The sequence below is a fragment of the Fundulus heteroclitus genome, unplaced genomic scaffold, assembly GCF_011125445.2.
Source record: "Fundulus heteroclitus isolate FHET01 unplaced genomic scaffold, MU-UCD_Fhet_4.1 scaffold_123, whole genome shotgun sequence".
NCBI classification, from domain to species: domain Eukaryota; kingdom Metazoa; phylum Chordata; class Actinopteri; order Cyprinodontiformes; family Fundulidae; genus Fundulus; species Fundulus heteroclitus.
The window spans coordinates 460,645-532,400 of record NW_023396535.1 but is presented as its reverse complement, the minus strand read 5'-3'; the positions used below and the strand labels follow the sequence as shown (position 1 = coordinate 532,400).

General features: G+C 39.1%; 3 protein-coding genes and 3 long non-coding RNA genes across 7 annotated transcripts; 2 read left to right on the top strand and 4 right to left on the bottom strand.

Annotated features, from left to right (window-relative positions):
- Nucleotides 1-4,164: 4,164 nt before the first annotated feature.
- LOC110368203 lies at nucleotides 4,165-5,454 on the bottom strand. Its single transcript, XR_004928321.1, has 4 exons — nucleotides 5,365-5,454; nucleotides 5,156-5,184; nucleotides 4,729-4,800; nucleotides 4,165-4,497 (listed from the first exon to the last, which is right to left on the bottom strand). It is a non-coding gene; the product is annotated as an uncharacterized LOC110368203 (long non-coding RNA).
- Nucleotides 5,455-6,126: 672 nt separating this feature from the next.
- Nucleotides 6,127-7,130, bottom strand: LOC118558344. Its single transcript, XR_004928322.1, has 3 exons — nucleotides 7,054-7,130; nucleotides 6,584-6,901; nucleotides 6,127-6,474 (listed from the first exon to the last, which is right to left on the bottom strand). It is a non-coding gene; the product is annotated as an uncharacterized LOC118558344 (long non-coding RNA).
- Nucleotides 7,131-17,843: 10,713 nt separating this feature from the next.
- Nucleotides 17,844-32,266, bottom strand: LOC110367479. Of its 2 annotated transcripts, XM_036128864.1 has the most exons (9): nucleotides 32,225-32,266; nucleotides 23,404-23,477; nucleotides 22,577-22,900; nucleotides 22,198-22,461; nucleotides 22,008-22,031; nucleotides 21,297-21,380; nucleotides 20,969-20,997; nucleotides 20,501-20,554; nucleotides 17,844-18,069 (listed from the first exon to the last, which is right to left on the bottom strand). In XM_036128864.1, the coding sequence occupies exons 2-9, from the start codon at nucleotides 23,462-23,464 to the stop codon at nucleotides 17,974-17,976; spliced, it is 936 nt and encodes a 311-aa protein (XP_035984757.1). In that variant the 5' UTR covers nucleotides 23,465-23,477; nucleotides 32,225-32,266; the 3' UTR covers nucleotides 17,844-17,973. The 2 variants fall into 2 exon arrangements, with proteins under 2 accessions (XP_035984757.1, XP_035984758.1); XM_036128865.1 differs by lacking the exon at nucleotides 32,225-32,266 and having other exon boundaries at nucleotides 23,404-23,573.
- A 3,488-nt stretch (nucleotides 32,267-35,754) lies between these two features.
- On the top strand, nucleotides 35,755-48,263 carry LOC105921633 (cysteine-rich protein 2). Its single transcript, XM_012857480.3, has 8 exons — nucleotides 35,755-35,983; nucleotides 40,932-41,026; nucleotides 43,658-43,715; nucleotides 43,825-43,953; nucleotides 44,160-44,228; nucleotides 44,347-44,441; nucleotides 46,245-46,302; nucleotides 47,672-48,263. Exons 1-8 carry the CDS (start codon nucleotides 35,941-35,943, stop codon nucleotides 47,740-47,742), a joined length of 618 nt encoding a protein of 205 aa, XP_012712934.2. The 5' UTR covers nucleotides 35,755-35,940; the 3' UTR covers nucleotides 47,743-48,263.
- LOC118558339 lies at nucleotides 36,864-39,535 on the bottom strand. The gene is made up of 2 exons (XR_004928320.1): nucleotides 37,995-39,535; nucleotides 36,864-37,166 (listed from the first exon to the last, which is right to left on the bottom strand). It is a non-coding gene; the product is annotated as an uncharacterized LOC118558339 (long non-coding RNA).
- Nucleotides 48,264-50,760: 2,497 nt separating the features above from the next.
- Nucleotides 50,761-56,854, top strand: pnrc1 (proline-rich nuclear receptor coactivator 1). Its single transcript, XM_012857479.3, has 2 exons — nucleotides 50,761-51,355; nucleotides 54,775-56,854. The coding sequence occupies exons 1-2, from the start codon at nucleotides 51,077-51,079 to the stop codon at nucleotides 55,204-55,206; spliced, it is 711 nt and encodes a 236-aa protein (XP_012712933.2). The 5' UTR covers nucleotides 50,761-51,076; the 3' UTR covers nucleotides 55,207-56,854.
- The last annotated feature ends 14,902 nt before the right edge of the window (nucleotides 56,855-71,756 follow it).

Below are 71,756 nucleotides of genomic sequence, written 5' to 3'. Positions count from 1 at the left end.
GGCGGAGCCTTCCTCTCCAGAGTTTTCGGAGAACGGGGGTGCCTATTGGAGTCAGCAGGGGAGCTGGCTTCCTGGGAGAGCATGATGCTCCCCAGTCCTTTCCTCCCTATCCCTGGACACCTCCCTCTGCCTGCTCCATCACGCTGCCACACATTTAGGACCTTAGGAGTTGGGTGCGTCGCTTGGGGAGAGGGGAGGATTTCCAAGTAGTCTCTGACCCCAATTTTATTATGCATCTTAGACACTTTCATTCATAAAATTCTCACAACACACATATGTAAGGCATTAATGGCGGGGGGGATAAGGCATCTGGGGGGAGGGGCTTATTGTGTAGGCCTCTGCCCCACTCACATTTAGCGTTCTGGGTGGGTTGCTTGGGAGGTGTGCTGGCACCTGCTTCCGGGGGTGGGGGTGGGGGGGGGGGGGGGGGGGGGGGGGGCTGTGTTGGGCACTCCTTTCTTGGCACTCCCAGTTTTAAACACGCTTGAGAACAACATTTAGCAACATGACATTTGAGCAGGCGGAGGAAGGCTCTGGGTCTTTTTCACACTGCCTGGTCATTTCCGGTCGATCGTCCGCTTACAGCGCCCTCTAGCTTCCTAAGTTACCAATTTGAGTCTTATATTTCCTGGAGAAATAATCACATTAATAAATTCAAGTGTCCGAAAGGTTATTGGTTTCTACTTAATAAATCATTCTTTAATATGTTATTTCCTCAAATAATGTTTTATCCAATTAGATTTGCATTGTTAATGGGTTGAACACAGACCGAAGGTTGTTCTGAATTAGTTAGGAATTGGGTTAGGAATAACCCAAGATTCACTGAATCATTCTCATGATTGTTTTCAATGATTTTATTTGTCATTTTGTTTCTTTTCTTTGTACATAGTGCCTTAATTTATTAGTATCTTAATTTTACTCAGAAAGATTTGTTGATTGATGTACACTGTTAATTTCGGATAAACACTCTATATGGTGGTGTTCTCTGGATATTAATTTTGTTTCTGTTTATAAATTCTTATATTTGAAGAGAAGTTGTCACTCATTTATTTCCATATGTGTGCAGAGTTTGCTATTAAAAGAATGCCAGTGCTCAAATCACCCTTTCAACTAATATCTTAATATCACCTGTTTAGGCTGATATTCACCGTACAATACGTAACAAACCAAGAGCTATTTATTAAACATTATATAACCTAAAAACATGCATAATGGCACAATAGGGGGAATGCTTGATTTTGTGCTCTGACTGGAGAATATGAATTATGTAGAAAGACAACGTAAGATGTAAGACAACCCATTTTCAGATTTTACTGTTTTTTGAGCAAAGCAAAAAGATGACTGCCTCTAAGCAGGTCCTTTGGTATTCACTTTTGACATGATTTAGGGCCTATGTGTTATTTTTTGGACTGTTCTGGACTGATTAGGTTCAATTCCCCTCACCCCCCAACCACCACTCAACACCAGATCAGCTCCACCTGCTGCTACTAATGTGTGCCAACTCTGATCACCTGTCACTCTCCGTATTTATACCTGCCTCATTCAACCACTCCCTGCCAGAATGCCTCATCTTGTCCCGCTGTATGCATGGTTTTGGTCCCAAGTGTCTTTTCATTGCTTTTCCTGAGTATTCCTTGGACCTGCTCACACCCTGCCTGCGGTAGTGTTTTAACTAGTGCTTGTGGTTACACCACCTTGTATGCACCGCCTGGTAAAGGTCACTCCTGAATTATTGATGCTTTACTCTGCATCATTAGGAAATAATCTGCTGCTTCTGGTGAGCTCCTGTTTAAGTCTGGTTCTGCCAATAATTTCTGTCCAAGTCTGGTTCTGCATGCCAACCCACCTGCATCTCCTGGTCTCCAGTCCATTCCTGCCTGCTTGCCCGCCTCGTCAGCCACTATTCCCCTTTTTTTCCCCAATAAACTTAAAAAAAAAAAAATGGAGTTTCATTGCAGAGTCTGTCTTGAATATGTTGTTCCCAGGTCACTACTTATTACACACAAGGCTTCATCAGTGTGCAACAGATCATAATATATCCCCAAAATCTCAGAAATATCAAAGCTGTCATGGCCTCTTTAAGTATAGTCTAATATAGTCAGTTACAAAAACAGAACTAATGTATTAGTTTGATTCTGCACTGAATGTATTCACATACTTCAGTATTTAAACTGACAGGTTTTTCTTTCAATCTATGTTTTGTTACCTGAAAAGAAAAATAACAGTCCTTGGGCGTTGGCCAGAGGGCACTGTGGCATCAAGGTATGGCAGCCTCGCTTCTGTCAGCTGCGGCTACTAACATAGCTCACCACAGTCAGGGTGTGAATAAGTGAATGCCTGAATGTAATGTAAAGCAGGTTGTCGGACTAGTTAAAGTGTTGTAGAAGTACAGCGCTGATATAAATACTCACTGGTGAGTATTTATATACTTTATATATTCTTGATTAAGGCTCAACCTTACCTCCCAGAAGGTTCAGGGTGGAAGTTCCAGGTTCTGAGGTGCGATCCGGTGTCAGAGCCAGGCTATCAGAGGTCCAATGAGAACCCAAGGGGAAATCCAAGGCAGGGTCGTGGCACAGATCCGGGTCCGGTAACAGGCTGACTTGATAATCAAGCAGGGGTCAGGCAGGCTCAGAACTCCAGAGGCAGAATGGGTCGGGCAAACAGGCAGACAGTCAGAATCAGACAGGCTCAGAAAACGGTGGAAAGAACAGGTCAGTTAACAGGAATGCAGGTTGTCAGGATAGACTGCTGGATTAGACTTACCACGTGGCTCGAAATGATCTGGCACTGATGTCTGGTCTGAAGGCAGGTTATATACTGGCAGGTGCAGGTGGATCAGATGAGAGTTGATCAGAAACGGGGCGGAGCTGAGCAGGTGGGTAAAGTGAGTGATCAGACCAACATCAGTGCCGAGATAATGACACCAGTAGGATCAGGTAATGTTTGTTGTCGATACAGTCCAACAACCTGTCCCTGGTTTTTAGGAGAAACAACCAGGGGAACAGACTGCGCAGCAGCAGAGGAACGCAGAACCATCTGATAATCCTGATTAATTAGATCAGAAGCAGACACATAGCCAGCCAGGGGATAACATGGCAACTCTGCATTTTGCAGTCCTCATACTGCTCATCCCTCTTTCCAACCCCAATTTTCTCCCACTCATCCCCCTGTACAACCCCTCGCCTTTGCCCTTTTATGACTTTTTTCCCAACTTATCTAACATGCAACCATTTTTCCCCCAAATCCTGACTTTTGACACCGTTTCCCTCCGACTCGTCACTTTCTACAACTCTTTTCATCCACATATCCTCCTCCTCCTTCAATTTCATGTAACTCAGTTTGATTAAACTATAATCATGTTGAACATGCTTATTTGCAACAAATACTACTAAGGTCCACCTTTCTTGTTTCCCCCTTTGACTCCATTTACATTTACACTAGATTGAGGGAAAAGTCACCTTTTAGCCGAAATTACCTTAGCCGTGACAGCTGCACACTTTTCTGCTGTTACCTGCCAGGTTAGCTCAGCTTGTTTCCCAATCCTCCACAGATCCAGGTTGTACTGCGGCACGAAACCAAACCGTCTCTCTCACTTGGTAATTTAATCAAGTCTCATTTGCGGAAATATTTTGTGACTGAAAGGCTTTTAATTTACATCAGTTGGTTGTTCTGTGATTTGTAAATTAATCACTTGTTTGTTGGCTGCCTCATTTACTTTCATCAGATTGTTGTTTTATTTATTAGAAGTTATAGTTATAAATCACTACTGATGGCAGTTTGTTCTAGTTCTAGTACCCCCCTTTTTAGTTTGCCAAAGCCTAAAATGAAACTAAACAATAAATCAATTTTGATTTTAACCATTAACATCTGGTTTAATGTTTCTTCTCATTTTCCCTGGCTGAGCTGGGTGGGAAGAGAAGTGTGTGTTATTTTTATTTCAATTTCTTTAAACTTCAAGATTTACAGCTTTGGCACAAACAGTCAACACTCATCGATTACTCAGACAGTATTTATTAGAACTAAAGCCATACAGTGAAAAAAAACCCAGTTCTTTTGAATCTTTCTTTTTAGAAAACACCTGCAAAGAAAATGCTATATATTTAATTTAATTTTATTTTACTTTTTACAAATAAGCTTTCTTAATGCATTAAATGGTAAACTTGGAAGATAGGAATGTAAAGACAAAGCACACCTTATATCTCCTCCTATTTATTTTCTCAGAATCAGTCTCTTCTTTTAGTTTAGAGAGGAAGGATCACGACTCAAACAAATGCTGAGAGGCAAGCTGAGGGCAGATTGGCCATTAAGGAAGCAGAAAGGATCTAGATCCAATTTACTGGATCCAGAACTGCCAGGTGGAAGGAAAACACTACTTTTTCAAGACAAAACTTCTGTTATTGATAGTAAACCGGATATTTTCAGGATCATCACAACTTAAGGACCTTTTGCTGGAGAGGAAGCATTCAGAGTGCTGTAGGTCACAGTGCTAGGGACCTAGAATGAAACAACAATAATAAAAATTGTATTAAAATGTCACTATTGTGACACATTACATAATTATATAAGCAGAACATAAAGGAAATTCATTAATGTTTTGCAAGATTAAAGATAGACTTAAGATACAGTCACATAAAAGGTTTAGTCCTAGACAGCCCCCGATATTTGCACATCCCTTCATACTTTTCTCCAAATAAATGATAATTGAAATTCAAGTATAAAACGTACTGGAGCAATCAGCTTGCTTTTTCTCTTGGAGAAGTTGATAGATGCATAAGACACAATCTTTGGGTCAACCTGCTGAAGGAACAAAAAAAAAAAACACACAGACTTCTCAGCAACACAATTGTGCAAACTGAGTTACAAAAAATATGTCTTGTTGCTGTCATTCTCTTCAATATTGGTTCTTCCTCTGTTGTTAATTTTAATTGTCAGTTCATTTTCTGACACACTGGTATGGAAGTGGCATAAGTAGAACCAAGTTTTCTATGTTGTGTCCCTATTGAGCTATTTAGCTGAGTCACGACAGAGTCTGAGCTCACTTCCTCTGTACTTCCTCTGTACCCTAAGTCCTAAAATGGACAGATACCAACAGTGATTCAATGAGGTTGAAAAGAAAATCTTGTTTATGTCTTATTTCAGTGTTTAAACTCACAGAAGTTTCTTCTAGCTGACTTTCATCTCCTGAAAGACAAGAGTTTGGATTTAGTTTAAAACTGTTATTTGTGGAAGCCTCTATCTAACCTGTCATTGTTTAAAGTTTACTCTCTAATGTTGCATTGACTCTTATTTTTACAAGCATTAGAAAAACCTAAAAGTTAAAATATTACACAACTGTTTGCTTGAGATCTGACATACTGGCACCTTTAGTTTTCTTCAACGTGATGATTACTATCACAGTTATCAAGAGTCCAGCCATCACCACAGACAAAGCAGCCCACCAAAACCAACCTGGAAAAAGGACAACACATGCTAAACACAATCATGGCACTGGAAAAAAACTACAACATGGTCTCTGTTCGAAATAAAAGGCATAGTTTAGGTTTAATTAAGTCAAAATCTGAAAATATTAGTAACAGTTAATTGTCCTGTTGTAGATCGGTGTAATGTCACCAACGTGACCTTTGTTCAGTAACACAGATATTGTTGGGCTGTATAGACAGAACAAAAATCAAAATGTACCTCTACTGGTAGACTTTAGACTACTCTGACTACTATTTACTTTTCTACTGTGTTGTGAATTTTTTTTCTACAGCTAAGGAACCATTAATGAAACGTTCACAGATTCTCACTTCAAAAAATGAAGACCAATACATTTAGGAGTTCAGACTGCTGTAGATAATAAAATCTCTTCTGCCTTGTGGTTTTGTTTGATTATCTTTGCTAAATTGGGCTGTTGTTGTTGGGGTTACTGATGTTGTCCATCTATGGCCTGTAGAAAATAATCATTCAACGTTGTTTGGTTTAGTTACGGCTGATTCAGTTGCTGCTGATTTAACTGCTGTAGCTGTTGTTGATTCTTCTCTAAGTGTTGATTCAGTTGTTTTCATCAAGATTCAAATTATATTATTACCTGAAAACAGCAGTTTAGATACATCTTCTATTTGCTAATATAAAAACCTGTTACATTTAGACTTAAAAAGTGAAAGATTTTGACCTCAAGGCGATGTTGAAAAAACTGTTTTGTGTTCTCACCTGTTTTCTCCCCTGAATGTTGGCGGCTGAAGGTGAACAACAAATCTTTTTTATCATAACCCTCTTTAACTTTACACTTTAATAACTCATAAAACTTCAAATTCTGATGAAGATGAGATGTTGGGATTGTGATGGCTGCAGAGCAGGAAGCTGATACGTTCTTTTCTGAGGGTAGTTGCTCTTTACCCTCAAACACCCACACCACTGTGTGTCTGCAGATGGTATCTGTTGTCACAGAGCAGTTAAAGGTGACTGTTTCATTGTTCCTTTGTTCAGTCACTGATGAAGAGGAAAATATTGTTTAAAAAACAACAAAAGTGAATTCAACTTTATAATTGTATTCCTGAGAGAAAGTGTTGCTGAATAACAATGTGAACTAAATACTCACTGGTGGTAACAGTCAGATCAACCACAATGGGGACTGGGTTTAGGCCCTCTCTGCAGATGTATTTACCAAAATCATCTGCTGTGACGTTCTTTATGACCAGAGAACAGTTTGCTGTAACACTCATCCTGTCTGATTTAGCTTTGGCTTCCTCTGTGAAATTCCCTCTGTTGAACCAGGATACATTTCTGTTTCCTGGCTGATTATACGTCCATGTGATTCTATCACAATTATGTTTCTCTTGCTTCACATTTGCACAGGGTAAGGTGACTCCATCACCAGCTTTAACAGTGAAGAAAGCTCGACTTTGCCCAACAACTGCTGCAATAAAAACCGCAAGACAGTGTAACAAATAACTGCTTACAGGTGGATTGAGATGTAAAGGCCACACAAATAAACCTAAATAAATGATAAATATTTTTAGGTACAGCATTACTTTACACCTAAATATAATCTGCTAGCTGTTTCCTTACCTGTGAATCGAAGTATCAGAATTGGAAATAAAAGCGTTAAAATCCATCCAGATGAAAACATTGTGCCTCTGTCTCTGTAAACGGTCACAACTGACTGAGTCTGTGAAGAAGCTTCCTTTTAAACATGAAAACAGTCCTTGGCCAATGTGGTTTATGAAGGTGTGACTTACTAATAGTGACGTGGAGTGTTTTTCTCACAGCTTTTACTTCCTCATACTACTACTACTTACCTTATAATATTTCAAGATTCTGTTTTAAAAGTGAATATATATATATATATATATATATATATATATATATATATATATATATATATATATATATATATATATATATATATATATATATATATGTTTTATTATTTAGTGTGGTCACTTTGTTGTGATCTTGAGGATAATAGAATTAGTATGTAGCAACAGCAGAGGCTGAACTAATGACACAGACCTGATACTCTTACACTTTTCAGAAAAACAAATTGATTTTTGTCTAACTGCATGACATCCTTAAACTCCCGCAGTAAAACATGTTAAAAGCAGTAAATACGTAAAGGTGGACGTTTTTGCAAAGATTTTATATTTAGCCATCAAGAAGAGAGATCTGCGCTACGTGTAGTACATTTCCTCTGCCATGATTAATGCAGTCACCATAGCACTTTTCCATTCTGATAACTCATATCCTCAAAATATAAAGTTATGGTGTTAACTTTTTTTTCTCAACATCTAAAGATATCATTGGTGACATAGCTGCCTCTAACAGCACCATTTCCATGGTGACATTTACACATAGCTCATTTTTTTTAACCATAAAGCCGTCTTGCAAGGTTGTGAAGTGGGCGGGGGTTTCCGAATGCAGCACCAGTTGAGCAGTCAGAGGTGAGTGGGCCTTGGGTAGTTCTTATTTGTCCATTTTGTTCTTTCCCACATCTTAAGCTGCCCTTGTAAAACTGACCATCATCTCCTTCTAAACCTTTCTAAACCTGAACAACTTGTCTTTACAGCCAAACTGATGATAAACCATAATCTCTGGATCCAGACTATATCCCTATCCTTTGAGCTCCTCTACCCTTAGCCGCCCACATCAAATCTAGTTCACCAATGTTAATGGAACATCTCCCATCTATTTGAATAGTCTCGTAAAGACTTATTCAATTCAATTGAATTCAATTGAATTTATTTATATAGTGCCAATTCATGAAACATGTCATCTCAAGGAACTTTACAAAGTCAAAATCAATCAGATTATACAGATTGTGTCAGATTATACATATTGGTCAAAAAATGTCCAATAGACCAGTTCATTGTTATTGTTTTGATCCGGGTTTTTCGCGCATGCACGCCGGACTGGTAGACGAAAGGCGAACACAATGGTGGACGCAAACAGAGAAACTGACGAGTTCTCCACGTATTTTTCTTCTTTAGATAACGTATCACAAGATTGTTTTAAGAGTAAGTTCAGGGTTGATGGTATCAGATTGCCAGATCCACAAAGTAAAAGCCTGAAGGGACGGAGCTAGTCTGTGAAATGCTGGCCAAGTGTTCCGTACCACGACATATAGAGCTGCCTTATAAACACGCAGGCCAGTACACACGAGAGAGCACGAAAGCCATTAAACCACTGGTTTATGAAGGTGTGACTTACTAATAGTGACGTGGAGTGTTTTTCTCACAGCTTTTACTTCCTCATACTACTACTACTTACCTTATAATATTTCAAGATTCTGTTTTAAAAGTGAATATATATATATATAATGTTTTATTATTTAGTGTGGTCACTTTGCTGTGATCTTGAGGATAATAGAATTAGTATGTAGCAACAGCAGAGGCTGAACTAATGACACAGACCTGATACTCTTACACATTTCAGAAAAATAAATTGATTTTTGTCTAACTGCATGACATCCTTAAACTCCCACAGTAAAACATGTTAAAAGCAGTAAAAACGTAAAGGTGGACGTTTTTGCAAAGATTTTATATTTAGCCATCAAGAAGAAAGATCTGCGCTACGTGTAGTACATTTCCTCTGCCATGATTAATGCAGTCACCATAGCACATTTCCGTTCTGATAACTCATATCCTCAAAATATAAAGTTAAGGGTGTTAACTTTTTTTCTCGACATCTAAAGATATCATTGGTGACATAGCTGCCTCTAATAGCACCATTTCCATGGTGACATTTACACATAGCTCATTTTTTTAACCACAAAGCTGTCTTGCAAGGTTGTGAAGTGGGCGGGGGTTTCCGAATGCAGCACCAGTTGAGCAGTCAGAGGTGAGTGGGCCTTGGGAAGTTCTTATTTGTCCATTTTGTTCTTTCCCACATCTTAATCTGCCCTTGTAAAACTGACCATCATCTCCTTCTAAACCTTTCTAAACCTGAACAACTTGTCTTTACAGCCAAACTGATGATAAACCATAATCTCTGTATCCAGGCTATATCCCTATCCCTTGAGCTCCTCTACCCTTAGCCGCCCACATCAAATCTAGTTCACCAATGTTAATGGAACATCTCCCATCTATTTGAATAGTCATGTAAAGACTTATTCAACTCAATTGAATTCAATTTTATTTATATAGTGCCAATTCATGAAACATGTCATCTCAAGGAACTTTACAAAGTCAAAATCAATCAGATTATACAGATTGTGTCAGATTATACATATTGGTCAAAAAATGTCCAATAGACCAGTTCATTGTTATTGTTTTGATCTGGGTTTTTCGCGCATGCACGCCGGACTGGTAGGCAAAAGGCGAACACAATGGTGGACGCAAACAGAGAAACTGACGAGTTCTCCACGTATTTTTCTTCTTTAGATAAGGTATCACAAGATCGTTTTAAGAGTAAGTTGATGGTTGATGGTACCAGATTGCCAGATCCACAAAGCAAAAGCCTGAAGGGACGGAGCGAGTCTGTGAAATGCTGGCCAAGTGCTCCGTACCATGACATATACAGCTGCCTTATAAACACACAGGCCAGTACACACGAGAGAGCACGAAAGCCATGAAACCACTGGACGGCTACAATTATTTTATATCAGGACATAGGCACCAGAAACCCCCGCGACCACATGAGGGATTAAGCGGGTCAGAAAATGGATGAATGGATGTTCAGACATGTTTGTGTAACATACGAAAGCGGAGTCGGACACAGACCGCGCCTCAGCAGAGAGGAAGACCCGCCCGGTAGGTAAAAAAAAATATTTTCACTACGGATTATGTTGGTGTTTTTGTCTTATTAAAATGGGTGGGGTGTCGGCGACATTGCAGCGTAAACACAGACGTACTAGCGCGCGTGAGCAGCCGCTGTCTGGTGAACATTATTGCACACTGATTGCACGAAGAAAACTCAAATGATGTGGCGTGCTGCTGCTGCTGCTGCAGCGCATCGACTCAGCTTCTCCCGCCCCGTCTAGCGATCGCCACCTCCCCTCCGCCGCTATTTAAGTAGAACAATGACTAGTGCAGAATTAGGTTGTATTTACCGGAGATGAAGTGTAGACTGCAAATTCTGTCAAGGCAAGGCAAGGCAAGGCAAATTTATTTATATAGCACAATTCAGTACAAGGACAATGCAAAGTGCTTTACATGATTAAAAAATAGAAAAATAAAACAGAATAAAAGCAAGTAGGAATAAAATTTTGATAGAAAATAGAACAAAAAAGTGGTGCTTCAGTTAACTAGAACAGTTGAAGGCAATCCTAAACAAATGTGTTTTTAATCTTGATTTAAAGGAACTCAGGCTTTCCGCACTTTTACAATTTTCTGGAAGTTTGTTCCAGATAAGTGGAGCATAGGAATGCTGCTTCTCCTTGTTTAGTTCTGGTTCTGGTTCTGCAGAGCAGGCTGGAGCCAGAAGACCTTAATGGTCTGGATGGTTGATGCACTGATAACAAGTCTGTGATGGATTTAGGTGCTAAGCCATTTAGGGATTTATAGACTAACAGAAGGATTTTAAAGTCTATTCTCTGAGATACAGGGAGCCAGTGTAAGGACTTTAGAACTGGGGTGATGTGCTCTACTTTCTTAGACTTAGTGAGGACGCGGGCATTAGCGTTCTGGATCAGCTGCAGCTGTCTGATCCACTTTTTAGGCAAACCTGTGAAAACACCGTTTGCAGTAATCAATTCGACTAAAAATCAACGCATGGATTAGTTTTTCCACATCCTGCTGAGACATCAGTCCTTTAATCCTAGAAATGTTCTTCAGGTGATAGAAAGCCAACCTTGTAATTGTCTTTAGATGCTTTTGGAGGTTCAGGTCTGAGTCCATTATTACACCCAGATTTCGGGCCTGATTAGTGGTTTTTAGCTGAAGCGACTGAAGCTGTGTGCTAACCTTTGATCTCTCCTCTATTGGTCCAAATATTATTACTTCTGTTTTGTTTTTATTCAACTGAAGAAAATTTTGGCACATCCACGTATTGATTTCTTTTAGGCATTTACTCAGTGCTTTAACTGGTCCATAGTCACCTGGTGACATGGTGATGTAAAGCTGTGTGTCGTCTGCATAGTTATGGTAGCTGATGTTGTTGTTTTTTATTATCTGAGCAAGAGAGAGCATGTAGATATTGAAAAGGAGGGGACCCAGGATGGACCCTTGGGGAACCCCTCATGTGATTTTTGTCATCTCTGATTTAAAGTTACCTACTGATACAAAAAAGTCCCTGTCCTTTAAGTAGGATTTAAACCAGTTGAGAGCTATACCAGAGAGGCCGACCCAGTTTTCCAGACGGTCTTACAGAATGGAGTGATCGACAGTATGGAATGCTGCACTGTCGTGGTATGATGGCTCCCACAGTCCATTGGGAGTGTCTGCCTGCGCTCTTTTCATTGAAATTATCCATTTCTTTCTTCTTTCTTCGTCCTTCGGTAAACGACAGAAACGTACATCCGACGATTTAGAATGCCTCTCTATGCAACCCGGAGCACAACAAGTCGTAGGCATTGTTTAGATTCCAAAAATAAACTAACTAAAAGTACGCTCTAAATCACCCGTTTTGTCATGCAGTAGACGAGAACAGTACTGTTTTTTGCCTACCCGCGGGACCCGGATGTAGCGCTGACGTCACGCGTGAAATGGTCTATATAAGGGAACCAGTTGATTGCTTCAAAGTCCCGACAAGCAGCATTCACTCCTGGAGAAGCATAGAGCCACAGGGAGAGTCGTCTGCATTGTCCATGGCTTTGCTGCAATCCCTCATACTGAGCAAGCATGAAGCGACAGTGGAAAGAATAACTCCCCATTAACGGGACGTAAAAACCTCCAGCAGAACCGGGCTCAGTATGAACGGTCATCTGCCTCGACCGACTGGGGGTTACAGAAGACAGAGCAGAGACACAACAAGAGAGACAAAAAAGCACAGAAGCAAACATTGATCCAGTAATCTGTTCTATATTAGATGGTAATAGCGATCTGTCTTCCCTGGATGATGTCTCAGATACCAGAACGCCAGACCAGGTGTACCTACTATGAAGATAAAAGAGAAAGAACAAAACGTTATAAGCAGAAATGATGACAAGCAATTCATAATTGAAGAACAGTAGAACTCTATAGAGTGAGAAAAATAGATCCTGATGTCCTCCAGTAGCCTAAGCCCATAGAAGCACATCCCCATAGTTAGGTCAGGGCAACATAAGCCACTCTAGTTATAAGCTTTGTCAAAAAGGAAAGTTTTAAGCATAGTCTTAAAAGTAGACAGGGTGTCTGCCTCACGGACCAAAACTGGGAGTTGGTTCCACAGGAGAGGAGCCTGATAGCTAAAGGATCTGCCTCCCATTCTACTTTTAGAGACTCTAGGAACCAGCAGCAGACCTGCAGTCTGAGAGCGAAGTGCTCTGTTAGGAACATACAGGGTAATCAGAGCTCTGATATATGATGGAGCTTGATTATTAAGGGCTTTATACGTTAGAAGAAGAATTTTAAATTCTATTCTTGATTTAACAGGAAGCCAATGAAGGGAAGCTAAAATTGGAGAAATATGATCCCTCTTGTTGATTTTCATCAGAACTCATGCTGCAGCATTTTGGATCAGCTGAAAACTTTGAACTGCATTTTGTGGACTTCCACATGTGGACTTATGTCATCAATTAGTCACTCCAGTTGTAACCAGACTGTCAGCTAACAGTGCCCACGCTTTTCATGTGTCACTCCATGATGGGTGAATGACCATCCAAGCACTACCAAAAAAGGGCCGTCTCTGTCTCCTTTCCAGATGGGGTTTAAGACGTAGCTCTTCAGAGAGCATCTCTACTCTGTACCTCCCTAATCTCTCGACTGCACCACCTCTACCTGCGCTTCCCTCTGTGTCCAGTGATAGGTTTGTTTGCCTATGAATAACTATTGAAAAGTATTATTTAAAGGTAACATGACATCACTGTATAAATCTTTTCATGTAGTCGATATTGCTACATATGTCGTATGTGGGTTGGGAATTGTTTGAATGTTGGTGTCCCCATGTTTTTGTGCATCACTGCTACATCGTCTTCATCTTCATCAACGCACCTCATGCTGAAAGCAACACAACACACATCCTGATACGGGACTGTTTTTCAGTTATTTCATGTTTTCATCTTCCGCCCCCCCCCCTCCCCCATACCACTGGAGAAAAAAACTATCATCATACATAATTAATCATTTAAAAATAACCCATTTACCACTGTGTATTCAGATCCTGCATTTTCTACTGTCCAGTCATTAAAACTAAACACATCTAAAATAAATAAATACATTAATGACATTTTCACCTGCAGTTTTTGTCCCAATGCAGACAGCAACAACAGACCCTAGGAGAACGGCCAAACCCAACAGGATGACGACGTATCTTATTAGACAAAAAAAATCTGCAAATCATGAAAATATGATTTTATTTAGGCTCAATGAAAGACAAGCCAACACATTTAAACCCTACTCAGTAGGAAGATGTGGCAATGAAAACTAACGGATATTCAAGTTTCAAATCTTTAAAATGTATAAATATATCTGGGTTTGAGGTGAGTTTAAACAGTTCATCTTCTCACCTGTTTTCCCTCCTGGAGACTCAGGGCTGAAGGTGAACAGTTGGTCTTTTCTATCGTAACCATCTCTAACTTTGCACTTTAAGAGCTCATAAAACTTTGAATTCTGATGAAGATGAGATGCTGGGAATGTCACACGGGCAGAGCAGCTTCTTGAAACGTTCATGTGTGACTCTATTTTCTCCTTGCCCTCATACAGCCACGCCACCGTGTGTCTGCAGTAGATGTATTTAGACACAGAGCAGTTTAAGGTGACGTCATCATCGCTCTTCTGTTTAGTCACTGAAAATGAATATATTGTTAAAAAATAATAACATAAAATTATTTTAATCCATGTTAGCCTAATTTTGATCTGTGGTTTATTACGTTGTTGGACTGTTTTAAGGGATGCAGATACTCACTGGTAACAACGGACAGGTCAACCACCGTGTTGAGACTTGGTGGGCCTCTTGGGACTCTGCAGCTGTATTTACCAAAATCCTGCGCCCTGACGTTCTTTATGACCAGAGAGCAGTCTGCTGTAACACTCAGCCTGTCTGATTTAGCTTCAGCTTCTGGTGTAAAACGCCCTTGTTGGAACCATGTTTGTTGAGTACCTGATTGCTGGAACCTCCACATGATTCTGGAGCAGAAACTCTGCACTTGCATCTCATTCACACAGGGCAAAGCGACCTCCTCACCAACTTTAACGGTGAAGAAAGCCCGCCGTTGCCCAGCTGTTGCTGTAAACAAAGTGAAGGAAGAGCAAACTTTCAGATAAATACCTGCTTCTGACGGTTAAACTTAGCTTATTCTGGCTTCAACCTAAGCTTCTGCTTTATCTTTGGGTTTAAACAGAAATGAATGGATCAACTTATGTATAAAGTATGCCTGTCTCATTTAAAGGGACATATCAAAAGCCTGTCCTAGGTTAATTATTTCATTGCAGAGTCGAAACATTTCTAATGAATCTCTGGTAGATTTATCCTTACCTGTAAGCTGAAACATCAGTATCTGGAATAAAGACAGGTTCCTCCATCTGAAGGCGATCATTGTGCTCTAGCCTGTTTCTAATCACAAATGACCTAATGTCTACAATAGTTTTCTTTAAATAGAAAACAGCTCATATTAGTGCTGTCGGTGACACTATTTCCTGAAAAATGACTCCATTCCCCTTTCGTCCTCTCCAGAGAAACTAAAAACAAAATAACAAATAAAAATGCTTTCATGCATTAAACATTTTGCTGGTTTCAGCTGTAAATGTAGGATGAAACGTATTTCCTATGGCAATATTTAATTCATATAAGTGGTGCATTTTAGATTTATCTGTTATATGTACCAGGTGGAGTGATACAGATACACGGTGCTGGCTCAGCGTATGGGAGGCAGTGAGGAGGAGGGGGAGAGAAAAAAAACAAAGCCACGCAGTTATTTCCTCTTTCTGTTTGTCACGACCCACAGTAGAGAGTAAAGAGACTAAACCTACTGTGTTACGTCATTCAATGTTTATGGTTTGTGTTGGCAGCGTATCTCCTGTTGCTGTGGGGACGGCAGACTGGTGGCCTTAATGACAGCCAATCATTGCTTCATGATTATCTGGAGAAAATAATAGAAACGATTTCATTTCTGATGTTCTAACTTAATGACTATAGTCAAATCTGCACTGAATGAAGTCATCTGGCAGGTTATGTTCTGCCTTCGTTTGAAATGTCAGGGATGATAAGATCAGTAAATGACTGAGGAGGTCATTTACTGATCTTATCAGTAAATGACATCTGGCCTTTTTATTCTCGTTGAACTATAATTCTGGCTATTTACAATCCATGCATGTTGTTTATACAATATTTATTTTGTGCATGTGATCTAGACCAGTTAGGGATCAGAACATCTAAAGATTTAGGTAATTAAAGAGTACAACTTAAATATATAAGTAAATTAATGAATAAATAAAATAACAGAAGTTCACAAAGGTTTTAATTGCTTTTATCTATTGTATAGTAACTGTTAACCCGCTGCTTCTGAAAGGCCCTTTAAGTTACATGCATTTACTAATCAAACCAGTTGATGGCGCTGCAGCTCTTACACAAAATAGCCTGGTAGATCTGGATTAGATTCAGAAGGTTTTTAGAATTTATCTGAATATTTTATTTAAACAACCTACATGGGCTTATTAACGCAGACCTGTCGTTTTTCCACTCACGTCAAAGGCCAAAGCCAAGCATGTTATATTGTCTTAAATAAATACAACCACCTGAATGTACAGCATTACATAATTCAATAAGCTTTCCAAAATCCAGATTAATCTTGAATAGATTTTATAACAAGCTGGAAGACACTAGGCTCAACATTTTTCCCCACTAGCAGGAGTCAGGAAGGATATTTTATTGCGTCTTGGCCCTGTTGTTGTATTTCATTTGAATCTGGTTTGCTGGAGTTTGCTTTAATAACAACAATCAATGTAACTTACAAGTTATTTTGTACATAAAGTAAACTTGCTGTGCTTTCTGTTTCTTACATCTTTCTTTCGTTTCGTCAAAAGAAAAACGGGACTTCATTTCCACTTTATTCAGTGTGGGTTTATCAGGTTGATATTTGATTACATTTACTTTTATTTTGTATCCAAATTAGGGGAGCGGTCAAACCCACAAACACAATACTTCCCACCAGAATAAAGTACATAACATTGCAACAGTAATGACCTGGGTAACTGAGAATTTGAACAGTTATGTTGTGTGATGCCTTCATGTTAGTGCGAGAGTTTTGACAAATTCTCCTGGATAAGTGGAAACGTTTCAGAAATACTGAGTGAAAGTCCGGTTGCCTTCAATTTATGCCTGTTGCTAATGCAATCACCCAGATAACTGAGAATTTGCAAAGGCGTTTAAGTTCATTTGTCTTTTAAATATTTCCTTATTTATTATATAATTTATTATTTATTAAAAAAGCTTTCAGTGACAAGTTACAGTACTCAAATAAAAGATTTTTTAGTTCCTTTTTGATATATTTATCTCAAGTGTCATGAAGAGTTGAAGATCCGGTTATAACACACTATAGCCAACCTTGTGCCTGACAAAAAAGAATTAGAATATTTTAACTTAAAATGCTTTAAATTTATAAAGCTGCTGCGTTTAGGTTCATTTGAAATTCTTCCTTCTTTACTCACCTTTTTTTTGGCTGAAAACTGAAGCCTGACGATAAACAGCCCCATTTATTAATTTATTAATTCATCCTTTATTGTACATTTCAACGGCTCACAAAGCTTTGACTTGTGATCAAGGTTATGTTTCGGAAACGTCCCAGAGGCAGAGCTGAAACTTGGTAATATCTCTATGTCTGAAGAAATTATCTTTCCTTTTTTTTTTCCACACAGCGTGTCTACGCTGCACACATTCCCAGACAGGGCAGAAGATCATGACTTCATTTGCTTTTCTCTAAAGTCACTATAATGCGTGATATTAAAACAAATGGCAGTATAATCATGACTGATGTAGTGTTTTTGTATTTTAGGGAGCCTAAGTTGTATTATAGCACATCAATATTTCTATGTGAGCCCTTCGTACCAACCAACGTCCTCCAGTGTGACCTTGTCTATGACCAGAGAGCGGTCTGCAGGGACTCTCAGTTTCTCTGATTTACTTTTGTCCTCTTGGTTAATCTGCTAAAAGTCAAATGCAAGAAAAGATTTTCAGCAACTTGTAATGCTGGATATTGTGTTTTTAAGTGAAAAGCACCACAGAAGAGTCGTTAGAAGAAAAAAAAGGTTTAAAACTAAACTTTATTTAGACTGAACTTTTTGAAATGATCCACTTTAAACCTTTTTCCTGTAGCCAACTATTGCTTATGGTTTCTCACTGGTTTACATTCTGAATCCCATTAGAAACTTGGATATAAAATTAAAAGTATATGCATCACATTTGACACTACTGATGTAGTTATCTGACAGTAGAATAGATGCTGTTTGGACGTATGGAAGCTCCAGCAGCGCAGGAGGAAGCCTTCACAGAGCTGTAGGTCACAGCGGTAGAGATCTATAACAACAAATCAAAAAATAATACTTTATTTAGGTTTCAAATCAATATTTAGCCCAAAGAGTAGCTCCCCACACCCAGCTAAGCTTTTAAAACAATAATCCACTCACAGCAATCATTCCAGTGCTTCAGTCTTACTCCATTGATATAAAAATTAAATTGATTTATTGAATCTGTGTTTGGTTATCAAGCAGGTTCCAAAGCTTTGCTTATAAGCCAAACCAGTCATCTGCTGTGTACGACGTGACAGAGATGGCTCGACTCAGCAGCTGAAAAAGCCCCGTTAAAACCTGAAGTACACAAACTGCAGTCTGACACGGTTCCTCTTGAAAAAAGGTCCAGACCAGTTGTCTCTAGTAAAATGAGATTGGACCACATCTAACTTTTTAACCTCAAGTTAAGTGCTGTTGGGTTTTCTCTAAGGTTCACTTACAGAGCTGATTAAGCTTCCTAACAAGCTGCAAAACATGGAGCTTCAACTCTGCCACATTATAATTATCATCAGAAGTTCTGTAGCTTTGTTCATTCTTCTGCCCTTTCTTTAACTACATTTGTTGTTAACGACTTTTCATAAGTCAGTTCTTTATTTAGAATAATAAACATTGTTATTATGTTCATTAGAGATATGTTTCTGTCTCTTTTCCCAGAATTTACGGTAGCTTTAAGTTCTTAACCTCTTAAGCCCAAGATCTATTTTCCTAAAAAGATGCATACTCATACTTTATAAGGCATTTCTCAACGTGTACAATGCCTAGACTGCTAATCTTGTTATCAACTAACATAGAGGTCCTGGAGGATAATATGGATTTTTGCCGGAAAAAAAAAAAAATTACATACAAAATGTCTTACTTTTGCTGTAAATAAATAAATAAACACAATACATTGTAACTACAAGATCTTGGTTACATCTGTAACAGGTTTGGTGTCCACACAACAAACAATTGAGAGGGTATACATGTTTAGATTTAAGAAAATCCAGGCAGAGCCTTATTGTCTTTGTGCCATTTAGGTAACACTTTTGGCATAATTTTAGAAATTTTGAATTTATTCTGGAAATTGAAAATGAGCAAAATGGGTAGAGTGCTTTCTCCGGGTCAGGGAGGATGTCCTGCCCCAAGTGGAGGCAATGTTGCCACCAGGACATGGCCAGGGGTGGCCGTGGCCACCCTACTGGCCAGCGTCAATTGTAGTAGCATTTCATTCCAATATGTACACCAGCAAGGCAGCCGCTCTTCTTGACCTTCTATCGCGCTTTTATTTGTGTTTGCCAGTATCTACTTTCCACTAGTGATCTTGTTTTTCAATATATAAATAAATGTACACCCTATTCCTAATATAATTACTCAATGAAAAGTAATTGTTGCTCAACTCAAAATGTTAACTGTACTGTTATTGGTCTATGCACATTAGATTGTTAGTAACATTAAAAATCAAACAATAAACCAAAATATATTAGTAGGCGTTTACTTAAGTCTTTAAGATAGTTTTATACAGGCAGCTTTACTACAACAGTAGAATAAAATCCTTAAATTATGTCTTCTAGTTTCACCACAAGTTTAATTGGTCCTTTCTGCCCCCCCCCTGTGAAACATTTCTGGAGGTGCCACAGAGTGGAGGAGTTTAAGTATCTCATGGTCTTGTTCATGAATGTACCGGAAAAACTGAAGGCCCATGACAAAGACCTGCTTCTCTGGCATTTGGCATTTTTTAATGCCAAATCTCTTTTCAATATCGCTACAAGCTGTCACTGTTTTAGCTCCAGAGTCATGAGCTTTGGGTCGTGACCGAAAGAACCAGATCCCGGATACAAGCGGCTGAAATGAGTTTTCTCCGTAGTGTGTCTGGGCTCTCCCTTAGAGATAGGGTGAGGAGCTCAGTCATCTGGGGAGGACTCAGAGTAGAGCCGCTGCTCCTCCACGTCCAGAGGAGCCAGTTGAGGTGGCTGGGCATCTGGTCAGGATGCCTCCTGGACGCCTCCCTGGTGAGGTGTTCCGGGCACGTCCCACCGGGAAGAGGCCCAGGGGAAGACCCAGGACACGCTGGAGGGACATGTCTCTCTGCTGGCCTGGGAACACCTTGGGGTTCCAACGGAGGAGCTGGCCTAAGTGGCCGGGGAGAGGGACGTCTGGGCTTCCTACTAAGTGAGCAACCCACGATCCACAACCTGACCCCAGATAAGCGGAAGAAAATGGATTGATGGATGGATGGATGGATGGATGGATGGATGGATGTCAATTGAAAATGTGGAATGCTATATTTGGTAGATACTTTTCTAGAGGAGTCTCATATGAAGATCCAGACATATGATAAGTGTGTGTCAGTCTCACTTAGTCAGCTACAAGCTGACTAAGCTGACTATTGTTGCCAAAGAGCTTAAGCCTCCTTGAAAGGGAACTCGCAGGCTCATATTTTGTAACATATAAAAACTCACTTTTTCCCTTTCATCCGGCTGTCTCAGGAAGTTTATGGTGGCATAGGAATAAAGCTGTAATTACAAATATAACAGGATTGGGTTAAAATTGAAACACAGATTTAAACACAGAACGTCTCACACTAATAACAAAGTTCTGTTTAGCACATCATTTTCATCAGAGCTCCTTCTTGTTCTGTGTAAAATAAATGAACAATGGTCAACGTGTTTTTCAGATTTCTAGCAAATGACACATATGAATGAGTTACTGAGGGGGTAAAAGCTCACTTCCTGTATAGTCACAGCTGAGTTTCATGACAAGAAGGACATCCTTTAAAAACTGATTGTTCTGCATTTTATAAAAGAGGAAACAAACTTGCATGCAATTGATTTTGGTGGAAGTTTGCCAACAATAAGATCAGTAATTGAAAAGTTACTTTGCCATATAAAAATGTAAACTGGTGGTTATTATTTGATGTTTGAACTCACAGTACTTTCTTCCAGCTGCCTTCTTTTTCCTGGAAACACAAGAAAGTTAAGGAAACCTTGAATAGCAACAATTCCCATTTTTAACCCTGTTTGTTTTAATATTAATTAACACTCCTGATTATTTGCACTGATAAACAAGTTAAAATTTCAACATGAATTTTTTTTTTTTCTGTTTCACGGACGATAAAGTAAAGATGGTAGTGTCTGCCGCTCAAGTGTTAATAAATCCAACATATAAGTTTAGATATATTATACAAGATTCACTATTAGAGGGTATGTATGATGTTGCAGTTTCTAGTATAACATTATTCTCTGCAAGTGTTCTCACCCTTCATTTTCTTCCACCTGACAACAGCCAGAAATATTATTAAAGACACTCCCAGAGCAACAGGAATGCACCACCACGGCCAGCCTGGAACGATAAAAACCAAAACCTGAGACGAGATGACACAACACTGAGAAACACTCACTTATAAGCTACTTCAATTCTGTGTCTTGTTTTCCGACGTTTGTCACCTAAAATAATTAAGATAAGAACTGAACCATATTTAGCAATAGAAATATCAGCATCCTGACTTATACAGGAAAAATGAGTCATGTTTTATAAGCGTCTTTGTATTACATCCTTTGTAGAGTGTAAAAGTATGCATCCTCAACAGGACGAAGTAATTTATATATTTTTTTCTTCATTTTGAATGATTACTTAAAAATTCTTGGGGAAAACTGCAAAGCTCCACACAAATAATTATTTGCTGAATTAATTAGAAAATTTCAACATGTACAAAATAATCTGAGGCAGCTTGGTTTAGCAGACAATAATAACATATATCCTAAAGTATCAGAGGAAAAGTATTGTGATGCTGGAGAGTTATTTATTTAAGACCCAGATATCTGCATTTACCATGGAGATGCATGGAAGAAGTGTACAATAATGATGGGCTACGAAGTCTTTGTGAACTCGCTCTAATTTGCTTTTGCCAAATATTTAGTGAACAAATTTTTTATTATTATTATTTATTTATCGTAGTTGTTGATTTACCTGTTGTTGCCATTTTAGGATTTTCTGTAAAACATATAAAAGGATAAAGCAAGACATTTAGAAGTGAAACAAGGAACAAGTCAGTTTAACGGCAGCAGATTTTAAAAACTGCTTAGATATTTATGACACTGAAACATACACAAACATTGTGGATTTTAGGTGATTTTTAACTGTTCATTGTTTTTCTTACCTGAGCTCTCACCTGAGAACTGAGGGTATAAGGAGGTGAGATGGACTCTTCCAGTATCCTGTTCTGTCACATAACACCAAAGTAACCCACTCAATGTTGAGTCCTGATGAAGGTGAAAGGTCACAGTGTCTGAGCAGGACTGTGGCCGGTCTGATGATGATTTCTCATCACCCTCATACAGCCACTTCACTGTGTGTCTACAGTGGTAGTGTCCTGACACAGCACAGTTAAAGGTGACTTTATTATTATCCCTCTGCTCTGCAACTGGTGAAAATATTTAACAGTATAATTAGTCCCTTTAATGAAATTATACTCATATAAAATGTCAGTGTTGTGTTCTGTCAAGAAATTTTGATCACAAAACCATGTAAATACTCACTGGTGATTACAGACAGGTAAAATTCAGACCTTTCATGTTGATGACCTGAAAAGATCTGTCTACAGATGAGCAGACCGGCGTCCTCAGCTGTGATGTTCTTTATATTCAGTGAGCAGTCTGCTTTAACACTCAGTCTGTCAGCTTTTCTTTTAGCTGCTTCAGTAAGATGGCCATGCTGGAACCACAGCTCGGCTGGGCCTCCTGGGACAGTGAATGTCCACTCAGCATTTTCACAGCTGGTTTGTCCCTGGATCACATTTTTACAGGGCAAAGTTTCTTCGGCTCCAGCTTTGACCGTGATGAATGACTGATGACCGGCTGCCGCTGTTGTGGAGACGTTTAAGAAGTCAGTGAACTCACAGAAAGACTGAGAGTTGTTTTAAATGCAACACAAGCATCCCTTTTATTCCATGTTTACGATCAATGTAATAGTATTCCTCTCAGTAAAATAAAGACAATTAAATAGGCAAGGCAAGGAAAATTTATTTATATAGCACATTTCAGTACAGAGACAATGCAAAGTGCTTTACACGATTAAAATACAGAGAAAAGCAAGTAGGAATAAAATGTAGAAACAAAATAGAACATGGAAACTAAAAGCAAACATCAAAAACAGTTGGACTACAAAGCTGAACTAATGATGTTTCAGTAAAAACAGTTTAACTAGAACAGTCGAAGGCAATCCTAAACAAATGTGTTTTTAATCTTGATTTAAAGGAACTCAGGCTTTCCGCACTTTTACGCAAATAAATAAAATAAGGATATTTTATCATCACTGATGAAGCTATGTAATGTATGTACTGAATATTTGTAAGTAGATTCCTTACCTGTAAACTGAAGCATTCTGATCTGAAATAATGTCACTATAATCCGTCTGAAAGCACCCATGGTTCTTCTCTGTCTTAAAATCAAGAATGAGTCAGTGTCAAAAAAGTTTCTGACCTAAATATGAAATCATTGCGCAAATTCTGCAAGGACTGCATAAAAAATAACTTCTTTCTTCTTACTTCATAATCTATATGTGGTCTGTATAGATTCACGCAACACATCATGAGGGGAAATTATTATTAATAGTTGCTTTTTTACAGTTTTTTTTTATTTAGCCATTTTGCTAAGGTTTAATGCTAACTACAAAGAGTCAAGCATATAACACAAATCACATAAAAGTGAATTTTTGCTTTGTTTTGTTACTTTTTTGATAGCCAAACATTTATTTTCCCTGTAGCAATGCCTACTATGTGACATGTTTTAGTAAAATAGACCATTTGTCCTAACTTACTCTAATGAACAAGGTAAATAAATGCAACTCAATTTTATCCTCCTACATTGTTTCTCAGTTTAGACTCACATTAAGGAGGACACAACATTAGTTCAATATTTGTATATTATTCACATATATATGTGGATTTTCTCCTGTGAGGACTTTTATTTTTACTTCAGTCTATAATAAGCATCATAGATGGATTCATTTAGGTCTGAATTTCTCCATAAATCAAAGGCTGCTGCTAATTAAGTCTGAAGGAGGTTGGTTGTTAAATTATTCTGGCTCACATTAGTTTTAGATTTAATTTTTGGAGTATTAGTAATCTTAGTTTAATCAGTTTAATGGAACTGACTATTCAATGATTAGTCCTTTTCTTAGCCTCATTCAAACCCTGTCTGGTAAAACTGGTCATCAGTTTGGCTAGGACCATAAGAACAGCTGAAAAACACACAGCTGAACCAATTAAGAGCAATAAGGAGATAATTGTAGTCTTTCCAAAACTCCCTTGTTATGCAGAAGAAAGTTGTGTAAAAAGTGTTTATTTTCTTGAAAACATTGTCAGACGCATCCCACAACATGTTGGATTTGCCTGTTGTTGTATATATCCTGTACTATATTATTTGTACTTAAAAAAGGAGAAATTGTGACATTTTTCTGTTTATTTAGCAGTAAGATTTCTTCTTACTAGTCAACACTGGTAAATAGCCTGCATTTCTAAAGCACTTTATTAAGTCCGGGGACTCGGAAGCGCTTCACACCACATTCAGTCATTCACACCCTGACGGTGGTGAGCTACACTGGAGCCACAGCTGGCCTATAGGGCAGGCTGACAGAAGCAGGGCTGATATACAATCGACACCACTTGGCCCAACATAAGCAGGCAAAGTGGGTGAACAACTGAGAGAGATGGAGCAGGGTTTGAACCTGCAACCCACATTGTTTCATTAATTAATAATTGTGTTTATTTGTCACTACAACAAAACAAATTCCAAAAACCTTGTCTTCTGTATTTAACACATCCCATCCCTTGCAGATGACTTAATGGGTGTTACGTGTCTCTCTGAGGGTCGTAATGTCACTTCCTCTTAGTTGCTTCACTCTTTCATAGTTTTGCCATTTATAGTTCTACATCTGAAAAACTCATATGAGGAAGACTTCTATCCAGAGTTGCTCAAGGCTCTTAAAACTGTTCTCTTACCAAATGGAAACTGCAAACTACTATTCTCCAATTTTGCATTATTTGCTGTTTTTTCGGCTCCTAATTTGATGTTGTCACTCTGTTTTCTCTCTCTTCTTAGAAGCTAAATCTTTTACATTTTAATGTTCTTTCTAGCTGTGACACCATCCTGGAGAGTTGCTTCTGCTGGCCCAGTTCTACCAAAAACCTCATGTTCTTGTTCTACAGATGATAGACTTAGCCCTGTCTTTCTCCCTTTGTTCAACTATGTCTCTTTTATATCCATTAGCATTACCTGAACTTTCCCCACAACTGACTTGAAAACTGACTTGGAGCTTGTCTGGATAATTAATTCAGATAGTTTCTCAAATAGTTTCGCTCCTAGATTAAAGGTGCATTGCGTAGGTTTCAAAGTTTATGTACAAGTTTTGCCGCTTTTGGGCGACAAGTTGAAATGACACCAGTTAAATGCGTGCACATGGGAGAAGAGGAAAAGCATCTGCAGCTGTGTTGAGTTTTAATCTTTAATGAAAAAAATCCCGTTACAATACTTGCACCTGACATGTTTAATCTTTAATGGATCTGTGAATGAAACTTGACCGCGTTAAATTGCTCGTTGCATGGTGGCTGTTCACCAAATCCATGGATATCGGTGCAGATTAAAACTGTCGGGTTTGATCAGAGGGCTGCGAGGCATAAAGCTGTCAAACACACACAAATAAACTCCTCTGCTACTTATCAGTTTAGACAGTTTCTCCCACACTTGCTCAGTTTTTTGGAGAGCGTCCAGTGTGATGGGAAGGCTGCGTCGTCAGCGTGTCACTGCTGTTGTAACCGGTGTTGTTCATGGTTTCATGGCAACTGCTTCAGTCGTTACTGTGTTCTGTGTTTGTGTTAACAGGGAGCTGGAAGGTGTTTCAGCAAACAGTGTCCTGTGAGATTTACAACAGCTATCCACAGCTGGTAATTTGGAATACGCATTGGAGCAATATGTGTGTATTGTCAGTCGGGTAAAACACGTTTATATTCAACTCTGCTGTAAGCTATGAATTTTATTGGATATATTAAAATTTTAACTCTCAGCTAATGAGACAATCACTTTTCTGTTCATGAAATAACAAAGATATAACTAACTAAGTAATCTCAGGGATAATAAAAAGTGAAAACTTTGAACTGTGGATGATCAAAGTCCAGATGCTTAAAATCTTCCCACCTGTTGCCCATTTTCTGTCTCTTTACTGACTAACGGAAAAAAATAAACATTTACATTCCACTATCCTCACACAAAACAAGCGTAGTCATGCTACAAGCCTTGATATCACTATTATCTGTTACTGGCTTTACCAAGTGTCGTTTCTGTGTTCCAGTCTCACACCGCAACTAAACCGCATCTTTAAAAGAACCTTTCAAGCCTTTGACTAAAGTTTTATAAGTCAGTGTTATTCTGCACAGAAACATCACTGAAACAATTTACCTTCCTTTCTATGCAACAGCTCGGTGGTTAACCCTCTTATGGCAGGGATCACCAACATGGCGGTCGCGGGCATCATGTAGCCCCCAAGGACCACATGTGGCATCCTCAAGGCTGTTCTAAAACTAGCAAAACCCTCCAGTGAGCTGCATCTAAAATGTTATTTCCGTCCGTTGCTCTACTTTTGTAATCATACTTGTATTTATATAGATTTAAAAATTATAGTATCGAAAAAAAACAGCATTGCCGATATGTTTTCTGTCTCTGTCTCTCTCCGAGGTCGGTCGTGTCTTTTCTCTCTCTGCAGCTTTTCCCCCCCCCCCCCCCCTCCTGCTTTGCTATGTCTTGTCTTCTGAGCACTTTCTTCATATCAACCGAACTCTGAAAAACATGGATCTGGTAAGCTGGTCTCTCAATACTATTGATAATTTTTTTTCGACGGGTAGGCAACAGAAGGGGGACCCGTCCAGTCCTGATTTGACTTATTTTGTGAGATACACCCTAAATTCCTGGAGGAAAACGGTGTGTCTTTCGACCTTGTCATTCCTGGACGTTTGAAATTTTCACATTGGATTAAGGATACTGGGATCTCTACTTACTGTTTTTTGTGGATTTTTGAAGTATCGGCAAATACAGCGGATGTCGGAGCCATTTGGCCTTGATCAGGCTGCCGGCTGCATGACGCGCTCACTGTGGCTGTGAACGAACAAACCTGGAAGGTGACTGGAGCAGAGCCGAAAAGCTGGCTGTGCTGGAACGCAGACTGGCTTTGGTGGTTGAACTCAAGGGGAGATGGGATAAAATCTGGATGTGAAGCGCGAAAAAGCCCAGTAATTTGGAAAATTGGATTTACTATGTGGAGCCAGCAAAAGACTTAAAAGCTGACAGGAAAGGCAGTGCAGCTTGTCTCATAACAAATAACATATTTGGATTCCCTCCCTATCAACTCCTGGATTGTTATGACGGAGAGTGCTCAGAAAAAGCCCCTGGCTACCCCCTCCCCCGCTGACACCTGTGGATGCTTCTGTGTGAGCCGGCTGATAACGTCAAGGACAATGGCCTCTGGAGAGTGTTCACGGAGATAAAACACTTTCGCCGAAACACACACGCATAACTGATACTCATAAAAACTGATGAATTACGCACACGCGACAGATCTCAAATGTTTACTTTCTGCATATATGTTGTATTGTGTTATTTGTGCTTTTCGTGCTATGAGGGTTTTTTGTGTCGGTTGTTTGTTTCTTTATTGGTGAGAGCATAAATTGGCAAACATCTGTCTCTTTTTTTCTTCCCCCCTCTTTCCCCCATGTTGTTGCACTTCCTTCGACAGTTTTTCAAGGGCAGCGTCTCGTGAACTCCGTGTAGGCGGGTTTCGGGGCTGTTTGGAGGAATGTGGCCTTGACGGCTGCGCTATTTAGCAGCGGCTGACTGGCTGCGTTCCTTGGCAACGCAAGGCCTCAGTCAATCGTTCCCCCCCAAAATGTTTGTTTGTTTATGTGCATGTGATGGACGGTTGTACTGGAACTGATTTTTCGATTGCAATGCAAATTGTAATTGACAATAAAATTTGATTGATTGATTGATTGATTGATTGATTGATTGATTGATTGATTGATTGATTGATTGATGTCTATTGGTGAGCGCTGACTCTTCTAGTTCAAAGGTCAGTACTGGTAGCCCTTCATGTGACACAGTACCAATAAAGTAGCTCTCAGTTTCAAAAAGGTTGGTGACCCCTGCTCTATGGTATAATGTTACCATTTGGGAACAAACCCATTGAGTTCCTTCCACACACACACAGTACCTCCATTTTTAAGATGTATTGCACTGAAAGAGAGATGGGATCTGAAGAAAACCAATAGCAGTGTTTAAGTACGTCACTTGACTTACTGGAGGGAATTTAAATGCCCTTTTTTGCAGACCTCACCATCTGACTCCTCAGAAATCATAAAAAAATATGTTTAATGACATTGGGGAACAAATAAACGCTCAACAATAAGTGAGTTAAGTTCACTATTCTGTGGTTTATTGCATTATATTCAATCATTTAATCATGTTAAAATGTGGGCGATGTCATATGGTAACACTGTACCATTAGGATTACCCTTGTATTGCTAGCCCAGCATGTTCATAGTATGCGTTGACTAAATAATAAAGCATTTTGTGAGTCCTTTCCATACTGCATATGACACTATTTTTCTCCATTTACAGAAAGAATGCAAAAAATTTTTGTAGTTTCTTACAAAAGAAAACCAAACTAGGTCTTCCCGTAGATCGTGGTAAGCAATGATCACTGGCCTGCTGTCATGGCAAAAACGGGCCGGTGCAAATACCAAGGCTGTACGGGTATTGTCAGAGTGCAATGCAGAAAGTGTGAGACCCATCTGTGCCTCACACCTGAGACGAACTGCTTCATCAGTTTTCACAAGCAGTAAGGCAAAGACGGCAGCATTAAGGCACTCAAATCAAATGAAAACAATTATTCAAATGAAATGTTGAAAAATATATTTTAAATTGTTTTTAGCTATTAAATGATTTGCATTGTTAGCTGTCAATGCTACTGGGACCTTTTTAGACTATAACCTGGGTTGGCAAATTTAGGTTTTTTGCAATAATAAACCAAACTCTCTTGTTTTCATTAATTTTCACTATCGTACAATGTTGCCAAAGGCCAGTGTCAACAAGAAAAATAACTAAAAAAAATAATATTAAAACAATTCTCTTGATTATGTTTACTTGGTCTATTTAATGCCTAAAAGAAAATCTCAAACATTTTTTTCTCCCAACTGGCATCATTATGCGTACCGTAAGAGGGTTAGAAAATAAAGATAACTTGTCATAAAACCTTAATTTGTGAGACATAATATGCATCAGTTACAGCTATTAGAAACCAAAATGTCCCATTTCCAACCAGTAAAGATGATGAAAACAGTAAATCTGAGCATTCTGGCTGCAGTTCTGTGTTATTCATGTCCTGCAATACTGTTCATGTTTTATGTTGCTGTAAAGAAACTTTCCTCTACTGCCTGGATTCATCAGCCTTACAGTTTCAATGGGGGGATTAGTGATCAACACTAATTCAACACAGTCATCATTTGGGGCAACAGTGGCACAGGAGCTAGGGAGTTCATCCATCCTGTAACCGGCGGGTTGCCAGTTCGGATGTTTAAGTAGCAAATACCTTTTTAAAAGAAAAAGTTGCTTTATTTTGATCCTAACTCAGGCTTTTTACCAAGTGTTTGTGTTCTGGTTTGCTTTTGTGTTTCTATAATTAGGATATTATAATGAACAACAAAGAAGTTGTTCATTATGTTTTGAAGATGTTGCTTTGCTAGAAAAAGTGTTGCCGTTTTAGTATTTTATTTTATTTTCAGTTTCTTAGTTTATTCTTGTTCTCTGTTCTATGTTCTCTGCACATTTGGAATTGTTTATCTGTTAGTCTCTCCCCCTGGCTTTAGCATTGTCATTATGTGTCCAGCTCTGTTATACTATCTATACTTTTCTCCTTGTGCTACTTCAACAAGTTTAATCTGTTTTATTATCAAACTGTCACTATGCTCATCCCAGCTTCCTGTGTCTGCTTGGGTCCTACTCTACCCCCCCCCCCCCCCCCCCAGCACAAAACAACGTATATTAGATTTTTTTTCTTACACATATTTATGTTATTTTGCACACAAATTTGGGAACTCAGAACTATCACTTGATAAATATGAACGGTTTTCACTCATATCTTCAATATTACATATTCAGTTTCAAAAGAAAACATGACCATGATTTTAAAATTATTTTCTTCATTATTTACATATACCCATTAGGCCATTATATCAAATAGTATGTATGTATGTATGTATGTATGTATGTATGTATGTATGTATGTATGTATGTATGTATGTATGTATGTATGTATGTATGTATGTATGTATGTATGTATGTATGTATGTATGTATGCATGTATGTATGTATGTATGTATGTATTAATTATTTAATCAATAGCAACTGTCTAAGTATCTAACTGCCTAAGGCAGTCATAGAGAAGAAAAAAACTTTCAAACAAAACATTTTACTTGACTGATCTTAAAGTTGTTTTTTTTTTGTATGTTTTTTACTGAGCCCTTGCTAGCTTTGTAGAATGCTATGTTGTCCCTTTGCTGTTTTGTACATTTGCAGTGTAGTGCTTTACTCACCTGAAAAGGATGCATTTGTCTGATCTAATCTTAAAAATCTGCACAAAAGGCAACGATACGGAAATTTGATTTCGTTTCTCAAACAAATATATATTTTCTCTACCAGCAGGATTATTCCTTACTTCTTTGGTTTGATCAGGGATCATAATCTCTCATATTGTAAAAGAGTGAATGGACCCAGACAGGAAATAGAACCAAGATTAATGAAAAAAGAAGATCTTCGAAACATGCTTCATGTTCCAAAATTACATTTGACCATTTTTATAAGCATTTATCATAATTTTTTGTCATAATAGGGAACTAACAGGAGAATTCAACTGGTATGTTTTGCTGAAGGAGATGCATATGAAATGGTTTGTTTCCGGGTATGAAACTGAAGGAGGTTGGGGCATTGGGTGGGGAACGAAGGGTGTAGAATACATTTGGAACGCCCAAACTGACAAGATCTACTCAGGTATCAAATAGCATTTTTGTTTCTATGACAGAAAAACTAAAATTAAAATGTGGCAGGGAAACAGTGAGTAGTCTACTTGAACAAAATAAACGTCTGCTCTAATAAATTTCTGTCTGACTGCACACTGCTTTAGGGGAATGTTAAATCTCTTTAAGCAGATATGAAACAGAAGCCGTTTGGGTGTCAAGCTGCCCCCGCAGTCCTGACATCCCGTTGTTTGTGTGCCAAAACTTACAGACAAACACAATCTGTGGGTGTTTATTTTAAGACAGTTCCGTATGGAGGTCAGACGAGACCCATTGTTCTGACCATGGATGTTTGTTTATCTCATGGAAAATACTGTAAGTGTCTGACTGTAAGACTTAACATCAGTTATGTGTTCATATTCAGTCACGCCTCCTTCAGTCTCCACCACCCACGATGTATTCAGAGGCTAGTTCAAGGGTATGAAAAACACAATGCATTTGGAAAACTCTGACACCAGATCAGTAAGATTCACAGATGTGACAATTTTCTCTTCCTTCAATTAAAAAGGGATAACTGGTTGTTTGTGTGAGTATAGAAACTTTAACGTATGTGTAGGAAACTGCGATTTAAACATTGTTAGTCATGTCTAGTTTTGTGAACGTAAGCATTTAAAGCTACTCTCTGTCATGGTTGAGTTCTGGTTTGACTTCATTTTCTGTTATTTTCATTTTTTCATCTCATGTGGGTTTGGTTTGACTTTATTTATTGTTAGTTTTCATTGTCATCAGTTATTTTCTGTCATCTTCACTTCACCTCCTCTGCAGTCAGTCACACCTGCCAGCCACTAATTAGCCAGACTCACTGTTCCCGTGCAGTCCTGTCTCTTTGGTTTTATCATCAAACACCTCATTCAATAAACTCACAAAAGATTCCTGCCTCTGTGTGTAGTGTGTTCGGGTGATCAGAACAAAACATGACACACTCAAACTCCCTTTCACAGAAAGGTGTTTCTCGGGTATTTCAAACAGAAACCCAGTCAAACTACAAACTTATTTCATTAAGCTTTTATTATTGTCATTGTATGTAGTATAAGCTTTTGGTTTGGGGTGTCATTTAAACTTGTATTACCTTAAAAAGGATTGATTTCACTCTCTATCAACCTCATCGGCTTCTCTGTCCTTGCTGAAGAATTGTTTCCCCCAGCATGACGCTGCCACAACCATGCATCACCTGGGAAATAGTGGTTTGAAGAGATGAGCAATGTTAGTTTTTATGTCAAAAAGTCAACTATTGATCTAAGAGCTAAGGAATATGTTAAACTGTAAACAAATGTCCTATGGCTTAGTTATAGCAAAAACCTATTTTTTAAATGTCTTTACTATATATATATATATATATATATATATATATATATATATATATATATATATATATATATATATATATATATATATATACTAGGAGACAGAGGTTTAGTGAGCATCAGAGCCATCATTGAAGATGAAACATCCACGCTCCAAGAATAGGAAGATGCTAGGAAGTGCTCAGTGAATGTCTCAGAGAATTAAAGCTGGAAGAGAAGGAACTGAAGGAACCATCATGGGAGGAAAAAGCCCTGCATGGAATGTACCTCCAACAGATAGCTGAAGTGGCTGATATAACCACATGCTACTAATGGCTAGAGAGCGCTGGACCTAAGGACAGCACTGAAGCACTGATCATGGCAGCACGGGAACAGGCCTTGAGCACCAGAGCAATAGAGGCCCAGATCTACCAAACCAGGCAAGATCCCAGGTGCAGGCGATGTAAAGAGGCCCCAGAAACCATCCAGCATCTCACAGCAGGGTGTAAGATACTAGCAGGGAAGGAATACACGGAACGCCATAACCAAGTGGCTGGTGTAGTGTACAGAAACATCTTTTCAGAAAACCAACTGGAGACCCCCAGGTCAACATGGGAGTCACCTCCCAAGGTGGAGAACAACAGAGCTAAGATCCTGTGGGACTTCCAGATACAAAGAGAGAAAATGGTAATGGCCAACCAACCAGACATTGTGATCATTGATAAGCAGCAGAGGACAGCCGTTGTGATCGATGTGACTATGCAGAGCGATGGAACCATCAGGAAAAAAGAACACAGTTTTTTTCTCAATCTTGAGAAATACCAAGGGCTCAGGGAAGAACAAGAAAGAGCCTGGATGGTGAAGACAACAGTGGTGCCCGTGGTCATCGGAGCACCCCCACTCTGCAGAAGTAGCTCCAACAGATACCTGGAGAAACATCAGACATCTCAGTCCAGAAGAGCGCAATCTTAGGAACAGCTAAGATCCTATTATATATAAATTTATATATATATATATATATATATATATATATATATATATATATATATATATATAAAATTTTCAATCAACTTGAATGTAATTGAAAAGTTTGTATATTTCAGTAACTCAAACACACCATACTCATCAATTAAACACATAATTATGTTCTCTACCTATGGGAGTGGTGGCCTAGAGATTAAAGCCGGGAGTTTGCGTCTTGCAGAGGCCCCAAAGGACTAAGTTCAGTCAGTTCATTTTCACAAAACTCAGTCTGTCACTCTGGGTCCCTGAGCAAGACCCTTGACCACATATTGCTCCCCATGCACCACTCAGTGTTGGCAGCACACTGCTCCCTAAGGGACGGGTTAAATGTAGACAGAATTTCCCCTCTGGGCTAGCATCATGGGAAGTATTTATTTATTTCTACTAATTTTGACTTTCTGCTCACAGCTGATGAATACACGACATTTGAGATTAAAATATCATATTAAACCAATAACAAAACCAGTCTCACAGGAACACATTATTTTAGTGAATAGGACTGTATATTCCACAGTTACATTAGTTACATAGTAGTTGTTCTTAGTTACAGACAAAAGGCCATCTACTTACATGTGAATTCTCCCAGTATCTCTGCGCCAAGAATGTACACAGTAATATTCTGGGGCGCTGCAGAATATCACTTAACATTCCCAGTGAAGAGTAGCGCTGTCTACAAAGGTAACCTAACAACCACTGAGGAAACAAACAGAGCAGAAGGGTGACACTGACTAATGCAGAACAACCAACATGAATCACATGAGGGACACCTGCAGCAATATCTGAACATGTTAATGTACATTTGTTTCATAGATCCTCACTTACTGGTATTTTCTCCCCTGGAAGTTTTTAGATGTTTAATTAGCATGTTGCTTTCAGAGGCTTGAGAAAAGGTAAAAAACAAATATGCTAAAAATAGGGAATTTTGATTTACAATTTTGCTAACATAGCAAAGTTTGACTTTCTTTCCCCTTGAATATAACAGAATTCAGCTTTTAATTAATTTCTAATTCTAAATCTAAAACATTTTGTTTTGAAACCAAAAATGTGTCTGGCTTCGGTTAACTTTCATTCCTCTCCATCTTTCTAGATTTTCCTCCACCTGTTTTCTGCTCTTACCGCAGATCACAATGTCATCTACAAACATCACAGTCCTTGGGGATTCCTATCTAACCGTATCTGTCACCCTTTCCATCACCACAGGAAGGGGCTCAGATCTAATCAGATGTATTTATTATTTTATTTTTGCTTTTACAGAGTTTAAAGTATTTGTTGGATCCCTTAAATCTTTAGTCATGCCTTTGAAACACCTTGGTTCCAACATATAAAAGTTTTGGATTTTCAATTAAAACTTTAAATGTACATTCTAGTTTAAAATGTACATTCTAGTTTAAAATGTATTTATTTGCAAAACTTAAACATTTTCATGCAAGACTTTAGATGTACATTTACAATTTGGGGTAACAAAACTGACAGAATTAAAAGCAAAGCAGAACTATATAAATGGTCACATGAGTAAACCAATGCACTTAAAATGTACAAATTTATTTTACTAACATGTTTAGAATATCCTATTTATTTACTTTACCACACGTTATATAATTTAAAGGAGCAATAAGTAATAATGACACATAAGTAATAGTGTTTCAATAATGTTTCAAATCAGAACAATGCATCCCCCCGCCCAATTTTCCCTTGATTATTTTTCTTTTAACATTTTTCTGTCTCCTTTCATACTTTCCATGTGCATTTAGGCCTCGTTTTGAAAAAAATAAGGTGGGCTGTCCTTCATTGGGTCAGCTGCTCTACTGTTGGTCAATCAAAAGGACCTGTGTGCAGATCGATTGTGCATGCCTGCCCTTCATCCTTGTAACAGCTGAAAAGAAAGAAAATCTAAGGACGGAAGGGTTCTGTTGCAAATAGAGGGGAAAAAGTATAAAAATCAATTAGCCTAAATCATGGCACATGTGATAAGTTAGACAAATGGGATAGTTTAAACAAAGACATATTAATACATATAAAATCATGTCTCATTTTAGATTGATTGTTAGCCTACATTCTAAGTTTTACTAAGGTTTATTTATTTTGCCATTTACTCCTGCTTTTGTGCGGTTTTATTTTTAATTCAGTTCATTTTGGTCCAAACACAATTTACCAACATTCCCAAATTGATGGAAATCCACTAAATTGACTTCATATATTTTAAGAGTACGTAAAAGACCTAAAAATATCCTAACAATGGAATGTGGACATGAATGTGGCTTTTATCTACTTCAGTCTATGAGAGCGTCGTGACGTCACCGTGTGGGCGGGGTCAGGGGAGTGCAGGAGCGCCAGTAGAGGCTGGAGGAGAGTCTCCTCATCCTTATTAAATCAGCAGCACCGTCCACAGAGAGGTGTGTCTGTTCCGCCGGAGCCGCAGACAGAAAGCCGCACTGACCGGAGGACAGACTGCAAATCGATCCGATCCTTCCTGTCCATCATGGCGTCAAAATGCCCCAAATGCGACAAGACGGTGTATTTCGGTGAGTGCATGTCTCCCGTGCAGCCGCTGCAGAGGCATCGTTGTTCTGACCGGGGGCGTAGACTGGTGGGTGGGACGGCTGGCCTCTCATCAGATTTATCAGCAATAAGAAGAATAAACTACTCAGTCTGATCAGTGCTGTGTGTTTTCAGTAAGGTGCGGCGATTTAAACACAGCCAGAAATTAAGAGGATCTGGAATAGCATGCACAGACTTATGTAAATTGGGATTTTTTTGTATCTTTCTTCTACTCCTATTGTGTTCCAAAAGAAAAAAAAAAATGCAAATAAAACTCTTATTAAAACGTATCTGTTGGATCATTTATAGGTTGAGTTTCAGCGCCTTACATGTTAGAAACTATTTAATTGAATTGATGGAATGAAATATATGTTATGGAGAAAATAAATGTAATTGTAATTTAAAATATAGATTTTAGGGTAGGTTGTTATTCTAAACTATGAAATGTAACTGTTACAGTTAATCCTCTTCAACATGTTATATTTACATATTTATTATTTTTATTACATTTTATGATATGGTGCTTGAATAGGGAGATTTTACACTGAGGTGAAGCATGAACATACATTCTAAACAGCCCGGTCTTTAACCATTTGATTTATTTATTCTTATTTTATGACATTTTAGTTGCTCTGTATATTATAAATGTTTGCTGTGCTAATAATAACCATATCAGACCATTCCCTTCACAGCTCCACTCTGGCTGTAATCACTCCTCCCACACAATATTCATATCAGTGATATTTATGTGCGTAGTCATGTTCCCTAATCCACTGATGTTGGAAAATCCTATAAAATCTGCATTTTCTGACCTCAACTGCATTTTCAAAAATGTCTGAAAAAAAATGTTTGTGCATGTTTTGAGCCCGACTGAAACATTAAACATCAATATCGTCCTGCGCCTTCTATAGAACTTATAGAAACGTTCCAGCTTTTATGGGAGCCAGTCGGCGATTATAATGAAAGAGGTTGTGTAATAGTGCAACATAATGTCAGACAGACTCACTGCAGAGAGCACAGATATTTTTGATGCTTTAGATGTGAAGTGAAAGTGACGGTTTCTCTACAGAACGGGTCCAGAGCGTCTCAGCTGCAGGTTCCCCGGCTCTGACAGATGATTTGTTCTGCCTCAGAGCAGTCCAGCTCCAGCAGTAATGGCTCCACTATCTGTGGATAAGATTACAGTGAGCCATTAACAGGCCTGTGAGCTCAGAGACACCAGGAGCTCCTGAGCAATCCCTGATATCTGCCAATAAGTTTAATACAATCAGTGTATCTATTATAGCAAATCTGCTGCAGCTCTTTGGCTCTAAAGTTGGCCGATCGAATTGTGTTTTATGTAAAAGTGAAGTTGTTGTTACGGTTTGACTTTAGCCTTGGAGCCACACCCTAATGCCATGGTAAATTATTAAGTAACAGCCCGTTGTTGGTGGGTTCTTATGGATCTTTGCCCTTTTGTTCTTTCTCTGATGATTCTCTGAAGAATAAAGCTCCTTCTTTCTGAATCAACCCAACCTGCTTTCAGTTTGACATCTTTTTAAACCCTTAATGAAACCTTTTGCAGTTAAACAGGATGAAAGTGATCATTCTGCATCTTAGAAGAAATCCGATCCGCTTCATTCAGGCAGCGTGAGTTACCGCTTCAAAGGCAATTATGTTGCTCTGATCATTAACCGTGTCCTGCCTCTGTGTTGTAACTGAACTTAAAACCATTTTTCTTTAGTAAATTGTATTTTTTACACCCAGTATTTATTAATAGAGCTACATGAAATAACTTAACACTCTGAATACTTGTTCATACAAATGCAAACAAAGGATACTTTGGATCAAAGACCCAGCATAACAACAAACATGCATTTTTACAATTAAAAATAATAATTGGAAGAAAATTAAATCCCTTAATGAAGCGTTTTGTGATACAGGGAGTATCTGCAGATGTCCTTTCCTTTACGATGATGAAAAAAAATCAGAACCATGAACTTTTTGGACACTCACATCGTGCTTCAGCGGTGCACAGCGGTCTCTGTGTGGCAGTGCCTCTCTCTGTCACATATCACCCTGACAGGCTGGCCAGCCTCTGAGTCTAAACAGGAAGTGTCATGTTGTATCAGGCTCAGTGTATCTGTTGGGGTATTTTGGGAGGAGAAGAAACAGATAAATGATTGTGAGAGAACTTCTCACTCCCTCCGTCCATCCGTCTGCGTATCTGACCAAACTCTGATTAAAGGTTTTATGTTGGGGAGTCTGCACCTTTTTATCTTGTCAGAGGTTTCTTTACAAATAAGCTGAACATGACCAGCTTTATTGGAGTATTTATTTTTTTTGGGTGTTTTTATTCTGACCTGTCAATAATTCAGGTCCTAAAAATCCAAATGAATGAAGGAAGGAGACATTTCCCCTCCACTGTCGCTACAGGCATGCTCGCTATGAGGGATTGCTGCAAAGTCAACAGGGTTTGCTTAGATAGAAAACTTTTAACCGATTAAAATAATAAACTGAACTTGACTGGATTGTTTGATAACTAGGATAAATTGGAATAGATGTAGCTGACTTGGAATCTGTCTGTATGATTGGATTAGATTTACTTTTTCAAACACTTTTTAGGATAATATGGATGGAGTGACTTTGAATAGAGGACACATTCTTTCCCATATAAGCAACGTAAGACATGCGTGAGAAACTGAAACATCTGCTGATGTCTAAATATGGTTGAACGTTGCTCTATATCACTGACATGGGCAAACCAAGCCTAGAGTTTGTTCAAGCTAAATTTTGACCAGACCAGTGGGGTGAACAAAATTACATTTTTCACATTTTTCTGAGATAAACGCTACTTGGACTAGTCAACCCTGTGATAAAGGATATCTTTGCTAATCCAGCGTTTGAAGGGGTATTGTACACATAACGGTCTACTTAGTAAAGAACATTATTGGATCATTTTTTTTACTATTAATCTGTTATGAACAAAAACATCTTACCTGCTCTTGAATAGAATCTATGAAAACTTGGAAAAATAACACAAGTTAACAAAGAGACCCATCATCCTTCGGTTGATCATAGATGATCAACCGAAGGATGATGGGTCTCAAAACATTGCTGTTTTTCCCCCATTTCTTAAAGCTGAAAAAAGTGTCTGAATGCTTTTCAGACACTTTTCCTTGTCATGGATAGTTTTTAAGACAGACAGTTGTTGTGTTGCCCACAACGTCCTCAATTCCCTACACACATTATAACCTCTGTCCTAGTCAGTTAAGCAACCGTACTGAAAATGATTGACAAAGTAAGAAATGTCTAAGGACAAACTGTCGAAGACCTCCAGGAAGAAACTTTAAAAGATAACAATAAAGTCCGGATGCTTGTAAGCAGATGTCTAAGAAATGATGGATGGTTAGATGTTTTGAGGAATGTACGGTCATTAAATGCACAGAAATGTTTTCATTCCTGTCTAACTTGTACCTGATTGATGATGTTCAGAGGGAACAAAAATACCCGTACAAGTATTTCGGTCTTGGATGGGACTTTGTGCGGTCACCGATGGTTGCCTGGCAACTGGTCCCGGCCAAGAATTAGGCCAGTACTGTAAGGAAGTAAGTGTTTGTTTCTGTAAAATTTCTGAGACGTCATCCTTAAGAAAACATTTTGACAGCCGGCATCTGTTATAAAGTAGCTGCTTTAAGTATTTTAGAGACACGGAGCCCAGGGGGGAGTTTAGATGTTAATTAGGATAAAGGTCCTCTGTGGGATTCAGGGTTAAGATAATATTTTCCTTCAGTAAAGCTGGATTGATGGAGGAACGGGCGGTAGCTCTACAAAAATGGAATAAAATGTTATGAAAATGGAAATCTGTGACTCATGACGTTGACCTTTAGATCTCGGTGGAAAGAATGCGCTTTAGACAGATACAGACTCTTACAGTAAGTGGCCTTTAAGTGTTTTCTATCACTTACACGGTCGGCACGGTGACACAGCGCCACTGCTTTTATTCACGGCAGATTGATGCTTATGTTTTATGTTCAGGTAATGTCAAACACTAGTCCTGGTGCAGCTGAAGTTTGATCTTTCTGTCTCAAAAAACAAAACAAAAGCAAATCCTAAAGCCTATAAGATAGAAATTAAACGAGGCAATCTGACAGACAAGACCTGGGGATTCTGCTGAGGGAATGGGTTTTATGGGTCATAACCAGCAGGAACAGTCATGACGATGGAGGAGAAAAGGTCAGAAATAACAATTTCACACCAGCATCTTTTTTTCATTTCCTCGCAGTGATGAGAGTCAAGGATGCAGACCTGTCTGCGCTTTCTTTGAATTCCCGCTTGTGCTCTTTTCACTGTCTCGTCTTCTAAAAGTACCAGACTGCAATATTTAAATGATTGGAAAATCCTCTGCGTTGGCTGGAGGGCGATGAGTCTTTATATAACAGAAGGAGAAGAAATCATTCAGCTGAGAGCTGAATGCCTCTTCTGGCTGGAGAGGAGATTCACAGTTTAGGACCTGAATGAGATGATGTGGGATTGGTAGCATGTTGAAACAAAAGAAGGCGACGGGATGAATGCCTGAATGAAAGACGGGGGGGGAAAAAAGAGAAACGATGAAGGCTTTTCAGAGATGAGGTGAAATAATGGTGCCTGCGGAGGAGTGAAAACGCTTTTCTTTTTTTTCTGTCTAATCACCGGTTTCTTATGCTTCACTGTGCCAACACTGAAGGCTCATTTTTCACTTTGCCCTTTTTTTTTTAATAACGTAAAACTTTCATTACAATATAATTACGTTCTTAAATGATTAAAACTACAAATTGTTTTCTGACGTTCCAAATTCTAACGTTATTAAAAAGTAATTAGGAACCCCAAATTTGATTTAACAGTGTTTCCTGTAAGACGTCAGAGAACGGGCTCTTTAAATAAACATTGTTTGTATGTTTTCTCTTGGCGCAGCGGAGAAGGTGTCCTCCTTAGGAAAAGACTGGCATAAATTCTGTCTGAAATGTGAGCGCTGCAGCAAGACGCTGAACCCAGGAGGCCATGCTGAGGTAAGAGGAGCTACAGCGGGAAACATGATAGGAGTCCCTGAAATCATGATATTCTGAATTAAATTTGAGTCAGTAATAGGATGGTCTGCTTTGAAAATGTTTCTTTTAAATTACATATGTCTAGTAATACATGAAAAATCTAGATTTTATATTATGCATTAGGATATCTAGATGTTTTTACCTCTCTTAGAACTAATCAGAGCCTTGCAGAAATCATTTTTGTTTTGTATTTGCTGTGTATTTTGAAATAAAATCTCAAAAATGATACTCAGTTGAGAACACTTTTGTAAGGTTAAATTTAAACAGATATTTCTGTTAAAGATAATAAAAAAATGTGCTAAGAGAACATTTAAAACTGTCCGTAGGATGTGGTGCCCTCATAGTTTAAGGGAGAACATCCCACGGATGAGGGGCAGGAGGACAGGAGACTCCATTTCCCATAATGCAGAGTTTTGACCTGGAGAGACAATTTGAAGAGGCAATTTGTTTATTTGGAAGAAACATGTTGAGGTTTATAGTGTGAGAATTTATTTCAGAAATTCTGGACAGTATCTATAGATGCTTTGTTGGGTGAAAAAGGAGATCATGCTGTCAGACCTCGCAGCCATTTGAAGCCATTGGAGCGAGCATAGAACAGAGGTCATAGGGTCAGATCTGCACTCACAATGGGGCCCTGGCAGCAGAGTCCTGGTTGTTTTCCAGTCTCTACATTAGATCCCAATGAGAATTATGTTGCATCAGTTGAGACATGACAAAATTTTGACAGTTTTTTTTTTATTCTGTCAAAGAAGGGACCAGCACATATAATGCCAGCTTTGGATAGCGACTGGATCTAGGGAGATGCAGAAAATTGTGCCCAATCCAAACAGTTATCTCTTTTAATTAGATTAATTCATTTTTTCATTTCATTTGTTGATTCATTAAGCACTAAAACATCCAAATAAAAATGTGTGGCAATAAATTCATAGCAAGACTCAAAGAGATAACAGAAAAACGTAATTCATTTCAAAAGGAATGTATTGAGGAACATTGTTGTACTCTATCTATCTATCTATCTATCTATCTATCTATCTATCTATCTATCTATCTATCTATCTATCTATCTATCTATCTATCTATCTATCTATCTATCTATCTATCTATCTATCTATCTATCTATCGCCTTTCTGGACATATGTATTTTTAATTTGCTTTTGATGGTATGCAGGTCTGAAGGAAGCTGGTTCCAGATAACTTGTACTTGTTATCAAAAAATTACCAGTGAAACTTTAAAACCAATTCCAAAATGAACAGCCAGTGTAAAAAAATAAAAACAGGGGTGATGTGCGTTTGGTTAGGTGGTAGAGGTCAAAGTATATTTATTTGTCTCCCTTGTAAGAACATTTGCCCTCAACAGAGGGGTTACACTTCTCAGTCACAATGCGGTCTACTGTAACATTTCAGACAAAATTAATAAATATATAAATAAATCCATAAAATCATTGCCTTTTGAAAAAGCAGTAATTGTTTTAAAAGCACAACATTAACAAGGCTCCAGTGGAAATTGTAAGTAAAAAAAAATCAGAAAAAAAACGTGAAGCTACTTAAACAGGGCTATCTTCTCTAGATCCAACTACTAAATACATTAATGATGAGCTGAACTGTTAATTAGGAATTGGTTATCTAGTTAGCTTTAGATTCTTCTGGATGTAATCACCCCTCTTTGATTGACAACAGAAGATGTAGGCCTACTGCTGCGTATCTTTAGTCACACATTTTGATGTTCAGTACTCATTAGAATTGACTTCAGGTACCTTTTAGCTACTACAAGCTCTCCTTTGTAGTTCAGCTGAACAGTAACTTATAGAAGTCACACGTGTTGGCAGCTCAGCAGGAGGGTTATCAGACTGTCTGGCTGTCGTTTCGGCAACTTTCACTGTTTTTATTAGACTTCTAACACGGAAGTAACACACGATGAATCATGCTGAGCTGATAACAGCGTTCTCACTTGTGAATGGCTTCATCATTGTAACATACTAACGAGAGAAAGAAATAATGCAGACTACGCAGTTTGGGATGAATTATGCGCTCCATTAAGCCTAACGTGCAGGAGAGAAAACACAATGTTCTGTTAGAAATGTGGAACGTGTAAAGAAAAAAAACTCATCTAAAATGCTCTTTGTGTGGCTTAGCAGCCCTGACTTCTATTAATCAAGCTGCTGGAGGCAGTCCAGCAATATCTGGATGAAAAACTAGCATTGTGGCAGGCCAGACAAGATTGCATGTTTTATATGTAAACAAGTATTTTGTATAAAATTCATTTAAAATACATTTTTCTAAAACAGACAAATTAGTTTATTTTGCTATAAACAGCACATAACTTCCAGCAGATAGCAAGATATATCATAATTCTGGTTTCATTTGTGCAGAATAACAGACCGAACAGCGAAGCAAGGCTCATTTCTGGCTCTTTTCTCCTGTGGTATAAATAGTCTCAACACAGAAAAGCAAAACGAGGAGACTGTTTGTATTACTGCCTAAAAAGAAGCTCTACATTCATCTGTTATGTGAAATTGTTATGTAAAGTAAGCAAAATTGCTGTTTTTTACAATAAAATGCGATTTTTTTACTGTCCTGTCTCACATTGCGCAGCATGATGGGAAACCTTATTGCCACAAGCCCTGCTACGCTGCCCTCTTTGGACCCAAAGGTGCCGTTTCATCCTATTAATCATCATTTTGTTACTGGACCGGATTTATCTTTATCGAGGTGGCATGTGCGCCATTGGTGTTTGTCCTGTGGGTTTTTTGTTTCTGCAGGTGTGAACATCGGTGGAGCTGGCTCCTACGTGTATGATGCTCCTGTCAACGAGGCCCCGGCAGCCGTTTCCATGGCAACGCTGGGCAAACCGGAGGAGGAGAGGAGAGCCACGCGGGGACCAGTGAAGGGTGAGAAATCTGGCCGGCACACACAGCAAACCACGTCACGTGTTGGAATTTTTTTTTTTTTAAAAGTGGTGTTTAAAAAGTGTTGCTGCTCTAACAGGATTTATTTTACTAAAACAAAACATAACATAACGTTAAAACTACACAAAGTCAAGTCTGATATTTAAAACAAATGTCAGAAATGAGCTAATGCAGTGACCGCTCTGCAGCTGCAAGCTTTTCGTCTTTCTCCGGAGGACCCAACATCTGCCCCAGATGCAACAAGACGGTGTACTTTGGTGAGCAGATCACAGCTCCTAACACCTACATGCATCATATCGGTGTCAGAAAAGGGTCTTGGTGACTCAGTCGCCGGGTTGCTGTGGTGACTGTCTCCATGGTGGTCTCTCCGTGCAGCCGAGAAGGTGTCGTCTCTGGGGAAGAACTGGCACCGGCCCTGCCTTCGCTGCGAGAGGTGCAGTAAGACTCTGGCTCCGGGCAGCCATGCAGAGGTGAGACAGTAACTCTGTCAGTGTGCAGCTACATCAAGCTGGAAATCACAATTTAGCAGCAATAATAGAAGCTCAATATTTATGAGAATTTGTTGGAACCTCTAAAAGTAATTAAAATTAACTTGATATCAGTGTTATTTGTCCTTGATTTGAGAAGGCAAGTTTAAATGATCTGCCAATGGAATAAGAGTTTTGCACTTAAAATAGGAACAACTCATCTCCATCATCTTATTTCAAGTACAGTACATCTAATTATCTTATTTTAGAGGTAACAGTACTCATTCCGTTGGCAGATAATCTTATTTACCTGCTCAAATCAAGGGCAAGTGCACTTATTTTAAGAACAATTTTACTTACTTTTCATTCCCTTTTGGCAGAGTGGAAAGGGACTCTTGACTTCTTGTTAAGGTTGCTGGGCTTCACCTCAATAAAAACCTGAATAAAGGCCTCCGAGGTTTTTGCTTTTATGTATCCAGAGCTGCAAAACATATCAAATTGCATTCGTCATCACAATATCAACTAGAGCAAGACGGCAGTTGGAGACGACTGCTTGATTAAGTATTTAGTTGGCTATTAAATTTCAAGTGACATGGATTAAATATCTGCCTATCCATGATATACTTTGCCAGTTGGATGGAATTTACCTGCAATTGATACCAAAATCTGGCATCAAATATTAGACCGGCATATCTTTCAGGGTTTAAGTATTTCATTTAGAATGAATGCAAAGCCTTTTTTTACACAGCACAGCATGAAACCCTGACATGTATCAAGTCAAGATTATCATAAAGTCCATCTTCATCTTTATAAGAAAGGCAGATTGCCTGTTTGATAGAAAAAACATCTACATATATATATATATATATATATATATATATATATATATATATATATATATATATATATATATATATCCATCCATCCATCCATCCATTTTCTGATCCGCTTTATCCCTCATGGGGTCATTGATTTTCTCAGCCCCTGGTTCAAAAGCGGAAACATGAAACAAGATTAATTGCATCATGTAGTGGTATCCTGGTTCTCTTCTTTTTTTCAAACTAAACCTTAATATGACATGAGAAGAGTCTGGTTTGGTCCAAAATCTGGTTATATTTGCCCCCAGGGTTTGTGTACAGTCATGGATGTAAGATTTTTTACTTTATTGTTAAAGCAGTAAGCCCTAAAAGAGCATGGTTTTAAATATTTATGATGTTTAAGAGCATTTTTTATCCTTTCACTTTGTTGTGTTAGAGTAGATGAAGACCAGTCTCCAGACATAAACAATGTCTGGGGACTAGGACTGTCTTCAAGAAGAAAATTATAAATTTGTGCTCAATTCAAACAGGTCTTTCAAATCAAAGTCACATACTGCGATCAATATACAACTCCAGAGTACTTGTATAATAATCTTTTCTTTATTGTTTATGCAAAGTAAAAACAAGAATGTCAAGCAAGTACCATAAGTTTAGCTTCATATCATTTACACACAAAACACTGGCATCACATGTACATCTGGTACATTAAAAGTCTTTGCCTTGATGGAGGTGTAGTTTAGTCATAGCAGAGAGTTTGAGCTGAGAGTTTTAAAACACCATTTTTTTTATTCTTTTAATTAAGATTTTGTACACAGTAAAAAGCAGAAATCGTTATTTTAGCATAATATTATCAGCCGCTGCAGCAGTACTAGTGGTACTAGGAGTAGATATAGTATTTGAAAAGTTAAGTAACGTAAACAAACAAGAGGAACAAATTAATTGATGAGTTCTAAAATAATTAAAATGTGCTCTGTATTTCCTGTTGCAGCATGATGGACAACCTTACTGCCACAAACCCTGCTACGCTGTGCTGTTTGGACCCAAAGGTATTAAAGACACAACACCTACCTGCCCAGGTGGAAAAATGTATTTAAAGCAGATGTCCAAACCACCAAGAGTCTAAAATATAATGTGTCGCACTTCATGTAGGAGTTTAAATGTCTAAATGTTTACATTTATCAGAACTAGGTAAATGATTGTTGCAGTGAAGACCAAAGCTATAACTGGTATGTGTCTTAGATACATATGCAGTAATCAATATAAAATGTGACAGAAGGACAAATAGTTCAAGAAATAAAACTGGCCCCGGTGAAATTGTTGATATTGACTGAAGCATGCTCCTTTTCTTTAAACTAACAAATATCTTACATAAAATATGAATAAAGTGATTGGAGATGATGTCACAAAAGATGCCTGGGCAATGTAATGGTAACCATGATGACACATGTAGGAATATGAGAGAAAGTAACAGTCAGAAGCAAGTAATTAAGATAAGATTGGACGATTTTAAAGGAAATGTTATTTTGATCAGTGGACCAGACCAATAGCAGATATAGTCCTAATTATGGGTGCTTACGTCACTGAACATTTCAAATATTGAGAACTATTTTGGTGTTATCAGTCAGGCACAAACCATTTTAGGCGTAGTTGGGTAAGATTTCTGTCAGCGGCCAACACAAAGGCCATTACTGGCAAGTAAATAATATATATATATTTTTTTTTTTTTAATGTTAGAACGTACAATTACTCAGCCTGCTTAAAACCAGGAATATCTAGTTTGCTAAACTGCATCAAAGACCAAGACATTATATTCCAACAATTAAAGTTTTGACAAAAAGATTTGTACATTTTTGTGTTGTCTCAGATATACAAAGAGTAATGTCCATAAACAAAAAACTTCCAGGAAAATGAGAGATTAACCTGATATGGAATTATATGAGCAGACATGTACTTGGTGTTGAATCACACAAGTCCGCCTGTGCTCTGACAACCGGAACGTCTTCATCTTTAAGTGTTCCTCTGTTTACTCATCCTGATTTGTAATGAGAACCTGATTTGTAATGATGACCTGTAAATGTCTGATCTCCTCTCTGATTGCCACAGTTTGCCAAAAGCTCAGGAACTTGCTTTTGCATCCAAAAGAAAAAAAAAAAAACCTTTGTTGCATCACTCCAGTAATGGTGACTGGTTATCGTGGTCCGACATGTCCTCCAGAGCGACACACAGGAAGTCAGCTGACATGCTATGAAGCCAACCTTTAATTATTCAATTAGGATCACAATAAAAAGCTCTTAATCAGTTTACAATCCACTGCAGAAAGGATCTACATAGGTGAAAAAAACAGACATTTTAATGCTGTAATTTATTTGAACTCAAATGTTTGAGGCATTCCTTTGAAGCTCTGCTCTCCCTCAGGTGTTAACACCGGAGGCGTCAGCAGCTACATCTACGATGAGCCTGAAGCCGAAGCCGAAGCTCAGCCTTAAACCCAGCAGCTGCTTCCACAACGTGGACAAACACCTCCAGGAGCCTCGTTGTCTCGTTGATTTGCCTTCAATGGTCATTGTGACAAATGATATGTACTACAATCACAGGGATGGATTACTTAGTTATTTATGTTGTATTTGTATATCGTTTATATTATCTATTTTTTGTACTGAAATAAACCTTTAATATATCCTCCCATGTGAGATTCAGATTAACATTTAGGTTTATTTGTTCTCTTTGCCAAATAGTTACTATTAACCTTTTATTGTAGTAGATTAAAGCTCCTGTATTTCTTCTCCTGGATTAGTTGGTTTTGAAACATTTGTGCACTAAAAATATGTACTGTACAACAACTAATAACCAGCCCACCTTTTTATTGTTTAGTGTTTTTTGGACACATAGTTTTGAAAGGGAAAAATAGTTTAGTGAGAATTAACACAAACATTTTATTGAATGTTACGAAAGCTGGTCAGCTGCTGGTAATGTTTTATACAATAAAACTGTGGGGTATTAATGGTTATGTTTTGTCTGTGATGTTGTGCTTGTTCCTGCAAACTGTACTCGGAAAGATGAAAATCTAAATTAACCCATATGTATGATTTTACTGAAGGACTGTGCTTTGAAAAAGTATTTGCCCCCTTACAGATGGATTCTGTTTTTTAGTTTTTGCCACTCTTAAAGACGCCGATTTTTCCAGAAGTTTCCCCATGTCCCTTTTTTGAATAACTGCGCATGCGCAAGACCGTCTTAACTGTCTTTCTTCTGCTCCTCAGGGAGTTTGCGTGAAAAAAAATCTCAAATCCACTGTGGACTTATTTCTTTCTACTGAGGTCTTCTTCTTTCTCTTATAAACATGAACGCAGGTTGGTTCTTGTGAATCTCAGCCATGTTCAAAGTATACGGTGAGAGCAGCGGAGCTACAATGAACGGCTAACACTGAAGCTAACCTCTAAGCTAACAGCTAAGCTAACCGTATAAATAAACACTAGAAGTGTGCATGCGCAGCCAGCAAGCGGAAAATTGAAAGGAAAGAGCATTGACACTGACATTACGTGAGCGCGTCAGAATGATTGGCATGTGGGACATCCAATAGATAAGGAGATCCCCCCCCCCCCCCCCAGAACCTGAGGGACAGAGGGGGGTGAGTATATAACGTCTATGGATGAGAGCAGGAACTAAACTCTGACAAATCCACCATGCCCTTCATCCAGGCCTGCAGCTCCCACAGAGAAGGATTTTATGTTAACCTCCTTTGTGTGAATATATAATGTATTGACTACTTTCAGCATGGAAGGACGATTTTATCCAGTATAACAAAACGTGTTTCTGAACAGGATTACCAACTATAGCTTTAAATGTTTCAGATCAAACTAATTTTGATAACAGGCAAAGATAAACTGAGTGATTACAGATACCGTCAACTGATGAGTTTACAATGATTAAGATTTTTCATTTGGCAATTTCACTAGTTATGCCCATGCCTAAAACCACTGCTGAACAAGAACATAGCGGCCCAAATACCTCATAATAGTGCCCGAGATTTTTGGGAAAGCATACATAAAGAAAGTTTCCACATGGGAAATTATAAGAACACTAAAATATGTTTTTGATCGTTGTTTGAGGATGACAAATTTACAAAATCATATGTCTAAAACAAAAATAGGGTCTGGAATGGCCTAGACTAGTGAAAAAGTAAAGTTACATTTATTGAGATGCTGTGGCAGGACCATAAACAGGTCATTCATGCTCAAAAGCTGTCCACTGTGGCTGAATTTAATTCATTCTGCAAGGATGTGACAAAACACTCCTTCATGACACAGTTGTCCTCCATGTTTAAGGGACATTTTGAACACAGGGCCAGATTAGGTTTGAGTAGCTTTATTCCCTTAGATGAAAGCATTATTTGAATCAGAATCAGAAATACTTTAATAATCCCAGAGGGAAATTGTTGACTGCTGGATTATTTATTTACTTGGGTAATCTGAAACATTTGAGTATCAGAACGAAGCAAAAAACAAGAGGAAACTGTATAATCCACTCTGTATAATTTGATCCAACCTGTATAATCTGATTGATTTTGGAAAGTGCCTTGAGATGACATGTATCACTATATAAATGTATCGCTATATAAATAAAATTGAATTTAATTAAATTGCCGAGCCAAAAGTTTACCCTCTGTTAAACAAGGCTTGATCAAAAATCAGATATGATTGTGGTTGTAATAAAATAAGAGACTAGTGATAAACTGTTGCACTGAGAGGAGTGGTGAATGCAGTTCAGTGCAGTGAGGAATATGTTCTGATCTTTATATTGGAGAAACCAAACAAGCTCTCCACAGACGCATGGCTCAACACAGGAGAGTTACCTCCTCAGGACAGGACTCAGCCGTCCACCTGCACCTTAAGGACAAAGGACACTCTTTGAGGATCAAAATATTCATATTTTGGACAGAGAAGACAGATGGTTTGAGAGAGGGGTGAAGGAAGTTATTTATGTAAAGCGAGAAAAAACAACTTTAAACAGACGAGGAAGACTCGGGTTTTAACTGCCAAGTTTCACCCCAATTCACACCATCATGCATGTGACCACAACATTTCTCAGGTAAATTCACCAGTTAAATGTGAATTTACATGTGAATCTAAGCTCTAACAAGGCCTCGCATGCAGGTCTATAAAGCTGGGAACGCCACACTAGTCCAGACATTTTGAATTGAGAAAGCTTCCTGGATGAGAAGAGAAACGTCTTCAGTTTCAGAATAGAAGTCCAGTTGTTTTATTTTTATTTTTAGACCTTTTTGGACTGAAAAGACTCATCTATTTATGTTGAATATTTTGTATATTTGTTAAAAATCCTGATATGTCTGGTAATACTTTGAGTAAAAATGTGTTTAACTTCTGCTGTCTTTCAAAAAATAGATGGAGCCACTCTAAACACAGGTTTTCAGAGTGGATCCATCAGAGCTTCTTTATTTTGAAAGGCTACTGCAGGAAGTCACGTGACCATGCTAAACTCATATACCAGCTACTTTTGACTTTTTTAGCTCAGACTAGCATCGACGCGCTACTAAGAAAGAAGTCGTTAAATTAGGTTTTAGCAGTAGCTGTAGTCAGAAACGCTCACATTTAATTACGGGAACTCCTAAGAACACAAAAACAAGTTTTTTTAATTACTCCTTTTTTTGTTGAAGAACATTTTAAGGGGGGAAATAAAGTGTAGTTAGCGACTTGGCAAGTTGTTAGCTCGCTGTTAGCCTGTGACGCCGTTAGCTAAACACCAAAACTCGCTCCAGCCGCGTTTCGCCGCCTGTTTTATGTTTTCGCGGCTCGGGAAAACATGCTGGACGGATCTCCTGCCAACGGCGACGAAGCCAATATCGGCAATGTGGAAAACAACAACCCGATGGCGCCGAGCGGTAAGGCGAAGCAAGCGTTGCTGAAGAAGGGAGGGAGGAAAGCGACGCGACACAACCCGAACATCCGGCTGTCGGACCACAACAACAACACCACCACCACCACCATGGCGGCCTCTCCGGCGCACCGAGCCCCGGCTCAGACGGCGGCTCACCAGACGGTGCTGCACCTCCATCACGTCAGACAAGGGGCCAAGAAAGAGGTCAGTTTTACGGAAGCTGTGACCCTAACAGGCCTCTCTGCCACAACCCCACCAGAAACAGTTTATAATACAGCTAACTATCATAAATGACGGACCCGTGCAGACTTTTAACCTATCAGAGTAGAACATAAACAACATATTTAATCTTTATTTCCTTATATGTGAGTTTAAAATCATAGTAAACTTTTTGGGTAATACTTCTGGGCACGTTTTTTATGGCACAATAAAGACATTTAGATGGAAATTCAGGCATGTCGAAACTACATTTGGTGCCCGGGGCCTTTTCAGTGACGCACTTCCAGCACATTGTTGTGAAATAAATAGAAAACCAGCCCAACTTCCTTTTTTTGCACTTGTTGATCGATGCATGGGGAGACAACCATCGCCACAACAGGTTTCTCCCTCAGTGACGAAGAAATGCGTCACCTGACCTTAATTAGAGGCGCAACAGAAACTATCAGCTGGACTTTAGACAGATTACAGTTGGTGACGTCATTGAAAAAGCAGTAAACAAAGTTATGATTAAAGTAGAACGGAGAAACGTACCTTTTTATTTATAACTACATTTAAAACCGACTTGGGTATAACCACGTAGGAATCAACACAGATAATACTTTTTTTTTTTAACATTGACTATATTATTAAGTAAGAATTTGTATTTTAAAAGCTCTCTTAGGATCCTAAAGGGGGGAAATATCCTGATATAGTGTTTTTTTATTGGGTTTATCACTTGAATGATCTTGATAAAATTAGAAAACGTCATCAATGGCAAGTTTGTGACTTTAACGCAGAGCACAAAGCTACTTGAAAGGGCATGTGTGCGCCTTAAGGAGGCCTAGTCATGTATTTATAGGGCTGTCATGATAATCAATAAATCAATTAATCGCACAATAAATTCTAATCACACAATAAAATAAGCACGATAATTTTGTGTTTTTTACCCATGTTTCCCTCTCCTCAGACTGGACAACAAAAAGGTTCAGTAAGATGCATCAGCGTCTGCGCAATATCTTACTTCCAATCACGTGCTCTCGTTATGGCAAATGTTCATGAAAGCACGTCATTTACTAACATATGGAGCAAAACCAAAGTGCAAAACACAGAAATAAAATGTAATAGGCCAACAGGATGTAATCATTTAATTGGAATTTCTACTGCCGTAGAAATTCGTAAAGTCATGACGAGGTCCCTTTTTCTAAAGTAGGCTGAAAATCTGTGTTGACCGCAGTTAAAAGGAGAAGACTGTGGAAGTATTAAACAGGAAGCGTCATCCTCAGCTGTACTTTCCCTCTGGTTTCTGTTCTGGTCAATAAATGCACTGGAATATTTGCTGCGTTCCTGAAACACAAGCAACAATTAAAAGGTGGTGAATTCTCAACATAGTGTCCTTTAGGGCAGGGCTTGTCAGACTAATTTCTATATCTGGCCACTTTGGCATCATGATGTCATTAAAGGGGCAAGTTGAATGTGTATAGATGATACTTTTCAGTTCACATAGAAATATTAAAAATGCAAAGCAACATAAAAGTAGCACCATTGGACCCATTTAAACAGTTTATCTACAAAAACAAAGTTGATATTGGGGCGAGTTACACTTTAAACTCTCTTTCTCCATCACTTTTTCTCTTTTTGGACGTTTCTTGGTCGTTTTGTTGTGTTGTGGAAAGACCTCACACCTAGTGGCAGGATGCTGCTACTACAGTTAAAAAATAATCAACATTCGCTACAGGAGGCTCAGTTTTAGCCACCTTCTACACTTTAAAAGGATATATGCCTCTACTTTATGACATGAGATGCCTCTTTTGGCTCTTGAGGGCTGAATAAAATGCCTCAAAGGGCCACATTCGGCCTGCGGGCCTTGAGTTTAACACGTACGTTAGGTTATACATAAAACTAATGAATGCAGCGTTCAAGCCAGGCTGTGATTGAGTGTTCAGCTGTAAATTATGGGAGGAACATCTCTGCTACACAAGGCTGGGACCTAAAACTATCTGAGGCTGAAGAAATGCCAGGGATTGCTGTGTTTCAGCTCAGTGACGTGTTGCTTAAAGCGTCTCATCGGCGTTCGTACCCCAGAGAAACACGCGGCTGCAGCAGGTTAAAACCTCCAAACGTTTCCAAAGTCTTTGCTATCAGCGCTGTGACTCATAAAGCCGAGCGAACACGACTGAACACACTGGAACACAACAAGTGAATGTGGGCGGCGGCCATGTGTGCTGAACATCCTGATAGATGATGAAATGTGATCTCAGCTGTTGTGGCTCTAATGCTTCAGTTTGTGTTTGAAACAAACAGGACATGATGTTTATTAACTCTAAAGATCCGAAGCATGAATGCTTTTAGATCTGAAGGAAGAAGGAGAAATGTTTTTCTGCTCATGGAGCCAAACACAATGTTTTCACCATTCAGGTAGAAAATACTTATAATGTGTTTTGGATGTAATTACACACAAAAAAAAAAATAAATAAAGCCAGAGGCTTTCATGCCTCATGTTGCTGAGCATCAGTTTCAAGATGAAGGGATTAAATTCAACACAATAACTGATGATGGTAAACAGTCTGAAGCTTTATTAGTAAAGCCGTTCATACAGTTTAAAAAAATATTTGATTTAGGTTAAAATAGACAAAAATACTCTGGAAATGATCAAACAAAAAATAAAATTGACAAAAAATACAAGAGATGAGGAAATACAGAAATCTGACAAATTCATAGACTTAGGGCTAATTAATCGATAAATTTGAATTTAGAATTAACTAAGGTAAAATTTTTGGGAAATCGGGGTTGCCAACGCACTCATCGGGCGTCCATGAAGAGAACAGAAGCAATTCTGAATATTTGTTTAGGCAAATACGTTGTAAAGAGGAAACTTTTTTATTTTAACCATAAGACGAGACACTTTCTTTCATTTCCTTCTTTTTTAAGTAAAAGTTTCGCAGGAGAAGTGAAGCCGGTTCTCAGCTCACTGTATAATAAAACCACCAGCAGCAAACATTTAGTTATATTTTCAATATTTAGGAAGGCATGGCGGCCATCTTTTTTTACAGTTTGTATTTAGTCACACTTTGAATTTAGGTCCACTCCCAGACCAAATGCTTGACATAAAATCAAGTTTTTAAAATAACTTCTTTGTGAATGAAAAGAAGGGGGGGGATCAATTAATCGAATTTTATATAAAATCTGAGATTTTATTTTAAGCCATATCGCCCAGCCCCAGATAGATTCTAAAAACCTAAACCATGAATAGGAAAGGTCGGTGATTAAATGTGTTAGTAGTGAAATCTAATAGTGGCGACTATGAAATTATAAAGCTGATAATAAAATGGAAATCAAACAATTCAGCTAAAAGTAAAACTGAATTTTAAAATATGTCAACTCTTAATTAACGGTGTGTTAAATGATTTCTTTTGTTCTTTTTCTAGGTGCTGAAGTCTAAAGGCGCTCAGGCTCCCCGACTCCTGCCCAGACACGACCAGATCAGCCACGGCCTGAACACCAGGAGCCACAGACCCAAGCAGAGCCACTCACCCGCCACGTCGCCCTCCGCCAAGCGGAGCGACAACCGCACTCCCAAGAAGCCTTCGTCTTCCCACCCGCCTCCTCCCCGGGAGCACAAGAAGCCCCTCAATGCCGCCGACAACACCAAGATCCCGAGCACTCCCTCTGCTGAAGCCGAGTACCTCAAAGATTGTGAAAAGATCTACGCCGGGGCCAAGTTCAGCGAGCCGCCGTCGCCCAGCGTCCTCCCCAAGCCGCCCAGCCACTGGGTGGGAGAGAACGAGCCTGAGCCCAGCAGCCAGAGCCGGGAGCAGCTGACCTTTCACCTCAAGTCTCTGCTCAAGGTTCAGGATTGAATCTGATTGGTGCTAATCGGCGCTCCTTACCTTACCGGCTACTGGAAGCCGCAGAGGGACCCGGCCTGGCCCCCAACGCTGCAATGCAATGTGGGAGTTTTTCTTCTGGTACGCCTTTCCATTTTTAGCCTGCAGATGTGAACGCCTGAGACGGGCTGTGCTGCTGGGCGGCGGAGACTTTCTGCCGGGTTTGCACATGAAGAGAAGAGTCGAGTGTTTTTGTTACTGAATCTGTAAAGAAAGCGTTTTTTTTTTTTTTTTTTATTCGCAGCAGCAGCAACACAGCCGCCGTTTCCTGTTTACATTTTGCAAAGTGACGGCACTTTGGTCCACCTCGCCATGCGTTTGACTTTTTAAAGCGCTTATGTAAAATGTACATAATAATATATTGTGAATGTGTGATTGTGTACATTTTCCTGTTTTAACTGAGATTCTAGTTTTATTAAGAAGAACTTTCTGGGAAAAGGAGGAAATGGTCCCCTGCGAACTGAAGCACTTTGTTAAAGCTCCTTCACAGGGATCTGAGACTTTTCTTACCGATTTGCACTGAAAACGAACGAGAAGAAGGAGAGCAAAGCCAACGTCGACGTTCACCTCCTGACCGGTTGCTGCGTAAAAAGCGTCTCGGATGGCAGACGTAACGAAAAGAAGCCGAGATGCAGGCTGGAGTCGGCTTCCTGTCTGAACCCGGGTCCAAACGATGGAGTCGGATCAGGGACTGAACCGAGGAGGTGATCATGGAAAACAATCTGACTGCCGCTGAAGAAAGCTCCAGCCAGCAGCCACACAAAGTGCTTATTAAATGAGTTTTGCACTGAATTAGGGTCTGCTTAGAGAGATTAAAGATGTGTTTTTTTTTTTTTTTCTTTAAGGTCTGACTGTAAGGAAGTTTGAGTGTTATTGAATCATGAACTCCTTAATTTGTCAGAAGATGGTTCTTTGGATAACTGATGGTTTTGGATTATAGAGAGCAGCAGTTCTAAGCTCTAAAGTCTCTTTTCCTCCAGTTTGTTACTCTGAGCCATAAATCAAACAGGAAAAGAGATTTTACACATTTAACTTGTGAATTTAGTTTCAGTGGCGTTTTGAAACGACCCAGTCACCATCAGAAAGCGATAAAAGCAATTCTGCAGCTCAGGTTGTTGCTAAATACTGACGTGTACATTTTTCTTTTCTTTGTATCCGTCGACTTTGTTTTCGTATCACAGACATGATGTGCATCGTTTTCCTCCCCGGGTTTTTCTCACGTGATTCCAGCTTCATGCAGGTCGCTGTCAACGGGCCGACTTGGCTTTCTTTCAGATCCAGAACCTCCACTCCTTCAGATTCTCTGCTGTAACGTGCATTTTTCTGTTGTTTTACTCAGATCTTCCTTCGTCCTACTATGCACCATGAGTACTTTGTTATTTCCTTTTTTTTTTTGTGGTGGATACAGGCAGCTGCTGGTTCTGTTTCTGACCTCTGTGACATCACCAGTCCAATGGAAAGTTGTATTAATGTAGCACACTTTACATTTTATTGCAGTGTTTCACCATCGTTTCATTCCAGTAATCCCCTTTATGGCACAATTCGAGAAAAAAAGTTTTACAAAAAAGTAATAAAATATATATTTAAATTGAAAATGAGAATAAAAATTGGTAACCCCCCACGATGTGTTTGTGATTATTAAATTATTAAACTTTTAACTGTATCATAATGTAGTGATCTTTGTTTCAGTAGAAAACAGTTTAACTCACTACTAATAAGACGCTGCTGGTTAAAATCTACCACTTTGTCCATTTCAGCCCTAAATTAAACAGTTTGGTTTGTCTAATTAAAACGGTGCCTTAAAATAAATCTAGAAGAGTCTTGAAGCAGGAAACTCAAAGATCTGATACCTTATGGCCTGTCAAAAAGCTTTTACACCTTCCTGAGTAATTAAACCTTGGATCTTCACAGAAAAGTTGGTTTTCACATCTTATTAGAGTTGACATCTAGTGGACAGAAGGCTGAATTGCACCACATATTTAGTGATTTTTTTTTATTTAATATTTACGTTGAGCTTTATTTGCAAAACAAGATTAAAAGGCAATAAGCGATTTTAAAAGGATGCATGAAATTATTTCTAAAAATGGTAACCTTCAATTTTAAATTTCGGAACGATCATTTGATATGTTTGTTTTATGTGGTCATATATGCACAGAGACAAATGTACTTGTTTAATCTCTCCATATAATTAATGCATATAAATCTTTAATTTCCAAGAGAATCAGCAGTTTACTTATTTAAATACAGCTGAGGAGATAATTATTGGAAATTATTGGACATTTTTAAGCCTTTTTCTGATTTGGGATCAGTCACAGCCAAGGTTTAATGATCTGCATGGCCTGCCAACACTTTTTAGCACATCTAGCTGCCTTAATTTTTCAAACCCATTGCGTATTTTTATTTTTTTATCTACAGTTGAGCTGCACATTAGTCCCCGGTCACTACATGTTTGCTTAGTATGAGAGATTGCTGCAAAGCCATCAACAATACAGACGACTGTCCACTGTGGCTCTACGCTCTTTCAGGAGGAGTGAATGCTGCTTGGAGAGACTTGATGCAACCTGCTGGGTTTCCTTAGAGAGGAAACTTTCTCACCAACCTGTCTGGATGATATAATTGAAATTGACTTTGTGAAGAGCCTGGAGATGACATGTTGTGAATTGACACTATATAAATAAAAAGGTTTATTTCATGCAGAAATGGGGTAAAGTAGGGGTCGGGGGTTTGTTCTCTGAGGCCCTTAATGGAAAAACCCCCCAAGGCCTCAGGTTCACTCAGACAGCTCTGTTACCTGTCTCTAACTTTGAAGACAAAGTCCAGCTTCTACACAGTACTGCAGATTTAGTTTAGGGGAGGAAATAATTACTTTACTAATCGATCTGGTTTTTCATACATTTACACGTAAGGTACAAACATCTTTGCTTGTTTAAAGCTTTTTCTGTGGGCATTTCATCAGTTTCATGTTTTTGCTAATGCTACTACGCACGACATAGTGGTTAGAAATGCAGAAAAAATAATCTCCCCGGTGGTTAATGTAGGACCCAGGTGGTTCAAAAAGAAAGTCATAATGCAGAATTTACAAGAATTTTATAATTATTTATTGTTTTTATTTTTTTGGACCATCATTATTTTTTAAGAAAAATAGAAACTGAAAACCTAAAAACTGAAATGCAGAAGTGCAAAAACGCTGCCTCCCTGTGGACATAAAATGTATGACACCCTGGGGTTTCATACAGGTGTTTCCTGAATGAGAGTCCCAGTCTAGCTTTTAGCGAGGCGTCACGAATAATTTGTGGTTTCTTGTTGGGACTCCAAGGACTTTTGTAAGAACTTTCCTGCATTTCAAAACAAATCCTGTCATAACTCTATTAGATTGGCCACTTTTATCTGGCTCCTCTACAGTTGTACAAAAAAGAAAAAAGTAAAATATTGACTGCATTTTATTTTAAATGATTTCAAAATAATTTATAGCAGTGTTTGAATTTTAAGGTTTTGGCTTTAGAAAAGTATTCTCTACATTTAAAGTTATGAAATTTATAATTTAAAAAAAAAAATTTCAAACTCAAAACACTTTCTACTCTGATTTTGACATTTTTCTCAGATTTTTCCGGTCAGATGTATCACTACAGTATTGTCAAAATGAAAAGAAACTATAACTTCGTACATGAAATGTTGTCCTGGAAGAAAAAAAATCCAAACAAGGCAATATAAATGGCTTTAATGGAAAATATAAAGACTGAGTGTGTGCAGTCTAGGGAAAATGTAGCTGCTGCAGACTAGAAAATGAGTTCAAAATGCACGCATACATACAAAAAGTATTGCATTGTATATGCTTTGCAGCAAGAAGGACCTGGGTTCGAGTCCTACCCTTGCCCTGGGTCTGCATAGAGTTTGCATGTTCTCCCTGTGCATGAAAAAAAAAAATCTTTATTGATGTTTTCTAACTTAAACTTTTTAAAGCTAAATCTAATAATTCAATATTTTTCCAGAGACCGCTTTGGTTACTATTAGGGTATGTTTCAATAATTTAGTTGTGTTTTTAAAAGTCTTTCATTTGGTGACGAATGATAAACATTTACCTGCTGCATACTGCAACTGATAGCGCTGTTGCTCTAGAGCAGCAGTTCCCAAACTTTACTTTAGCTCTGTAAGCCTTCGGTTTCCCAACCGGTTTGATGCACCCCTAATCTTAAAACTAACTAAATAAATAAATGCAACAAGCTTTTTTATAGCCATATTAAATCATGCTCAAATGACCAGAACACACAAAACATAAAAAATTTGCAGTTGCAGTTACAACAACAAAATCATCTTAACAAAGGTTATGGACATAAAATTAGAACATAATTTGAATTAAATTGCAATAAAGTTACACACAACATCCACAGCAGGATCCTGGGGATTTTCAGGTGCATCGGTGGCTCAGCGTGGAGCGAGAGAAAGAAAGACACTGAGATCGGTCAAAGCTTCACAGACCACCTGAAACGAAATCCAGCATCCTGGTGGATTCATGGATTAAACTCTGATAACCTGTGCCTGTGTTCTCACTTTATTCATTCCATGTACCAGCTTCTAAATCTGAGTCTGACTCACAATGTACGCCGCAAAATAGAGAGATTATTAATCAGACAAAGTTATTTCCTGACTGTTTGACAGTGGTTACCTTCAGCAGGTAGAAACGCCCATGGCAGCACACCTCAGCTCGCCGCAGCCCCACCACCAGTTGCCAGTTTCCCTGTTCCTGTCTGAATACGCGCTAAGACCACATTTGTGAAATGAACAATGAAAAGTAATACAGCTCTGTGCATGAGCATAGTCGAGAAACCGCGTCTACCACCAATTTCCCCTCCAGCAGCAGTGGCGGCGGCAGTGGGGTGGGCATGACAGGCGCATTAGTGCTTGTTGCCGGTTCAGTCACAGCATCATGGGCAGGGCTGTTTGTAGGTGCTGCACGATTGATACAGATACGGAGATCATGTCATTCAGTTTAATCTTGTAAATAAAACTTTTGCGCTGAATTAAATTTCCCTCTACTGACGTAAACGACGTGAAGTGAGGAGAGAGCTAGAGAGATATTTTCTGATTCCTGCTTGTTTTCTTCGCCCGCTCTGTAGCAACTCTCTCCTCTGTTGTCTCCGTTTCCTCACTCTCTCTTGGTTCCTCTCCTCCTTCATCACTAACTTTGACCTTAGATGTCTCACCTGACAGTTTCACTGATTTCAGCCAATTGAGCATATTTTTCAACATAAAACTTTAAAGCCATACTTACAGCAGTTAATGTATATACAGTGTTGTGTAATCATCATGTGGGATACATCTCTAAGTTGTCAGGGTTCTCTGTGTTGTCCTGCTCTAACTCTACTCCTCAGGTGTGTCTAGTTGGCTGAGGAGGCATGGTCCACACCTGCAGCTCGTTGCAGGCGGCTTCCTCTGGCGTCTTAAGCAGAGCGCTGACAGATGGAAGACGCCGGAGCCTTAACCAGTCGTGGTACGACGTGGCCTCTGTCCCGACTCTCGGAGACCAGCTTGTGAGTTTTTTTGTTACTCTTCATTTTTGAACCTCTCTGTTGCTTCAGATTTTGGTGCTTGGATGCACTCACCTGTCTTGACGTCTCGTCCGAAGAAACAGACCAGCGGAACCTGCCGGCTCAGATTTTGCTCTGGCTCTCCCCTCATACTTCCTGGAAGTTACCCAGCGAGGCCTGAGATCCCCTCTCCCGGGTTCTGTTGGTTCTGTGTTCACTCTGGTCAATCCATCTGTCAACCGTTGCCGATGAGGCTCGGTCAGGATTCCTCGCCAGCTACATCAGCCGCCCTCAGCCACTAGCCGCCTATCTCCAGCAGAGTAGTATCATAGAGTTCTCCTGACGCTACTTCTTCCCGGTTAGGTCCGCCCAGCCTAATGGTAAGCAGCGCTACTTCTAGCAATTCTCCGGGTTCTTCCTTCAGAGTACTCACTCACTCTCTCTTGCAGACTTTCCAGCCGTGACGTTCTGACCCAGCCGATTCACCTGTAGTTCCGTCCGTAGACCGGCCTGTTTTCCAAATAAAATATCTTAAGACTGTGCATTGCCTCCCGTTCGTATCTGCATGTGGACTCGTCACCTGAAAACCATGACGGAAGAGATGTAATTCTCCAGGTCCTGAAGATGATCACTTTTAAAGTCTTTGTTCCTTCATAATCTACATGAGAGTGTACAATACGATATGACAATGCATTGCAGAAAAAATAACATTTCCATGCAGGAGATGCGCAGATATGCTCAGTTTGTTTGGAACAATCATTTGTACTTAGACAGAATACAAAGCAAGTTTAATTCAATTAAATTTTATTTATAGCGCCAATTCATGAAACATGTCATCTCAACATGTAATTTAGTGTCTTAAACCTCCAAACAGGAACAAGGCCTAAGAAAAGGCATAGATTCAGTTCTCCATTGACCCAGCAGACTGAAAGGGGTGGAGACTGGCTGCCGTGAAAGCCTAAACAGCCAGATAAACAGCCTTATCACGATGCAAAACCAAAAGGTACCATCAGTAAAAGGTGGAGCTGTTCACAAGAAATGATCACAAAGGAAAACCATGAAAGTATCTGTAAAGAGTTTCTCACGGAGTTAGTCGTTTGTTTAACTCAACTAAACAGCAAACTGACCTAATCTAAAAGTGACCCTGAAACTTATCATGCCACAGAGTATAATAAGGTTTGAATAGGGTCAGCTGTCTGCCTGACCTGCTTCAATCCTGCCGGAGAAACCTTCAAACCATAATGAATTCTTTATAGTTGGGGTCAGTTCTCAGCCAAACATGCCTCAATCCCTCCCAGAGACAAGCTTCTGATGGAATTGAACCTTCAATGACTGTCTTCTCATCCACAGGAGCCCAGTGACTCTTTACTGTTCCAGATCATGGCTGATGAACCTTTGGCAAACCCGAAAACGGAGAATCAGATCTCCATTATCAGATTTGAGGGAGGTGTTTTGTGCAATCATCATGCTGAATAAATCATACTGAATTGAAATCCAAATGAAACATGTGACTTTTACAGACACCCAGGCACTGCCTCTTACAGCAGGGGGCTCACTGTATAAAGACTTGTTGCCAACATCTATCACTCTCTTTCACCTGCTGCTTAGCAGCATTGGGGAGAATACTCTCTTTGCATGCTGTTCCTCAACAGCAGCTTTGTAGGGAATCTAAATCTGTAGAGACCTACAAAAATGCAGGGTCGGCCAAGCTGAGTACATTCCTGCTCTTTTCCAACATCAGACGACTGCCATGAATCAGGCTGTTTATGATCTTTCTAAGCTGTGCAGGAGAAAAGCTGACCAGGGAGCGAGCCACACCTCTGCCGCGCAGAGATCCACATGCTGCAGCTCCCACAGAGCTGAGCTTCCTACAGCCTGAGAACCTGCATGACGGAGTGGGAGCCGCCTGCTGACAGCTTTGCTTCGAGCTAGCTGCCTGCTATCTCTGCTGAAGGACCAGCTTCACTCTGCTTTCAACTGGATGCCCCAAAGTGAACCAAACTGATACAGGCACTGACAGGTTTGGCAGAGTTAGGCAGGGAAAGTCAAATGGTTTATTTAAAATGGATTTATAGTTTTCTTTAAGCTATGACAAAAGTAAATTTCCTGGAGTTACAGGCTGAGCTATCTGCTAGTTTCTTTGAAATCAAGCTTTGAGGATTTCTTTGAAATCAAGCACAGAGGTTAGGGAGTTCGTCTTGCAATTGGCGGGTTGCCGGTTCGATCCCCTGCACTGACTGTCTCTGTCGTTGTGTCCTTGGGCAAGACACTTCACCCGCATTGCCTGCTGGCGGTGGTCAGAGGGCCCGGTGGCGCCGGTGCAAGGTAGCCTCGCCTCTGTCAGTCTGCCCCAGGGCAGCTGTAGCTACTAACATAGCTCACCACCGTCAGGGTGTGAATGGGTGAATGACTGAATGTAGTGTAAAGCGCTTTGGAGGTCGTCAAGACTAGTTAAAGCGCTATACAAGTACAAGCCATTTACCATTTATTTCCATAAGAGTTATCTACATTGATTGGATACTAATGTTTGTGTTGTCTAGTCCACTCATTACGACCAAATAGAACTTAGGGTATTTTTTTAAAATTAGCGCTGAAAGTGTCCGCTAGCATGTCCCGAAAACAAACATTTATGTTTTAAACATAATGTTTGTTTTCGTTTCGCTCTGCCATCATTTGATAGGGCTGTCAGCATTATATGGAACATTAATGGTAATTTAATGGTCTTTTGCATAACTTTAGGGTTAACCCATCAAGCGACCGATTGCTACAGTGCCCCTAGCTTCCGGAAGGAATAATTGCATTAATAAAATAATTTGTCCTAAAGGTACGGATTTTTTACTGAGCAAATAATTTTTTTAAATGTTATTTTATCAAATACTGTTGTTTAACTCAGAATTTGCATCATGAATGGGTCGAACACAGACCAAATGTTGTTCTAAATTAGTCAAGCTAATTTAACTTCATTCCATGTTCTTTAAGATGAAGTTAGGTTCTCTAACATATGTCTGCTTTGAACCAGGATTCACTGCATCATTCTGATGATGGTTTTCAACCATTTTATTTGTCTTTTGTTTCTTTTGTGTGTACACGGTTCATTAATTTCTTTTTATCTTAATTTTGCTTAGCAGTTTTAGTTAAGCGTCGCTAGCCTAGTAGAGAGGATTTGTTGACTGAAGTATAGTGTTAATTTGAATATACACCATTCTATAGTGGTTTTCTCTGGATGTTCATTCTATAGCCCCATTTACACTACCCTTTTTAAACCGATCCAGGCCGAGCTAAGCAGAATCATCACTGGAAATCGTGTGTCACAGTAGGGAAGCTAGTATTTTTATGAGTCTGAAATGTCATCTGGCTGTAAGGAGATGACTCGGTCTGCTCATGCGCTCTTTGTTGTTAGAGAGCCGAGCCAGGGAAAAACCAGGCCGAGCCCACACATGGAACTGGGCTGCATTTAGCGCGGTCCGGTTGTGTCTGGCTCAGTTCAGTTCAGTCTGCGTTCCATTTACACTAGTTGTCTCTGTTACCGAGCTCGGACTGGTCTCGGCTCAGTTAAAAAAGGGTAGTGTAAACGTGGTATATATCTGCTCATGAATTCTTGAACTTGAAGAGAAGTTGTCCCTCCTTTATTCTATATGTGTGCAGAGTTTACTGTTAAAAGAACGCCAGTGCTTAAATTATTCCTTTAAACTATTGTCCTGATATCAGTTGTTTGGGCTGATATTCACTGGACAATTCCTAAGAGAGTTACAGTATTTATTAAACATTAAATAACTTAGAACAATGTGTTAACACAACACTATGGACCACCTGATCTGCATAAAGAACCACCTTCTGCCCAGAAAAAAGGAGGTCTATATGTCGTGTTTGATTCTCTATTATTCTCTCAACTCCATATTCAGAACTTAAGAGAGACACAGCCATTTTGTATCACATCAACTAATTTCATTTTAAATATTTATAATTAGGCTTTTTCTGTTCTTTATAGGAGAAACAATTAAAACTAAAAAAAATACCAGACTGTCTGGATGATGATGATGCAGGAAGATTTCGATCCCAGCCTGCAGATAATTTGACCAGCAATGAAAGGAAATCTGTGCAGAACCAAAGTTTCACCTGCCATCTGCAGACAGATATGAATCTATTTTAACTATAACTGAAATGCATATCTTCTGAGTTGGGATAATCATTTTAAATAAAATAAAGTAAGTGAAACTTCGAAGTTATCAAACTGACATTTAAATGTCACTGCTTGCAGTTCTGATGCTGTTGTTCCTGCTTCACTGCAGACTCATTTCCTCCCTGTTCTGGGGATTTAAGCGACCAACCTCGAGCTCAGAGCACACGTGCGGCAGTTTTTCACCAGACCAGAGCACAATGAAGCCCAGCAGAGGGGAAATGAGATGAAGGAAGTCTGTGGTTGCCCTGCAGTCAGCAGGAAAGCAGCAGGAAGCATCAGTGAAGCTCAACAAAGTATGAACCATAGCAAAGCCTGCAGTTTGCGGCTCAGCAGAAAACGAGGCTGAACAGAATTTCATTATTAAAAAAGTTATCAGACTAAAAACACTTTTAGGTTTCTTGGTGTTCATCCTGCCCATTTGACTTTTGTTAACTCATGTGGTTGATAGATGAGTCAAGAACCCACCAGAATTATGAACTGAAAGAACTCCCTGAAACATCTCTACCAGACTGCTATAAACATGTCCAAATGGACTAATGAGACCTATAATAAACCAAAAACTTTCAGAATACAGCAGGTCATCCCTCATTTAATCTTCCATTACGAATATTTGAAAGAATTATCATTGGTGGAGATGATTTTATACATTTTCTTCCTGAGGGTTTGAGGGTATGTCTTTAACTTTACTCTGTCAGACTGTCTGAAAATGGAGAAAAGCTCTGCAGCGCTGACCTCCAGCTGTTTCCACAGGTCTTCATCTGACCCCCAATCATCCAGGAACTCTGGGAATGAAGCTGCTCTCTGCTGGACTGGGCCAGAGACATGGTTCTGTTAGCTTTGGACAGTTAGTGACGCGCCACAGCCCTAGATTTCTTAATATCTGACCCTCCCTGTTCCACAGAGGATGATTCTCATTAACCAGCAGGTATATACATACATTTTTTAACAGATTTTCCTTAGATGCGTTGACGGGAACAAAGACATGCTTCTACAAATGGTTTCATTTTCAAATTGGGAAACACTAACAAAAGAACCCTGAAGCAGGCCTCTGTTCTTCTTTAAAAGCATGAAATTAACTCTTATTAACATATGTAACAGACATGATTTAAATGTTAACAGCTTAGTTAGCCTGTACGTACGACAGTTCCACTTGTTTTTAAAAAAAAAAAAGAACTGTTGGTGGTAAAGAAAGACGTGGAGGTGCTCTTTCTGGGATGTTCCTGTCATTTTCCCTCAAACATCCCATTTGTACATTTTTATTTTATTTCTGTCATGAAAATTTAGATTTTCACAAAACTCAATGTGACATCAGTGTTTAACTTGAAGCCCCAAAAGGCTTCGGCTTTTGCAGATGCAATGGTAAATGCTGTGGGTTCATTTCCAGCTTCCCCATGTCAAATGTCGACGTGTCCCTGGGCAAAGCACTCAACAGGAGACTCGTCCCTCGTCTCCGCCTTTAGAACTGAAACATTTCAAATCCTTTTTTTTTAATGTTTGGGGTTCTGTTTTCACTCAATCATCTGGGTTATGGCCGGTTTTAAGAAGCACGGGAGAAATGGTGACATCATCTGTAGGGAGAAAAGCTAGTAGGAAAACTAGTTTTTCATAAAAGAAGCCTGTGTGAATTATCTGTTAATGTAGGAAGTTTTCTCAGTCGACGCATTTAGTTTGAGCAGGGCAACACTTTCCTCTGCACTTTAAGGGTATTGCTTGTTATTTGCTTGTTTTTTTGGTAGTGGGGGGTTTATCTAGTCAATGTGGGGGAAGGGAAGTGGATGAAAGTTTGTCCTATTTTTTGTAGAATTCAACAGACTGATTTCAACAAGGATACTATTTCCCTTCCTTGTCCCAAACACTAAGAGATGTGTTGCATACAGAAGACAATTTAAACACATTTCACTAGTTTCAAACTTATAAAATGATTAATTACAAACAGGTGAGACTTGGGTGTGTCTGAATATTTAACGCTGACATTGAAAGGCCTAGGGGCTGAAATGTTGGTAGATATCTAAAAGCTTGATAGCCAAATATAAAGTTGGCTTTTTTTCTTCTTAGCGAAAGCAAAGGAGAGCATATTTATAGCACTAACCAGCTGCCTGTAATGCTTCTGAATGTGTTGAACAACGGAGCTCTGCAGCCACCCACACTCACCAAAGCACTTCCTCCCTCACTTCTCAGAAGAAGGCCTCAGAGTTAAAATTGGAACAAGCTGCTTAAAAACTTTTTAATGTATTTCTGCTTTACATGCTGCTATTGTAACACCATATCTGCTGTTGGAGTTGATCTGCAATAAAATTAAATTTAATCGAAAAGAGAAATTTGTTTGTGGCAAACTGTACTTGTTCCTTTAACACAGTTTATGGATTTAGTCCACTTCTCCTTTCTGGCTACCAGAAACGCTCCGGTGTCAAATCTGGCCCAGTGGTTGAACACAAGCTTCACTAAAAGGATTTAATACAATTTGTTTTTAACCTGTTTGGATTTCCTTTGTAGGTTTAAATGAATCTATGGTTAAATGCAGCTTAAGCGAAAATTCAGACTGAAGAAACTCTATTGCCTACCTCCATCAATCAGGGACTCATCCGCCTCCGACGCAAGCCAATCAGCTTTGAACTGCTCCTCCTCAAAGCCAATCGGCATCCTGGGTTCATCTTAAAAAGAACTCCACATCCTCATCTCGGCCTTCTCCTCAGCGAGCAAGCAGTGGCTGCGCGTGTCCGGTTTGGACTCTGATGACTGGATTCAACCCACCTCCATCCCCTTCTCCACCATCGTAGCTAAGCTTCGCCAGGCTTTCCTATGGTCCTCCTTCAACCTCGTCCCTATCAGAGTGTAATTCCTCCTGGACTCCCCTGTCACTCCTTAAAACGGTCCGGCAGAAGACCGCCATGTTGAGCCTGGTTCTGCCGAAGGTTTCTTCCCAAAGGGGAGTTTTTCCTCTCCACAGTCGCTTCATGCTTGCTCATCATGGACAGTTCATGCAAACCTGTGTTTATCAAGTTGGACATCTAGCTCAAACAGTTCAGCATTTGGACTGAACAAACTTTATTTATCTCCACTCCACCACCAGTTTCAGACCTGGGGGGAAATATCCCTATTCTCATACGCCTGCTAATGCATATTCAAGTATAATTCAGCGTGAATTTTTCCTGCCGAGGTCTGAGCGCCAAACTCTTAAAATATTGTATCAATAAAATTCTTCTAATTGCCTTTTCTTTCTGTGTGAGTTTTTCAGATTGAATTAAAGTTAACCACGTTCAAGTCAAAATTGAGATTAAAAGAAACTGTGTAAACATGAGGAAGTTGCACATCTCTTACAACAGGAAATGCAAACGCCCTTTAAAAGGCGTCCAGTAACTGACTGCTTAGTGCGTCAGAACAAGAACCACAGAGGCGGAGAAATTTGTTTCTGATCGCTGAGCTGAATGGTAAGAATGCTACATTTACCATAAATCAGCCATTATCTGTTATTAAACTTGGAACCTTGTAATGAAACACATTAACAAGCTTTTGTTCAAACTAAACATCTTACAATGTTTAAATTTGCATAATATTCAACTGTCTGCACATGGAAACCCTGTTTACGTAAGATCTGAGGATAATATGAATTTTTCTTGCCAATATGTGACGAACTTAAACTATAATAGTTCCAAATGGGTCTTCAGTTCAAGCGGCTCCTCAGTAGAGCTTGTTAAAATTAAACTGGTAGGATCATATCTGCAAAGTGAATGAAGCAGACTGAGTGACGTTCAACCCACACTTTTGTCTTTTAAAATACAAATATTTACTTTGTCCACTATTTTTCCTGCTTTTTTTATGTTTGCGGTTTTCTTCGTTCTGTCCATACATGCAAATCATCCAAAGACGCCATCATGGCACCGTAGCCCAACAGTCTAACTATTTTGGTTGACCACCTTTGGCTGGTACCAGAACAAAGACTCTTGGCACATACGTATACACAACTGTCCTAACACAAAGCTGACATGTGGTCGTGCAAACAGAGTTTTGGGTGAAATGCAAACATGGCTGTTGAACTAAATGGCCAATCATGAATTAAATTACATTTTCTAAATTATGTCACAGAGTTTTGATTATTTTAAATTATGATTTTGATCTGAAAACCTTTTTAAATTAATACACTGTATATAAGTGGCATGATCTATGTTTGTGTTTGCTTTGTTCTGGACTAATTAGTTTCCACTCTCCTCAGTGAACAGTCATCTGTCACCTCCCTCTCCAGTCAGCTCAGATCAGCTCCACCTGCTGCCAGTAATTAGTCAACTCTTGTCACCTGTTCACCAGCCTTCATATGCCTGAGTCTCTTAGCCACTCAAGGCCAGACCGTACTGTAACGATTGTAGGTGTGAACCTGAAATTCAGCCGAACAGAGTTACGTTAAAAAGGGTAATATTGTAAAGGCTGAATGCAGAAACAAATCAGGAGATGCAGGTGGAATCAGACTTGAGCTGATGCAGGTGGAGCACACACAAGCTGAAAAACCACGCCTGCAGACCACGAGTGAGGCCGCAAAGGTTGCCAGTTCAAAACTCAGTAAAGCATAGGATATATGTATATGTATATATATGTGTGTGTGTGTGTACATTAGGCATGAACATAATTTATAAGACCCAGAGCTCAATACTTTAGAGCGAGATTATATCCCACTGAATGAGCTGGAGGATGTCCCTGGCGGGACTTAATTTCTGGGTGCAAGGTGCTTGTCGTTGTCCAAGAGTAATGTGATCTATGTTTTGTTTTGAGTACCTTTAAAGTTGAAAAGACAGACTCATACATAACTTGTTGCAAAAAGGGAGAATCTGCAGTGCCCTGTGAGCCAAGGTGGGATAGTTATTTCTTACATAGACAGGAGAAGAACTGCAGTTCAGTTCAGTTTTTGTCTTTGTATGATATATTAATACAAGCTATATCTTATTATAATAATAAAGAATCGATTTTATGATAATGATAAAAAATTAAGATTCCATTTTTTTGCATTTCCTTTTTTTCCTTATTTTCCCTCAAGTTTTCTGTGGCCGCCTAGCGCCCCCTGGCGGCCCTCACTTGGAAAAACATTGGCATTCAGAACACGATCTGTAATAAGCAGAAGACAATGGAAGAATGGATGTAAATACTGACTAACATTAGGTTGGTTATAACCAAAATGATTAAAAAACGTCTAAACACTAGAAGGACTGCATTTTTTGTCATTTTTTTAACTTTCGTTACATTCAGAAGTTTCCATACTCTTCCATATATTTAGTATTTAGTAGACTCACCTTTAAACTCTTACTTGGGTCAAATATTTTTTGTTTCTTTTATTTTCTCTTGAAGCCCATTCCTCCTGACAGAACTGGTATAACTGGGTTGTATTTGTTTGTTGTTTCAACCCACCTTGGTACAGGAGTCGTTTCACTCTGACTAATGGCACACTCAGCGGTTACAGCCAAAGACTAACAAGAATATATTGCCTTTGGTTTGGGCTTGATACAGACACTTTCCTATCTGGGAGGCAGAGTCCATTTCTATCCTGAATGGCATCATAGCTGGACACCCCCATGGTGTTAATATGTGCAGACTACTGCTTGAACAGATGAGCGTGAAACCTCCAGGTTTCTGGAAACATACTGGTGGAGATCCATAATGCTCCTGATATCTCGGCTGATTTCTGTTGTTTTTTCTATAATGTCATGCAAGGATGCAGAGTGTTTGAGGTGCAGCCTTGAGATACAGAGTGGAGAATGTTGGTGATTATGAATGTTAACATTTAAAATCAGGGAACAAACAAAGTGAAACCTTCTGCTTCATCAACTTGATATTATTCTGTTATTCAAAGAATTTACGTATTGCAATATCTTTTCAGTTCGGAAAGTTTTAACGTAATATCAGGAAAGCCATTAAGTTTTGACCTACACATGACTGCATTCAAAATAATCGTCATAAACTGGGATGTTCTTTTTCCTGTAGCTCAATCTTTACCGGTGACCAAACAAATAGTGATTTAACTGCACCAGTGAGGTAAAAAAGAGAAGTGCTTGCATTAATGTACTTTATTTGTGGGAATGAAGAGATACGGGAATGTTGCTCTGAAGAGTCAGGATGCTCTACAGTTTGTCAAACCTCCCAGCATGTCCAGGTATATTGGTGTGCAGTGGGATGTTTCTGAAACACCAGGCGACTTCTGCTAAATAAAAGGATTCATCAGCATGTGCGATTAAACAAACACTTCTGAAATGAACCTATTTGCACATCCACAGGATGAAAAATCAGATAATGAATAACAATATATTATTTGTATTAATAAATAATAATCACAAGAAAAACAACATTATTTTAAATGCTTTATATTGTGAGTATAAAAATGGGAAATTAAAATGTTTTATCTGAGAAACTGTCATGGTAATTGTTTCAAAAATAACTAATCCAGCAGGGGGCACTGTTGGGTAGGGAATTATGTTTCTTTCAGGCGACCCTTGGAATTGGACCTGCACAGTTTGGTGCAGGTATGAGACAATCTCTAATAATTCACTCCAGTTCAGGAAGACAGAAGTGTTATTCCAGTCAGAACTGTTAGGATAGGAATTGAAAAGGTCCTGGGTTTGAATCCTGGCCTGGAGTCTTTCCACATGGACTTTGCATGCTGTCCTTGTGCATGCGTGGGTTCTCTCCTCGTACTACGGCTTCCTCCTACAGTCCACAAACATGACTGCTGGGTTTACTTTTTCCCTAAATGAGGTATGAGTGTGAGTGCTCATGGTTATTCTGTGTGTCTCTGTGTTGCCCTGTGATGGACTGGCAACATGTCCAGGGAACATGTTTGT

Coding starts and splice junctions, on each gene's coding strand:
- pnrc1 (XM_012857479.3), top strand. CDS start 51,077: ATGCTGGACGGATCTCCTGCCAACGGCGACGAAGCCAATATCGGCAAT. Junction 51,356..54,774: donor GACAAGGGGCCAAGAAAGAG/GTCAGTTTTACG, acceptor TTCTTTTTCTAG/GTGCTGAAGTCTAAAGGCGC.
- LOC110367479 (XM_036128864.1), bottom strand. CDS start 23,464: ATGGGTGCTTTCAGACGGATTATAGTGACATTATTTCAGATCAGAATG. Junction 21,381..22,007: donor TCCTAAAATGGCAACAACAG/GTAAATCAACAA, acceptor TTATCGTTCCAG/GCTGGCCGTGGTGGTGCATT. Junction 18,070..20,500: donor AGCCGGATGAAAGGGAAAAA/GTGAGTTTTTAT, acceptor TTGTTGTTATAG/ATCTCTACCGCTGTGACCTA.
- LOC105921633 (XM_012857480.3), top strand. CDS start 35,941: ATGGCGTCAAAATGCCCCAAATGCGACAAGACGGTGTATTTCG. Junction 44,442..46,244: donor CTCCGGGCAGCCATGCAGAG/GTGAGACAGTAA, acceptor TTCCTGTTGCAG/CATGATGGACAACCTTACTG. Junction 46,303..47,671: donor TGTGCTGTTTGGACCCAAAG/GTATTAAAGACA, acceptor GCTCTCCCTCAG/GTGTTAACACCGGAGGCGTC.